Below are 65,845 nucleotides of genomic sequence, written 5' to 3'. Positions count from 1 at the left end.
GGTGTGGTCAAGAAGTTTTGGTATTTTCATGGAAGCATGTGCTAAGTCTAGTCGCAAGTAGGTCTGGCAAAATTACGCACGCAAACGCTAATGGTCTGGGTCAAGTGAAATTTAATTCTGAGGTTATTGCACTGTCTAAATTTATTGAAACATGAAAAACGTAAACCAAAAATATTTATAAATTCAAATTACATTTCAAACTAAACAAAAATATAATTAAAGTAACAAAGAGGTTAAACATATCAAAAATAAACACCTACCCAAATCAAACAAATTTTTGTTTTGAGTCCACCGGACTCTTTTGCAGCGACTTAAAAATCACTCTCCCATAACAGGTGGAAAAAATATGAAACAAATACAATTGTAAATATAAACATAATAGTAATTATAGTAATTGAAAAATAAACCATGACCTATATATATTTTAACAAAAATCTCCATAAAACGGCTACAATTGTGATTCGTCAGGGATATCATTTGATGTTCCACTATATTTTCTGAGTTTGGACAAACTTTTCTACGTGGTGAAATTTTCAAACTGAAAATGCAGGAACTGATTTTAGACAGCGCTGTGAATGGAGGTGCTTCTCAGACGAGTTAGCACAATGACCTATTTTTCAGGAAAATCCCAAATTGCACTTTGTGCCACTTCATTTTCACACAATACACCCACAGTGTGCGCGCATACACCCACAGATAGTGCAAACACTCCCAACCATGCCCACTTGCGCTTTAAGCTGGCAGGATAATTTCTCTTAGAATTAGCACTCTCACAAAAATTGGATAAGACGTTGCGCTAGGTTGTTGTGCATAGCACTGCGCAAAGCCCGCTCGCGAAAATAGAGCCCATGCTGTTTTCAAATTAAAGGAGTGTGTTAATTTTTGGCACATAAATTGGTATCTAGAATTGTGAATTTTTACTGGTATTGACTACTGCAGTTTTGGAATTGTGGCAACTCTAACTCTACTAAAGAATAAGTACTCTTTTGTATATGTGGAAAAAAAATAAAGTGCCTTGCTATCTGTTCAATATTGATGTCTCGTGGCAAAACTTAGGAGTAAGTATTTGCATGCCTTTCAGAATCCGTTGTCCTTGTACTTTTCTTCTGGGCCAAATTATGCCATCTGAAAGCTAGAAAATTATGAAAATGTTTGCTATTGTTTGGACCCGTGTCATAAGTCATCTGCAAACCATACTGATATCTCTTGGGTTTTCAAAATATCCATCTTCATCTGACTTTTAAATTAAATGCTAATTGATTGGATCACTTTTATTTTAAACCCAAATGTTATTCATATGGTCCAGGACAGGATAATGGGTTGATTCTGGCTAGCTTTGCCTCCACAGAAGCAGAGGTGGCATTTTGATTAGATAAAAACAACACCTGAAGAGCTGAACAGAGAGAGAGAGAAAGAGAGAGAGAGAGAAAAAGAGCAATTAATCATCTAGTCACAGAGTTGGGACATTCAGACAAACAAGTTTTCTTGTTCTTTGTTTCTGTGAGGGTAAAAAAAGATTTCTGGTCTTCTTTGGCCATCTCCCAAGACACTGCTTTCAATGGGATTAGTCATGGATGCTCCTAATTGCTATAGATTGCTGTGAGCCGCATTAAATTGCTTCGCTCTAGCCCTGCAGTGACGTTGAGGGAGGCAATTGGTGGTGTGGAAAGGGTTTCGGTGGGGTGATTAATTGGAGGGTATTGAGGGTCCTGTGGGTCGAGGGAAGCAGTCATACACCCAACTCTTAACATCTGACTTTGCAAACTGTATCATCTCGCTGCTAAGAGTTAGCTTACAAACACTACAGTATATGAACACTGAAAAACATTTGTAGGCAGATAGAGTCTCAAGAGCAAAGTTTCTCATTACATAATATGGTTCTTATGTGGCCTTTTGGTTTAAATTTGAAGATGTTGTTTATTGAATCCTGGCTTTTATTCATTCATCCAAGAGTTTTCTAGCCTGAATTTTATATTAAAGGGAAAGTCTGGAGACTATATAATATGATTATTGTCTAGACTCAAAGCAGTACCCAAAAGAGGCTGCATCATAAGTACAATGATATTGCAAATCTTAGAACTGCTCACAGATGATCTTTAGTGTATTTTGGATTTAAAGGAATAGTTCAACCAAATATGAATTTACTCACCCATATGCCATCCCGGATGTGTATGACTTTCTTTCTTCTGCTGAGCTCAAATGAAGATTTTAGAAAAATTCCTCAGCTCTTTTAGTACATAAAATGAACAGTGAACGGGTGCCAAAATTTTGAAGCTCCAAAAAAATCACATAAGTCAGCATGAAAGTAATCCATAAGACTCCAGTGGTTAAATCAATGTCTTATATAGTTATATGATAGGTGTTGGTGAGAAAAAGATCACCTTTACATTCTTCTTCTTTTTTTGTAATTAACATTTTTTATTAATCCTTACAATAATAAAGAAAAGCAAAAACATATATACATACAATCAACATTTAAACCCCACAACCACCCCTCCCAATCTCCAACCCTGCCCTGACCCCCAACAAACATCCCCGTGGTCACACATGAGTATATATATATATACACACACACACACAAAATATACATAGATAATAATCATACACAATTAAAACTATACTACTCTCTCCACCGCCGCACACCGAGAGCCCTCCAAAAACTCTAACTAGTTGCCCCATTTCCCAACAATATAACCCCGTCTTTCAAATGACACCTCCTTAAAAGCTGCCACCCTCCCCATATCCGTGCACCGCTCCTGAAATGGGGGCGCTCCAGCTGACCTCCAACCCCTCAAATTAATCTGCCTGGTGATCATCACACTGGTCATAACCCAATTCTCTATGTGACTATTCCCCATATCGATGACCGCCCCATCGCCCAAAGCACAGAGTCTGGGGCAAAACTAAACCCGAGTGCCCAACACGTCACACACAAAACTCTGAACCTTCAACCAGAATTCCTGGATCTCAACACACCACCAAAAAACATGGGCCATGTCTGCATCCTCTGATTGGCATCGCCCGCAGGTGGGTGTGTCTTTAAGACCAAGGCTATACAATCTAGAGGGGGTCCAATAAAATCTATGTAAAGTCTTGAATTACATAAGGCGCACCCTTGCATCTCTAGACGCAGACTTGACGTTTTTAGAATCCTAGCCCACACTCCCTCCTCTAATACCAAGTTAAATCTTTCTCCCATAATCTCTTGATAGAAGTTAAAGCTCCGTCCCCCAGACTCTGAATTAGCAGGCAGTAACTGCTAAGTACACTGATGCCTCATGACCTTTTCCAAAAGCAGTAATCACCATTCCCAGAGTATCTGCCACTTTAGGGGGGTGTATGCTACTCCCAAAAATAGTACAGAGCAGGTGGCGCAGTTGTAAATACCTATAAAACAGATCTGAGAATCCCAATATGATGAACCGAATTTTCAAAAGATCTCAACACTCCACTCTCATATAGGTCACCGAGCGTATTAACCTCCCTCACAATCCACTCTGACCAACAGAAAGGGGACTTATTAATACAAAATTCTGGGTTCTGCTATATGCTCGAGGCAACTTTTAAATAAATGTCAGAATTAAACACTGGACACTTTTGTCCATACCGAGTGCAAATGCAAGATAACGGGGTGCAACTTAACTTCTCCGATTAGTTTGATTGAAAGGCTTTGCAATGGCAAAATACATTCTTCTTCTTCTTCTGTTTTTGGTGATTCACATTCTTCATGCATACCGCCCCCTACTGGGCAGGTAGAAGTTCTAGCAAAAAAGGACTTAAATATTGATCTGTTTTTCACCCATACCTATCATATCACTTCTGAAGATATGGATTAAAACACTGGAGTCGTATGGATTACTTTTATGATGCCTTAAATGTGCTTTTTGGAGTGTCAAAATTTGAGCACCATACACGTGCATTGTGTGGACCTACAAAGCTAAAATATTCTTCTAAAAATCATAATTTGTGTTCTGCAGAAAAAAGAAAGTCATACACATCTGGGATGGCATGAGGTTGAGTAAATTCATTTTTGTGTGAACTATCCCTTTAATAGGATTAATAGTCTTAAAGGAATAGTTCACTCAAAAATGAAAGTTCTTTCATTATTTACTCCTCCATGTCATTTTAAACCTGTTTCCTGTAATTTTTTTCTGTGGAACACATAATAATTGTTTGAGAATTGTAACACAGCTCTTTTCCATATGACAGTTCATTGTGACCACAGCTTCAAGCTCCAAAAAGGACCATACAACACTGCTAAATACAGACCAAAAGTTGTTATTCACTTATCACTTCCTCTTCACCAAAGCTCTCATTTGCATTTGCATTGTGATAAAAAAATATGAATGCACCAGGTTTGATGCCATAACATCATAGGTTCCCACATGAAGTAACCGAACTTAACACATCTGCTCAAATATGCGGAATGGAAAATAAGATTTAACAGCTGCAGTTGAATAACCTAAATTCTTCAAAAGTTGTTAGAAAAAAATATGAAAAAATGAAAACAGCAAATGGGTTCGGAACAATGTGGTAAAAAAAAAAAAAAAAAATGAGTGAAAAAAAAAAAAAGACAGTTCATTTTTGGGTGAACTTTTTCATTTGTGAATTGAATGATGCTAGACGAGTTCAGTTTGAGAGTGCAATGTCTTAGATATGGGTGCAAAGCCACTCTCAGCTAGACCTGAAACTAGTGAGAAACTATAACTGATCTTTCTCTGGATGTTGGAGTATTTCGGTCTGCCAGGACTGGAAGTAATTCAGTTCTGGCTAATGTTTCTGCTTTTTATGAAGGTTGCACTTCTTCAATAGCTTTTAGAGGGGCGCTTGGATTTTTTTGTGCTCCTTCCTGCTGTTGTATCAGCACTTTAATGCTGTCCTAGACAATGACAGATGAGGAAACCTGTGGTGGAGTTCAAGTAATGGTCTGAGTTCCACTCTTTCTTCAGCGCTCTCTGACCTCAGTGTGGTGTCTGTTTTTATAGCACTTGCAGAATAAAGTGAACATGTGCTCTGCTCTCCCTGTGACAGAGAATGTGATGTTTCCACACTGTAAATGAATGGTTGGATGTAATATACTGCCCTGTCAGCAGAGAAGAACTGCTAATGTCTGCATTTTCAGAGATCACACTCTGTGCAGCTGTCTGGAGATGAGCTGAATGGATTTGCTTACAAAAGGAAGGAATACATCCACACACGGTCTTTCTTTTTACTGAATAACACTCTTTTTTTAGGTCTATTTAACAAAATAGTTTTGTCTTCATAAATAATACATGTTTTTAAACCTCTTTCTGCCTCTGAGTTTAGAATACACATTAAATGTTTCGAGAGCTGTACATGTTTATACATTAGGAAGGGCACATGGCTTGAACTTTGTACTGTCCCACATAAAAATTTAAACACACAGGTTATAAGTTCTCATCTTAAAGAATAGCACTAAGAATGTTAAAGGAATAGTTAACTCACATATGCAAATTCTGTCAGTTTAGTCACCTTAGGTTGTTCCAAACCCATATGACATTCTTTGTTCCATGGAACACAAAAGGAGAAATCTTTAAGAATGTATTGGTCACTCTTTTCCATGCAGTTTTTCTTTAAAAAAGAAAAAAGTATATTAGTGGTCCATATGACTTGTGCACTATATTGCAGGTCCTGTAATACTTTTTATTGTTGTTTTTTGTAGCTTGAAAGCTGGAAATGAAAAAGAGTGAGCAGTGCATGGTTCAAAATGTCATACAAAAGAAAGTCACACAGGTTTGGAACAACACAAGGGTGAATAATTAATGACAGAATTTTCATTTTTTGTGGGGTGAACTAGCCCTTTAAATGTTACATATCAAGTAAATTATGACAGTTTTCAGTTTAATGAACCTCAGTGCCTGCAAGTAGTAAAAGCTGATTGTTTAACAGTATTTTATACTCTTCCATTATACATACAGTTTGTTTGCTTTCAGGCACAAGTTCATATAACAGTTTTGTTTAGAAAAAGAACAATCTTTCACAGCTTCCAGCTACAGTAAGTCAGTGTCTCAGAAAAGAGCAATGGTTCACTTTGACAAAACTGACAGTGAATGGTGAGACATTGACAGATATTAAAAGGCCATGTGCACAAAGAGTCAGGTCTTTCAAGAAGCATGATGCAGAACACAATTTCTTCATGTCGCTCTCGGATGAATCTGGTCCTTCCTTCAGTGGACATACTGTAGTTTGTTATAAATCGCAAGAAAAGAGTCCATGAAAAAGTAAAAACAATGTTTTCCACATTATCAGGCTGCATGGGCCATTGTGAATTCCATGTGATTGTCAAAAGAGAACAGATAGGAGTTAAGTGCCACAGCTGACTTTCAGTCAATAAATAAGCAATAAATAATTCTGTGTACAGCGATGTGTGATATGCTGACAAAACAATAAACAGTTGTCCAGTTTAATGAACATTTATGGTTAATATACAGCTCTGGAAAAAATAAGAGACCACTGCAAAATTATCAGTTTACCTAGAGTTACTATTTACAGGTGCATCTCAATAAATTAGAATGTCGTGGAAAAGTTCATTTATTTCAGTAATTCAACTCAAATTGTGAAACTCGTGTATTAAATAAATTCAATGCACACAGACTGAAGTAGTTTAAGTCTCTGGTTCTTTTAATTGTGATGATTTTGGCTCACATTTAACAAAAACCCACCAATTCACTATCTCAAAAAATTAGAATATGGTGACATGCCAATCAGCTAATCAACTCAAAACACCTGCAAAGGTTTCCTGAGCCTTCAAAATGGTCTCTCAGGTTGGTTCACTAGGCTACACAATCATGGGGAAGACTGCTGATCTGACAGTTGTCCAGAAGACAATCATTGACACCCTTCACAAGGAGGGTAAGCCACAAACATTCATTGCCAAAGAAGCTGGCTGTTCACAGAGTGCTGTATCCAAGCATGTTAACAGAAAGCTGAGTGGAAGGAAAAAGTGTGGAAGAAAAAGATGCACAACCAACCGAGAGAACCGCAGCCTTATGATTGTCAAGCAAAATCGATTCAAGAATTTGGGTGAACTTCACAAGGAATGGACTGAGGCTGGGGTCAAGGCATCAAGACACAGACGTCAAGGAATTTGGCTACAGTTGTCGTATTCCTCTTGTTAAGCCACTCCTGAACCACAGACAACGTCAGAGGCGTCTTACCTAGGCTAAGGAGAAGAACTGGACTGTTGCCCAGTGTTCCAAAGTCCTCTTTTCAGATGAGAGCAAGTTTTGTATTTCATTTGGAAACCAAGGTCCTAGAGTCTGGAGGAAGGGTGGAGAAGCTCATAGCCCAAGTTGCTTGAAGTCCAGTGTTAAGTTTCCACAGTTTGTGATGATTTGGGGTGCAATGTCATCTGCTGGTGTTGGTCCATTGTGTTTTTTGAAAACCAAAGTCACTGCACCCGTTTACCAAGACATTTTGGAGCACTTCATGCTTCCTTCTGCTGACCAGCTTTTTAAAGATGCTGATTTCATTTTCCAGCAGGAAACTGCCAAAAGCACCAAAAGTTGGTTAAATGACCATGGTGTTGGTGTGCTTGACTGGCCAGCAAACTCACCAGACCTGAACCCCATAGAGAATCTATGGGGTATTGTCAAGAGGAAAATGAGAAACAAGAGACCAAAAAATGCAGATGAGCTGAAGGCCACTGTCAAAGAAACCTGGGCTTCCATACCACCTCAGCAGTGCCACAAACTGATCACCTCCATGCCACGCCAAATTGAGGCAGTAATTAAAGCAAAAGGAGCCCCTACCAAGTATTGAGTACATATACAGTAAATGAACATACTTTCCAGAAGGCCAACAATTCACTAAAAATGTTTTTTTTATTGGTCTTATGATGTATTCTAATTTTTTGAGATAGTGAATTGGTGGGTTTTTGTTAAATGTGAGCCAAAATCATCACAATTAAAAGAACCAGAGACTTAAACTACTTCAGTCTGTGTGCATTGAATTTATTTAATACACGAGTTTCACAATTTGAGTTGAATTACTGAAATAAATGAACTTTTCCACGACATTCAAATTTGAGATGCACCTGTATATGTATGTGTTAGAGTAAAATGAACATTTTAGTTTTATTCTATAAAGTACTGACAACATTTTCCCCAAATTCACAAAATGGTTGTCAGTACTTTATAGAATACAACAAAAATGTTAATTTTACTTAAACACATACCTATAAATAGTAAATCCATGGAAACTGATAATTTAGCAGTTGTTCTTAACTGGTAGATCAAGACCCTAAATTGGACTGGAGTTTTTTTTTTTTTTTTTGCTAGGGTTGCGGATAGCAGTGAAAAACAATCCTAAATGCAAATAGTACAATTCAATTGGCCATATACAGTATTTGTATGCAGTTATGATGAATAAATAGACTTATAAAAAACACTTCCCATGTCATTTGTTGTTGACATCATAGGCTGTACATACAATCAAACCCTATCACTGTAAAAATGCTTGTAATTTTAATGGAAAAATCATGTAAAAATGCTACAGAAAAAAAAATTATTACTTTTTTTGTGATTGTGTGATTGACAATGTGCACTGTTAATATGTTTTTTGACCAATGCTCCTGGAAGGGCCACTCTTGATGATATTTAAATAAAAATGTGGTCTTTTGTCTTACCACCTGTGTTACTATGGTTGTCAACAGTACATTTAAAAGTGCAAAGCGGATTTTTGTAGTCCTAGTTGGCTGGAATATTATCATTATATAATTTAATGATAGGCTATGTATGCAGTAGTGAACTGAAAAATATACAGGCACCATAATGACATCCTGCAATAACTGAAACATGGTCACTGTATTTTTTATGGCTAATTTTTGGCAATCACAGCTGCCAGTTTGTTTTTAATGGGTAACACTTTACATTAAGGTCCCATTCGTTATCATTAGTTAATCCATTAGGTATCATGAACAAACAATTAACAATATATTTTCTACAGCGTTTACTGATCTTCGTTAATGTTAGCTAATAAAAATACAATTGTTCAATGTTAGTTCATAGTGCATTAACAAATGTTAACTAATACAACTTTTTATTTTAAAAAGTATTAGTATATGTTTTAATTAACTAAGATTAATAAATGCTTAATAAGTATTGTTCATTGTTAGTTCTTGTTAACTAATGTTAACAAATGGAACCTCATTGTAAAGTGTTGCCTTTTAATGTAACACATTTGTTTTTTGTTTTTTTGAAGTGTACGTTATTTTGCTGCAAATTCATATCACTTGGTAGAATCTAGCCAAACAAGCCAACATGTAGTGCTGTCAACAAGGCTGAGAAACTAAAATTTTAATTTTCAATTAAATATGACCAAATTCGAGTTATATTCAAATTATATTTGAATTCTAATAACATTATTTCAGGTAGGGGAAAAAAGCTAAGAGACATTTGATTTTTAAATCGACATTGTCTACTAAGTCAACATAAGGGTGCAGCGAATTAATGAAAACCAAACAGCAGCGTGTTATAGGTATTGTTGATTGCGAATAACATATCTGGCTGTTAACAAAGTAACGTTTAAAAGTAAAATTATAAAGTTAAAAGATTTAACAAGTTCATATTCAAAAATCTTAATTAAATAAGAGAGAAAAGAAACACTTCAGTAACGGTTCTGTTACATTAGTGTTTTACATTAGCCTATACCAGAGACATAGTACTTCCACGGACTCAGGATTCAAAATACTGGCAGTACCATATCGCACACTTTTGCACTATTCTATGCCATTTTGTAGTGTAAGTAGTGTGAATATTATGTTTAAGCTGAAAATGCAACAAAAAGAAGTGTGGCAACAACCAAAAACTTCTGTGAAGACAGCACCTCACAAATGTGAGTTGAATGCTTTACCATCACCCCATGCTGTGTGAAAACGTATATTTGAGATATATCTGTTAAGTTTGGCTAACTAAAGCTAGCGGCAACGCATCACGTGCGTTTCAAATGACACTTCTGTCAGCTGAAAAACAGCGAGTGCTTATGTGTATTAAAAAAAAAATAAAAGTATTCCATTTGGAACAAATTACTACATTTTGAAAATTCAGATGGCTGGATGGCTAAGTGCATATTGTATATTGTAAGTGCATAGTGTATAGTGCTCCATTTGGGACAAAGCTATAGTCTTTTTCACTGAATACAGTTGTATGTATGTAACTAATGCTTATACAGCAAGACACTGATAAGAGAGCAAGTCATAATGGCCAAAGATGTCCACCTAAGTGGCTGTTCTCCTTTTTTATCATTTTTATGTAAGCATGCTATGGACGTTTTTGACTATTGCACTGCGTGTGTGCTGCGATTGTTTTAGATGCTATGTCAATTGAAAAGGAAATTCAACCTTTAAAATGCATCTCGATACCCCTGTGTTCTGTTTTATTCATTGTGCTACTTATGTTTTAGCCCACATTCAAAATTCAGATGCATATTTTAGCATTCGAATGTGCATTTTTATCTTAAATTCAACGACTGTTCGAATTTCAAATTTTAATTTGACAGCCTTACCAACATGAAGTGCGTTTTATGCTTCATACGCCTTAAAAATGCTTTAAAAACATGTAAATGACTTAAACTGTGTTCTTTAATTATTATTATTATTATTAGAACTTTGTTAATCCCCGCGGGGCAATTAATAAAGTTATAATAATAATAATAATCGGGGTAAGGTCATAAATGGTTAAACAAAAAAGAAAAGCACTCCTAGACTTTTGCCAATAACCTCGATACTGTTGCATGTAAACACCTTTTTTGACATCAAAAGTGGAGAAAACACTTATAATTTCAAATGTCATGTAAATATGGTTTTCTTGCTTTGTCGGATTTTTTGAATGAGTGAGCTTTTGATAGTATCAGTGTATTGCTGAGCATGTCAACGCACTCGTCGACAGGTTGTATGACATGCCCTCATCCATAAAACCATGAATTTAATATGCTATAATATAAGGTACTCAACAGACTACATTAAATATGGATTCAATTGCAATTATGCAATAATTATTGCAAATATCAATTATTTATTGTAAGAGCATTTTTGTTAACTTGTGTATGACAAGCACATTTTGATAGTGTTTGGCCGCCACATTATGTCCAGTGTAAAATATGGGTCCTTAATCAGAACCGGTTGAGAACCACAAATTCAGATTCAAGCACCTTCGTGGGTCACACTATTGCATTAATTTTCATCTCATTACCAAATCCACAAATCTGTTGTTAAGTAGCTCATCCATCAATGCTATGAAACGGAGTCCAAAAGTTTAAAGGGAATTAATTCTCTGAGAGGAAAAAAATAAATAAATAAAAAAAAATATGATAAATCGCAGGTGCTTGTTGAAGTTACCATTGAATTAATGAATGGTATTCATCGTAAAAATAATAAAAAAAGAAAAATCAGAGCAGTGGGTGCTGGTATTAAAGAGGCTCCTTAAGGAGATCTACAGTATAAGCAATGCATTCACTAAACCTGAATGATGACTGTTACAAACGTGCCATGCTGTAATTGGTCGCTGTGCAGTGTAATAATAAAACAAATCTTCAACAAATGTGGGCTGAAAGCAACTCAGAGTCTGTTTAGACATTCTTATTGGTTTTAGTGCTTTCAAAGTGCAGTTGATCAACATCTTCCCTCTAAGCTGAATGCAAATTTGCAGTGAGCTGAGGTTATGATGCATTGAAGATCAAAAGAAGTGTTTCTAACTGTTGCTTTGAAGTGCCAGACTGTATGCAGATTCCTTCCTTTGTTTCAGCCCAGTGCATGCTGGGCAACGTGTATGGCGGGCATTACTACAGAGGGCAGAGGCGGATAATTTATCACTGCATATTGCCTGATTAAGGGAAATTAAATTGGGCTGCTTTGGGCTGGCAAATTGCTTAGATAACAAGTTCAAGCTGCTAGCCTTTAGGAAAGCTTGTTTGTTAGGGCTTGGGAGAGAAAAAACAAGGGCATTGCAAACAGATGAGAAAACTACAGTATTGATGAGATTTATAGGTTGTGCAATTTTAACATTACCATTTTCAAAGTTCCTTCTAACCTCTCACCTGGATATTATCAATCACTATAGACTGCACACTGTTTCCCACCTATACTGCTGCATCCATCCTAAACGTTTTCCCATATGGATCATGCATGGGAATCATTTCCAGAATGAAAACAGGATAATTTTAGCTTTTCAGCAGTGTTTCACCTGAGTAGGTTTGGGAATCAAGAATCGATTCAATTTAAAATATATATATACTGAAACCAAATGGTTTTCATGATGTTCGGTTCTGGTAATGGATCCCAAACATCTTCATTCTTCTGCCAATGTGGATGGAGCATTGTACTAAAATACTCGGTGTGCAGTGTTTACTGCAGTGCCTATTCAGTGTTGGGAAAAGAAATTGAGTTTTGAACTTGCAGTCGTAATTAAATATGATGAGAGAGAAAGACACCAAAATAATAGTCAGTTGTCCTGTCCACTAACAAATGACTCTTATGAGGCTATTCTTTTTGATGTATCTTTGAAATAGACTAATGAATCATCAGTTATTGATTTGAATCAGAGTTTTCTTGACAATGTCTGTCGAGTTGAAATAGACCACTATTTTTGTAAACATATTTTAATTCTCTTGTTCAGTGTTTCTGATTAGTACATAGTTAGGACCAGTTATTGGGGTTGGGGATGAAGGCTTCCTCAGTGGTAAAAGAATCATTATTGGAATTGTTAAAGAACTGTAATTGTTATGTGGAATTAGAACCAGAATAGAATAGTAAAATCCCTTATGATTCCCATCTCTACTCCTGAGCCATTTTTCAATTATGGGGTGAAGGTCTATCTTATTTCCTCTTGTTCTACTAATTAAACAATTACAATCAAACTTGTCATTAATCAGGATGCCTAATGAACAAGCTTATACCCCTAGTAATACTACCACTAAACTACCACTAAATGTAACTCATACTCAGCAAATGAGGGAACATAGAGGCTTGTGCAGGATTAGTGGAGGTGTGGTTTTATGGTTTTAATGCTGTAATGTGTGCTATGCTTTATTATATCATTACCATAAATTTAGACTAAAATGTTCAAACTGCGTGACTACAGTATGGTATGACTGAGATGTTATTTTTAGTTTTAATTACTCATAGAGCATTTATGACCTTGTGAAATATACAAACACAGTGTTTAAGCAGCAAAAGCAAAAAATAAAATTAGTGGGTGAATCTCACAAAACCTGTCAAGATCATGACTTGGTCATTTTACACCCCAAAATTAAAAACAAATAAGAAATTTTATTTTCCGCCCCCAAATTAAAAACAAATAAGAAATTATATTTAGTTTAAAGAAAGTGAAGCCTATTTAAAGACCATTCAGATTTTTACAGTGTGGCAATATTTTCATTACAATGAAGCACACATTCTCATTACTATAATGCAAAAAATAAAATAATAATAAGAATTCAATTTCTGTAATGCAAAAAAAACAAAAAACAAAAAAACATCTATACAGAATGTGTGTGTGTGTATGTGTGTGTATGTATATACAATATATATATATGTATATATAATTTAAATTGTACATTTATTTATATATCATGGTATTTGTACTGCATTTATTTATATTTTTACTTATATTTTGTTTTGTTTTACAGTAATGAGAATTAGCATTTAAAATAATGGTAATGACAAAAAACAATGCGCTTAATTGTTGTAAAAATAATATCACAATGCTCAAAATCGCAATAGTCCTAAAAATAGACTTCATTTTCATTAAACAAAATATAATTACTTATTTATTTTCTTATGATTTTGGGGTAAAATCCAACCTAGACTTGTTTTTTGGAGATTCACCCTAGTATGAACTCATCACAAGAGAAAACAAATGTGTCCTTGGTGAGAAATACTTGCTATGATTCTGCCAAGGACTTTTATGTGTGTGTGTGTATGTGTACACTGTGTATTAGAGTCCATGTATCTCAGCTTGTCCAGCCGTCTTAGTTTGCCAAAGGAATTGTGCTCCTGCCAATCAGTCTAGTGCTGCCATAAAGTGGGCCGCCCCCTGTGTTCTGACAGTCGTGCCACACATCTAATCGGTGTCCCTCCCTACAGCTCTGGAGGGGCTTCTATGATGTCTGGCCATTCAGGCACTCCCGCCGCAAGCACTGTGCAGGCTTCCACCAGTCCCCGCTGTGGCACCGACAGATGGTGCAGTCGTCCACCTTCACTTCGATGCCAGCTGGGATGATCGTCGTTCCAGCAAAGCAATTTGGACCTATCACATGGGAGAAACGAGGAGGTTTAAGGAAAGAAGAGATGAGAGAGAGCTCTCGTGAGTGTCTTTTGGAGGAGATGCTGGAGTGATTCAAAACTCAAGGGTGTTTGAAAGCGGAACAGACATATGGATGTTTTTCACAGGCATGCACCGATGGGCTTGTTTTTATAACACTAAAGCTCTTTTGCTGCTCTTTCTCCCTCTCTTTTTCTTCCTCTAAATCTCTCTGTCCTCTTGCTGGGACGCTTTGCATTCTAATGCACAACAGGCTGCAGAGGCTGGTGAACAGCCTGGCTGGCACTATGTGTGATCTGAGCACACTCAGTTCTGTTCCATTCTAGTGTGAGGTAAGAGCCTAGCAGATAACCTCTCTGACGTTCAAACACACAGTTGTTTAAACAAATTTTTGCTTTACCAGTGAACATCAAGTCTTCAAATGTGCAGCAATCTGGTCCCAAGTAAGGCTACAGAATTAACTGAATAACGTTGTTTAGGTTAGAACTAGCTTATTATCTCTAAAGACAAAATGCAATGGACAATGTTCAGTGTGTTGGTTATTGTGAATTATAAAACGGATATTTTCCTCCACCGAAAATGGAGAGTTTCGATAACACTCTACCGCATGCTTTGGAAAACGATGACGTTTTTAACAAAAACAGATTGTTGTGGATGTGGCCTTAGCTTAGTGAACTATATTACTGGATGAAAGACCTGTTTATTATTTACTATTAAAAAATTAACTATTTATTGAAAATTAGTGTCATATTTCTATTGCTGCCATTATGCAAAAGCAATAAGCCACTGGTCACGGTCAATTTACAGTTTAGTGGTCATTATACTGTACCTAAATATTTGATTGCAGAATACCATAACTGACAGATCAGAATGAATGACTCTAGAGGCCATGCAATATTTTTTTTATAACACCAATATTTTTATCAGTCTTAAATTAAATCAACAGCACTGTTTAAAAAAAAAAGTGGCAATGTGACTACCCCCACAGAGTTTTTTAGTTCCAAGGCTCTACTCATGGTCTCATCTATGAGAACAGTTTATATTCATTTATGTTCAGTACTATAAAGCGTGCTTCAACAGGACCATCCCCCAATGAGCACACATTAGTGGCCTGCTGTGGATTAAACCCCAAGCAGTTGGTTTAATTGCTCAGCAAATACAGCATCTATGCATTTAAGTCCATATTTACACATATAAATTAGCAGTAATAAATTCTGAATTATAAAAAATCAACTGTGGAATAGGCAGACTCGATGTGTAGGAATGATGGATAGTCGTGATAGTGGCCATAACATTCCTGTGATGAGTTTATGGGACAGTAATGCCTTTTCCACCATAAAACTGAAAGCTGAGGAGGACAGCCACATTTGTCTGAATGATTCTGGTGGTGTTTTATTTGTGCCTTGAAAGCAACTGACATTATATCAAAGGTATTGTCAAGGGATTTTTGAAAACCGAAATAAGCATTTTAAATAGATCAGCTCTAACTATTAAGTGTTGAAAGATAATTTTTACAATATTGTACAAAACTGTATCTTATTAAAAGAGACTTGCAGGGTGAGGGTTAAGAAATTATGGTGGTTGTTAAGTCTTTGTGTTTAGTAACAAAAAGGGGGCAGATTTGAGTGCAGGAAAAAGATGGGAAATTACCTCCTCTCTCAAAATTGTGCTTTTGAGTCAAAACCCATTTAAATCACATGAAATCAAATTTGACCCTTTCCTGAAACATATTCCTGGTCTTATTGTACACTGTTATATGTTATTGCAAATAAAAAAAAAAAAATGTGGCTTTGTAATCTTATATCATAATGCAATAACATGTTCAAACTCTGAAATGAAATTCCCTTTTGGATAATGTCAAAAATGTATCTTACATTTCATATCTGCTTATCCACACAATTTACTCTAGTCTAGTACAGTCCAGTGCGATGTTTAGTTTTATATCAGTAGTTATACAGTATATTATACAGGTGTTTATGCCAGAACTTTCATACTTTCATATGAATTTCATACAAAACAATTCATATGTATTATTCTTATTTTATAAGATATATTCATACAGCAGATACATTTCTTCTGAACGTATTAGACATCAAGACAAAGACAAAGTGAGGCAAATGCTTATTGCACTTGAATCATGAACTTGAATCTAGAACCCATTGGGCACGCAGAGTTCTTTAGAGATAATAGTAAAAGCTTGCTTAATAAGATTATTGTGGATTTGCTCTATTAAAGGGGTTTAACAGAATACCTGCAATGTAGTGATCACAGCACAGTAAAGAGAATTTTTTTTCTGTCAGAATTCTTTTTGTGGGTGGAAACAGATCTTCTTCTCAGAGACAACCCAGGATAAGACTGTGCAAAACAAAAGATACAAGATACTCAGCGTTTATCCTTATTGCTTCTGATCTCTCAGACATTATACCCTGGGCAACTATTTTTATTATTTGCAAATATAGAGATAAATGCCATCAACAATGCCATTTTTATGTTACAAGATTTCAACAAAGGCCAAGTGAATTTAATCGTAATTCACTTCAATGCTGCGTCAAGCTGATGCTATGGGAGACACGTATAGTATGTGGATCACGAGGTCTGAAGCCCTATATAGTCACGGCAATTTAAGGAGCTATGTCATGGGCTCCTTAAACATTAAGCGCTCACTACCACCCTCTCAAAGTTTCTTCTCTTCAAGTACACAAATTTGTCTCAGTCCATGTTGTTTCAAGCGAGTCATGCCGAAGCAAGGATTAAATTCTCCCTTTTTGAGTGGCAACACGTAAGGACATTGCTGAAAACAGCGTAACCTAAAAAATGTCCTGTGCTGCTTCCCTCATTGCAACAGACCAATGGAAACAACGGCACTTCATCGAGGCTCGCCATTTTCTCGCAGCAAGTGTGGGTGGGACATATCGAAGGGTTCATTCCCTCTTTTTAAATAGTCAATATATATATATATATATATATATATATATATATATATATATATATATATATTGGTTCACAGCCATGAACAATGATTTGCTACTTGCTAGTTGATTGCAGGTAGTATTGGGGGAGGGACATTCTCATTCTAGAGAGCATTTGATTGGACAAAAATCTATATAGTTCAGGCTGAGTAATTAATAATTTTGCTCTTTTTTCCCAGAAGAGAATGACTGTACATTTTAAATGTGCATATCTGCTGAAAGTTAATTTCACTGTTTAGCTATACCCGAGCATATGATCACAAAGCTAAGAGCAAGTTATTATATTTTGATTGAAGACTATGAAGACAAACATTTGATATTTACAGAAAATAAAAAGGGTCAGTTTTTGATGTTGACTTGAGTACAGGTAATCCATCCCCATCATTTTTAATGTGTGGTAGCATTATTTATGATTTATTTGATGATGAGATCTAAATCAGTAAAATATCAGCTGTAAAGAAGTATATTCACCATACATTCAGCACTTAAAAAATCATATAGAATTAATGTTTCAGCAAAAATGTAAGGCTGTTTGAGGACAAGCGAGTCCTTGAAAAGCCTACTGATTTGATGTGGCAGTATTGTTTGAAATATGTTTCTCACTCTGTGTCAGTGAAAGTCAGTGGGGCCGCATATTGCAAAATGAGTTCAAGCATCATGACCTCCATTTAACTGTGGGGGGAAACAACTAGATTACCTTTTAACCACATCACAGACATGTTAATAGACTTGCAACAGGGCAGTTGGGTTAGCAGTGCACAAATTGCTTTACTGCCAAGAAAATGTTGCATGCTCCTTAGAGACCTGAAAGGGTCTTACAGTACATGCACTTGAATATTTGATTTCTATAGTAAAAATTAAGAACTGTTGGCAAGAGTGCAAAACAGAAGTTAGGACATGCAGCATTAGATCTCCTTTGGTATTAAAAAAATAAAAATAAAAATAATATAGGGCTGGAATGACACAATGTTGAGTAATTGATGACAAAATAGTAATTTTGGGGTAAATTATTCCAATAAGGTCACCCATACACTTCTTTCTACTTGCTGAACATTGAACACTTGCTGAAGTTACTCTGTAGCAGTGGAGGCCCACATCACTGCCATAAGGTTAGCCTGCAACCCACAAGCATCCAATAAATATGGTAACCACTGAAGCCACGGAGAGATGGTTTCCCACGATTGGCCCACCCACATACTGTAGAAACATGGCCAACTGTCTTTCCAACAATGTACAAACTGAGCTTAGTATTGCTGGACAAACTTCTCATTAACATGGGATTTAAAAGGTTGCTTCAAGAAGCAAGCCAAGTGATTATTTTATCAAAATAATCATTAGGAATTCAAAATCAGAATTCAAAAATAATACCTGAAAAAAAGATTTTCATGTGCCAGTTCCTTTTATCAAAAGTACTACGTTCCAGCAAGTTTAATTAAAGGTGAAATGTGTAATTCAGAGTCTGGGGACGGAGCTTCAACTTCTCTTAAGAGATTATGGGAAAGAGATATAACTTGGTATTGGAGGAGGGAGTGTGGGCTAGGATTCTAAAAAATGTATATTGGACACCCTCTAGATTGTATAGACTTGGTCTTAAAGATACAACCACCTGCTGGTGATGCCAATCAGAAGATGGGGACACAACCCATGTTTTTTGGGGATGTGTTAAGATACAAGAATTTTGGTTGAAGATACAGAGATTTATGTGTGACTTTTTGGACACACAATTTTCATTTTTCCCATACTCTGCATTTTGGGTGTTGGGGCGGTCATTCATTTTGGGGATAGCCACTTGAAAGGTTGGGTCCTGGCCGGAGTTATGGTTGCCAGGCGAATCATTCTTAGGGGGTGGAAGACGGCTGGGGCGCCTTCGTTTTGGGAGTGGTGTGCGGGGAGATGGATGGAGTGGCAGCATTTGAGGAGGTGATTTATGGAAGGTTGGGAAAATGGGATTTGTTTAATAGGAAGTGGGGTGGATATTTAGCTTTTTTGGAGGGTTCTTGGGGAGGGGCAGTGGAGAGAGATTTTTTATTTAAAATGTAAAAATTTTAGTTTGATGTGTATGTGCACTCTTGTTTTTTGAAGGTATATTTTTTAGGTTTTTTTTTTATGTTATAATTGTAAGTGACAACTGTAGTGTGTGTTTGTGTCGGGGGGGGGGGGTGGTGGGTGTTTGGGGGGAGGGGTTTAATTTATATAACTGATTCCGTATTTTATGTTGTGTTTATCTGTTTTGTGGATGGAATCAATAAAACATTTTAATAAAAAAAAAAAAAAAAAAAAAAGGTGAAATGTGTAATTGTTTTGGTATTTAAATTAGGGCTGGGAAATTTTACGTATTAATTTCTGCAATTAGTAATTTTAGTTTAAAGCATTTAAAATGTTACGCAATTTACGCAAAATACTTCACACGATAGTAGAAAGGTGTCCCGAGTTGATCCTGGCAGGCCACTCAGCTTTACAGGCTATAATTAGGATAGGGCAGGGTTTGGCCTTCTACTTCCTGCCAGGAACAAACCCAGGCACTTTTGTACAATGGGCAAAACTTCACCAATGTTCTTCCCCACTTTCTGTCACTAACACTGGGATATATACATTTTCTGTGCGTGACGTATGTCTCGTTCATAATAAACATGGGAGCGGATTTACTGTACTGAGAATGTCACACGAAAACCCTCACTGACTTTCATCTGATCCCGCTTCAAAAGCAAAACCATCCGAGAGTGACCAGAGACTGTGAAGGACGTGGCCATTCAGTCTCTACAAGCATACCTGGCAGAAGCTTGCTGAACAGCCACGTCCTTCACAGTCATCACAGGCAGCCAGAGAAAATAAAAGTCTTGAAATTTTAAACTTCAGCAGATTAAACTTCAGCATTCAGTGTGTTTTATGTCTGTATGTGTTGTGTCTAATAATACATTTTCGATGTACACTGAAGTTTCTCTTGCCAATACAATTTTATATGAATTGAATATGCCCATTTGATACTTTTATTTAAAAAAGTCCACTGGAAAACACCAGAAGATTTTGCCCAAATTGTAATTACAACATGTCCACTGATTTTATGGCATGTATACATTTATTGTATAAAATATTAATACCTGTAAAAATCTGTCTAATTAACTCTATCCGCCAAAAAATATATATATTGCAAGTTCTTTAAGACAAAGTATAAAGTAAATATATTCATGATGATTTTTTAAAATGCTTGTTATAATGTATCATATACCGTAATTTAATCGTGATTAATCACAGAAAAAATTTACAATTAATTAGTTAACAATTTCTAATCAATTTAAAGCCCAAATTTAAATACTTCCTTTTTTTTTTCAGTTTTATTTAGATATAAGTAAGCCATTGGTAAAGGTGACAACTACAGTTGAAGTCAGAAGTTAACATACACTTAGGTTGAAATAATTAAAACTAATTTTTGTTTGTTTGTTTTGATTTTCTCCCCTTTTCTCCCCAATTTGGAATGTCCAATTTCCAATGTGCTCTAAGTCCTCGTGGTGGCATAGCTACTCGCCACAAACCGGGTGGCGGAGGACGAATCTCAGTTGCTTCCGTGTCTGAGACTGTCAATCTGCGCATCTTATCACGTGGCTTGTTGAGCGTGTAACCACGGAGACATAGCGTGTGTGGAGGCTTCACACTATTCTCCGCGGCATCCATGCACAACTCACCACGCGCCCCACCGAGAGCAAGAACCAAATTATAGTGACCATGAGGAGGTTACCCCATGTGACTCTACCCTCCCTAGCAACTGCACCAATTTGGTTGCTTAGGAGACCTGGCTGGAGTCACTCAGCATGCCCTGGATTCGAACTTACAACTCCAGGGGTGGTAGCCAGCGTCTTTATTCGCTGAGGGAAGGTTGTGCATGACATGAGTAATGTTTCCAACAATTGTTTAAAGACAGATTGTTTCAATTTTAATTGACTATATCACAATTTCAGGGGGTCAGAAGTTTACATATACTAAGTTAACTGTGCCTTTAAGCAACTTGGAAAATTCCAGAAAATGATGTCAAGCCTTTAGACAATTAGCCAATTAGCTTCTGATAGGAGGTGTACTGAATTGGAGGTGTACCTGTGGATGTATTTTAAGGCCTACCTTCAAACTCAGTGCCTGTTTGCTTGACATCATGGGAAAATCAAAAGAAATCAGCCAAGACCTCAGAAAAAAAATTGTGGACCTCCACAAGACTGGTTCATCCTTGGGAGCAATTTCCAAATGCATGAAGGTTCCACGTTCATCTGTACAAACCCCCACACACCATGGAACCACGCAGCCATCATACCGCTCAGGAAGGAGACACATTCTGTTTCCTAGAGATGAACGTTGTTTGATGCGAAAAGTGGAAATCAATCTCAGAACAACAGCAAAGGACCTTGTGAAGATTCTGAAGAAAACAGGTAGACAAGTATCTATATCTACAGTAAAAACAAGTCATTTATCGACAAAACCTGAAAGGCTGCTTAGCACGGAAGAAGCCACTGCTCCAAAACTGCCATAAAAAAGCCAGACTACAGTTTGCAAGTGCACATGAGGACAAAGATCTTACTTTTTGGAGAAATGCCCTCTGGTCTTATGAAACAGAAATTGAACTGTTTGGCCATAATGACCATCGTTATGTTTGGAGGAAAAAGAGTGAGGCTTGCAAGCTGAAGAACACCATCCCAACCGTGAAGCATGGGGCTGGCAGCATCATGTTGTGGGGGTGCTTTGCTGCAGGAGGGACTGGTGCACTTCACAAAATAGGTGGCATCATGAGGAAGGAAAATTATATAGATATTTTGAAGCAACATCTCACGACATCAGCCAGAATGTTAAAGCTCGGTCGCAAATGGGTCTTCCAAATGGACAATGACCCCAAGCATACCTCCAAAGTTGTTGCAAAATGGCTTAAGGACAACAAAGTCAAGGTATTGGAGTGGCCATCGCAAAGCCCTGACCTCAATCTGATAGAAAATTTGTGGGCAGAACTGAAAAAGCATGTGCGAGAAAAGAGTCCTACAAACCTGACTCCAAAATTCCAGCAACGTATTGTGAGAAGCTTGTGGAAGGCTACCCTAAACATTTGACCTAAGTTAGACAATTTAAAGGCAATGCTACCAAATACTAACAAATTGTATATAAACTTCTGACCCACTGGGAATGTGATGAAAGAAAATCTGAAATAAATAATTCTCTCTACTATTATTCTGACATTTCACATTCTTTTTTTTTTTTTTTTTCCCTTTTCTCCCCAATTTGGAATGCCCAATTCCCAATGCACTCTAAGTCCTCATGGTGGTGTAGTGACTCAATTTGGGTGGCGGAGGACGAATCTCAGCTGCCTCCATGTCTGAGACTCTCAATACGCACATCTTATAACGTGGCTTGTTGAGCGCATTACCATGGAGACCTAGCGTGTGTGGAGGCTTCACGCTATTCTCCGTGGCATCCACGCACAACTCACCACACATCCCACCAAGAGTGAGAACCACATTATGGCGACCATGAGGAGGTTAACCCAACATGACTCTACCCACCCTGGCAACTGGGCCAACTGGTTGCTTAGGAAGCCTGACTGGAGTCACTCATTACACCCTGGATTCAAACTTGCAACTCCAGGTGTGGCAATCAGCGTCTTTACTTGCTGAGCTACCCAGGCCCCTGACATTTCACATTCTTAAAATAAAGTAGTAATCCATTTTTTTGTCATTAACAATTTGCATTGATTCCAAACTTCAATTAACACAAACAACACATGAAAACATGGAATCAACTTTTATCAATATATGCCCTCCCCCCTCCCATCACCCAACATACATCCAAGTGGTCAGACATTAAATAACAACAGACACACATATAAACAGACAGTTCAAAGAAAATACTCGATGACATAAAAAGACATTAAAAAATTAACCAACCAAAAACGAAAAAGGATTCCACATATAAATTAATTACATAAATTCCAACCCAATTGTCCCTCTCCACTGCTCCCCCGTCAACCCTCCAGGAAGGCCAAATAAGTGACCTACTTCCTGCCATAAGCACCCAAACTGCCCAGCCGTCTATGTGACAACTCCTCAAAAGCCACCACTCTGCCCAACTCGGTGCACCACTCATGAAATGAGGGTGCACCCGGCGACTTCCATTCCCTAAGTATCACCTGCCTGCCGATCATCACACAGGTAAGGACCCAGTTTTTTATATGTTTATTTATTATATTAATACCCGCCCCGTCACCCAAAATACACAGTCTGGGGCAGAAAAAAATCTGAGTGCTCAAGACCTCACAGATAAAACTCTGAACCCCCGACCAAAACTCTTGAATCTTAATAAAGGACCAAAAAACATGGGTCATCCCATCCTCCAACATGTCCCCATCCTCCAACTGGCATTGCCAGCATGTAGGTGTGTCTTTAAGGCCAAGCCTATTCAATCTAAAGGAAGTCCAATAAAAATGATGCAGAATCTTAAATTGAATGAGGCGCACCCTTGCACCCCTAGACATAGACTTGACATTTTTAAAAATCCTACCCCATTCTCCATCTTCCAGTACTAAATTCAAGTCTCTCTCCCATAACTTTTAAGAGATGTTAAAACCCTGTCCCCTAGACACTGAATTAGCCAGGAATAGTACGCTGAAGCTTCATGACCTTTTCTAAAAGCAGCAAGCACCATCTCAAGAGTGTCTGCCGCTTTAGGGGTCTGTGTACTACACCCAAAGGTGGTACAGAGTAGATGTAAGTACCTGAAGAATTGAGATCTGGAAATCCCAAACCACTGTATAATAGTTTCAAATTATCTCAATGCTCTATTTTCATACAGGTCACCCAGCATAGTAACACCCTTCTCAATCAATTCTGTCCAGCAGAAAGGGGACTTGTTAATGCACAATTTAGGGGTTAACCAAATACTTGCGAAAACATTCAGATAAATGTCCGAATTGAACACACGAGAAACGTTTGTCCACACTAAAGGCATGTGTGAGATAACAGGATGTGTCTTTACTTCTCCAGGCAGCTTGGTAGAAATGGCAATGGCAAGATAGGGGCAAAGACGTCCTCTTCAATAAAGAGCCAGGGAGGAGCTCTCTCAGGTGGAAGTGACCAATGCGCCAAATGTCTGAGACCAAAAGCATAATATTAAAACAAAATCTTGGGGAGACCTAACCAACCTTTGTCAATTGGCCTGTGTAACTTGTTAAAATGCATCCGAGGACATTTATCATTCCAAATAAAGGATTTAGCTATACTATCAAATTGTTTAAAATAAAAGAGGGGAACTTCAATGGGGAGAGACTGTAGTAGGTAGTTGAATTTTGGGATACAATTCATTTGAATAACATTAACCTTCCCAATTATAGATAAATGTAATGAAGCCCACCTGCACACATCACTCGAAAACCTTTTTATTAAGGGGTCAGAATTAACTCTAACTAAATCACACAAATTTGCTGGGAATAAAATGCCCAAATACTTAATGCCCTGTTTGGGCCACTGTAAGGCGCCCAGCTGGAAAGCCGTTACTGGGCAGTATGCTGTCAGAGCCAAAGCTTCAGATTTATACCAATTGACTCTGTATCCTGAGAACTTAGAAAAGGAATTAATAATTCTGTAGAGGCAAGGCATAGATCTAGAAGGGTCAGAGACGAATAATAAAATATCATCTGCATAAAGCAAAAGCTTATGTGCCATACCTCCCACCACCACCCCTGGAAAATTATCCTCCTATCTTATCACAGCTGCTAATGGTTCCAGGGCAAGACAGAACACTAATGGGGAAAGAGAATTTATCCAGAGTAAAATAATCTGAAATTAATCAATTTGTTTGTACCGCCACTACCGGGTGTCTATAAAGTAACTTAATCCATCCAATTAAAGTATTCCCGAACCCATGCATTTCCAAAATCTTAAAAAGATAATCCCATTCTACCATACCAAATGCCTTTTCAGCGCCAAGTGAGATGGTAGCGTCCGGAGTCTGATCATTCGCCACTGACCACATGATATTGATGAAATGCCTAATGTTATCAGAAGAGCTACAGCCCCGAATATACCCCACCTGATCTATATGTATAAGAGAAGTCATAACTTTAATCAATCGATTAGCCAAAATTTTTGACAGTATTTTGACGTCTAGCTGGATCAGGGAAATTGGACTGAAACTCTTACACTCGCTTGGATCTTTGTCCTTTTTAAGAATCAGACTAATCCAGGCTTGTGTCATGGTTGGCAGAAGCTTTCCATTCTTTAATGATTCCGTATAAACTTCTAACAAAAGTGGAGCCAGTTCTGTAGCATAAAATCTAAAAAAATCAGCAGCAATATATCAATAGCAATGTTTTATGTATCTAGCCAAAAGCTTTCCTGTTTTGTCCACTGACTCAAAGTATGACTGTCTTGCCCTGAATAGCAAAAACTCCGCCTTCCACGACAAAATAGTATTATATCTGTATTTCAATCGGGTCAATTCTGAGGCTATCAGACAACATTCGGCGCTTCAGCTCTGCCTCGGCACTTTTAATATTCCCTTCTGACTCCACGAGTTCTCGTGCTTTGGCTTTTTTGATGAATGAGGCATACTGTATGATCCGGCCCCTAAGAACCGCCTTAAGTGCCTCCCAAGCCATGCCCACAGAGGATACTGAGGACCAGTTGGTCTCCATATAAACATTGATTTCAGCCTTTAACATTTGTTGAAATTCAGGATTTTGCAAAAGGGATACATTAAAGCACCAACTATATGATTTCTTTTTCTCCATATGTGGCAACACCTCTAAGCTCACCAGGGCAAGATCTGAGACTAAGATATTTCCAATTGAGCAATCAACAACAGATGAAATGAGGGACTTAGAAATATATATATAAAAAAATCTATTCTAGAATAAATATTATGGACTGATGAAAAAAATGTATAGTCCCTACCAGATGGGTTATAAAGTAGTGATCCTAACTGACTTAAGACAGGGAATGTTTTCTACGATTAAATGTCAGGAATTGTGAAAAACTGAGTTTAAATGTATTTGGCTAAGGTGTATGTAAACTTCTGACTTCAACTGTATTTATGTAAGCCATGCACTGGTTAAAATCCCTGTGAACACTGTGGCTCTGGCACTATTACTAGCTCTGTTAGTTTGAACATCCTGACCAGCCTGACACAGCCACATTAGCTAAAGTAATGGTGTGAGATTGGGGCAGGGTTATTTGTTTGTCCATTCAATTTAATACTTTGAAAACAGTCATTATTTTTACAAATAGATTTGGTGCTGCTAGTGGCATGAACATTAGACATTTCACCTTTAAGAGAGGTTCCAAAAGAAATAATTCCTTTAAGGCTTCCATGTCCTCTGTCTTATATGATATGACTTGCCAGAATGTCAGATACAAACTGTATGTTTATAGCAAGAAACAATATGCATTGTGAGGCAAAGTGTTGTGCTACAAAAATGATGCAGTCATGTCTGAATTTTGATTGACTGAGACTTGGCATTTCCGTCGATCCTCTGCCGGCTCTGTCAACACTGGGATAAGTGTCTCTTGACATTTACTGTCTCAATTTGTCCATGTGGAACAATCTGACAGAGATTCAACAACAGACTTCTTGTTAGATGGTTTAGAGCAGTTATTGAGCAATGCTATTTCAACTGATTTAACTGAGATATTGTTCCACACTAAGTATTTTGCCTTTTTCCCCTCTAAAATTGCATAACAAAAGAGCCTGGGTAAGGTTCTGGCAAATTTATTCTGGTTATGATGTCACTTTAAACCAAAACCTTGATATTATTAACAGAAATAGAAAATTAATTCATTCAATTGAATACATTATTGGGGCTTTAATTTTTATCATTTAAAGTCCACTTGTAATGTTAGTTTTTTTTTCATGTTATGGGGTTTTGTTTCAGCTAAAAACTAAATAAATAAATTCCACTCCTTCTCAGACACTTTGAATTAAACAGGCCATTTTTATTGCTACTGTGCCTGTACGATTTTTATGTAAACGTCCTCTTTGCATGTGAAATGAGCACGAAGAAGACATTTTTGAAGCTTAGTCTAAATGGTCTTTTTGAACAGGGAAGGAAATTTTGAGTTCTTAAAGGAAAAGTTCACCAAAAATTAAAATGATCTCATTATTTATTGATCATTGCCATTTAGAATATTTCAGCTCTGCAGGGCCTCTCAATGCAAGTGAATGAGTACCAAAAAGCTCCAGAAGCATGTTAAGGTAGCATAAAGATAATCCATAGGACTCCAGTGGTTGAAACCATATATTCAGAAGCGATATAATAAGCGTGGCTGAGAAACAGATCAATATTAAAGTCCTTTTTACTACCCATCTCCACTTCTTCTTCTTTTGTTTTTGGTGATTTGCATTCTTCTTGCATATTGCCACCTACTGGACAGAGAGGAATTTATAGTTTAAAAGGACTTAAATATTGATTGGTTCTCACCCACACCTATCATATTGCTTCAGAAGACATGGATTTAACCAATGGATTGATATTGATTACTTTTATGCTGCCTTTATGTGCTTTTTGGAGCTTCAAATTTTGGTGCATATTCACTTGCATTGTATGGACCTACAGAGCTGAAATATTCTTCTAAAAATGTTACATTTGCATTTATGCATTTGGTAGACACTTTTATCCAAAGCGACTTACAGTACAGTACTCTTATTGCAGGGACAATCCCCCGGAGAAACCTGGAGTTAAATGCCTTGCTCATGGATGGTGGTGGCTGTGGCAGGGTTGGACTGGCCGTCGGGAGAATCGGGAGATTTCCCAAATGGCCAGTCAAAGTAATGTCCGCGGCACAGGGGTGGACTGGCCATCGGGAGAACCAGAACTTTTCTCGGTAGGCCGGCCGCGAAACGGGCTGAAATGGGCCACTGTGTTATGCAGAACGGGCCACAAAATGGCACCGCGATATGCCGAAGGGGGCAGCAAGATGCAGAAAAGGACAGCAGGGCCAGGGCCAGATTCTATGTAAAATCCTGGGCCGATTTCTCTTCCCAGTCTGCCCCTGGGCTGTGGGGATCAAACTGGCAACCTTCTGCTTACTCGTTCTGTGTTTTAGCTCTCTATGCCACACCATCTTCATTTGTGTTCATCAGAAGAAAGTCATACACATCTGGGATGACATGAGGGTGAGTAAATGATGAGAATTTTTCCAGAACTATTCCTTTAAAGTTATAGTATGTTTTCATAGTACATTTATCTTTAAAGCTGTAATCTTTAAACTGTGTCATTTTTATGACACTAGCGTAACCAAACGGAATTGCAAAAATTGCTGTTTTCCATTGGTTGTACATTCAGATAGTCCCACCCCAAACTCACGGCATTGTTTGAGCAAATGTTGCTGTAGATGGTTGGAAGGGCCGCTCAAACAAACAGAGGAATGTTTTGATAGCATTTCCTACAGTGTTACATTTTTAGGTGAAATCAACCTAAAAATGGCTTACTTATAGTTGCTATAAAAGATCAACCCTGCTGCAAAGACCAACTTAGACCAGCATGAATTTCCATGCTGGACTTGGTTTGTAATAATAATTGTTTTATTTTTTATAATTGTATTTATTTATCACACATTATACATTTGTACATATACAGTGAAATTCTTTTTTTCACGTATCCCAGCTAAGCTGGGGTCAGAGTGCAGGGTCAGCCATGATACGGCGCCCCTGGAGCAGATAGGGTCAAGGGCCTTGCTCAAGGGCCCAACAGTGGCATCTTGGCAGTACTGGGGCTTGAACCCCTGACCTTCTGATCAGTAACCCAGAGCCCTTGTTTAGGCTGGGAAGCTGGTAGACCAGCATAGCAATGTTTTTCCAATGCTGGTCTTTTCAGCAGGGAAGAAAATTTGATTCTTCATGATTTTACCCTTTACAGATCCCAGAAACCGACTTGGCTGTGTCCTCCAGGGGAAGGGCTCCACCACAGCCTTCCTGAAATGCCACCACCACGAGCTCATCTCTGTGCCCTGTCTTTCTGGATTAGTTCTCATCCAGGCTGTAGGCAAGGTTTGCGTATTGGTACGTGCGTATCTCTGCATGTCTTTGTGTGCAAGTAAAGGATAAGGGCACAGCTAGTCTCTATTTAGCAACTATACATTACACCACACTTCTGATCAACCTGGTCTCATAGTGAAAACGTGACTCTATATACATTTTTGTTAAACGTGTCTCCAGGTACAATTCCCTGCAGTTTCCAGGAGAAATGAACACAAGAGGCGCTACAACAACTGTGTGTTTTATTCACTTTCACTCAAATCATAAATTAAATGGCTGATTTTGACTTTAGATATACTTATTTTTCTCTCTATTACTCAGAATCTGCTATTTTATGATATAGACACACTTTTACTCAAACATATCTTTTGAAAAACAATATATTTTAATGTTTTTATTACAGACTCACCTTCATTTATACACTTATTCCAACTTGGATAGCTTGCATGGTAGCTTACCTGATAGGGTGTCTGACTTAGAGTGGGAAGACCGCAGTTCAAAACCAGTCATGGACTCAAGCTGACTGATGACATTAGAGAGTCATAGAAACAACACAAAATGAGGTGGTCACTCCTGCATTTTAAAACACTAATGCTTAGATTTAGGCATTGATAAGGTAAGGATGTCTTTTTTAACCTCTCATATATATTTTAAAACACTAATGGTTAAGTTTAGGTGTTGATTTGGTAAGGATGACTTTTTAAACATCTCATTTATATTTTAAAACACTACTACTGGTTAGGTTCAGGCAAAAGTTTTAGGTTAGAGAGGCATGTTTTAAAAAATAAATATATCTAAAATTCACCTTAAAACCGTGCCTGAATACATTATTTTACTTGCTTTTGGTGCCCCCAGCTGGACATTTCACTGGAAACCTGCAGCCAAATGTAACAGCACATACATTTTGAATTGCACAAATTTTGTCATGTTCACATACATTTCATGAGACCAGTCTGCTTCTGATTGTGATGTGGATCCTGGAGAATCTAGGTCATTGTGTGCCAGAAGGGAACAAGGGGGGAATTTCATAGATTTAAAAGTTGCAGTTGGAAGTTTAGATTTGATTTCTTAACCTATATAATTTCAAACATGTCTCCCAAGGCACTCCGAAGTGCAGCAAGATTTCTTTAGAGTTGAAAACCAAAATTATGCTGAAAACCTGATTCAGTTTCATTGTGATAAAATCTAACTAAATGGATATTTGTATGACACTGTAATATATTTTCACACCTCTAAACCTTATGTAAAACCAGATTTGTTTTTCTAAACCAGCGCTTAAAGGTGTACTCAGTATTTTTTTCCTCCTTAAGAAAGTTCTACCCCTTTAGAAATTAATAGTACCTTTTAATAAAAAATAAAAAATAAAATAAAAAATAAAAAAACACTGAAAAGATAAAAATGTGCTTAATTGAAGAGGAGGTGCAACCAAAATTTAAAATGCCATACTTTGAGGAGGTGTAACACTTACTCTTTAAGCAAACTTTATAAGACTAAAAAGTTCAAGTTTTACAAATTCAAACTTTTAGAGTTTTTAATTAAGTTGAAGCTCTGTTTATGCTTACACAGTGGGTGTCGCACCTCTTTCTGAAAGTAAATATGCATATACTTACATAAGACTTTATCTCAGTAACCTCTGTGTTACTGCACACTTTCAAATAGCACGTTTATACAACAGCATTTGTAACCGGAAACCATTGCTCTTGTATGATCCTACATCCAAAATAACAAGCGCAACAAATATAATTTTCTAATTGGTTCTACTTTCTGATTTGAGTGTTCTACAAAAGTAATCACAATGAAGAATTTGCAGTTTGTGAACTGTCTAACAGCTAAATGCCACAGATTGTGGTACTGTCAGGTAAATTGTTTACCTAAAAAGTTCATCATCTGTAAATTGGCGTTTTCAGCTTGATTTGCCTATTCAAACATCCCAGTTTTGATCAGTACTGCAAGCTTGATTAAGCCTATGCCTTCTAGGTTGCTTGGCCTATACACACTGTGCCAATCAACATTTTATATATGCCACTGATTCAATGACCTTGTGTTTGTGCAGAGAGAGCAATGCCCTCTGTATGGGACTGACGCAGGGATATCTCTTGCCCTTGGACATCCAGTGAGCCATTGGAATCCAATAAATGTAATTTTGGGATCGCTGACTAGTGCATCAGGACACAAGAGATAGAGGAGTCCCCTTAGGCCAATTAATCTTTCTTAGTGTGGTCTTAATCAATGGGACACTGTTTATCTGCACCAAATATCCCCTGTAATTGAGCACACGATTGGAAATCAGCACTCACTAGCCGGTTATACTGAGATGCAGAAGAAGGTTTTGGTGGGTTTTAAATTCAACATGAATCGGCATTCACAAACCATTTTACTTCTGTAATCTGACATATTTTTGAGTGTAACAGGATATTCAACGTGACAAAATGTGTGTGTTTTACAGATTCAGTGAAACTGAATGGTGACTGAAGCTATTTTTTGGTGAACTATTCCTTTAAATTACCTGTTCATAAAGCTGTTGGTTTATAACACACTATAACATTCGTCTCACTGGAATTGCACAGTCACTGAAAAATGCCAGTCTGCAGAACAATATTTTTTCCTTAGGGACATTAGAGAGAGTACTCAAAGGTATACTCCAAAGTACACCTTGCAGACATTTTCATCTTCCCCATGAAATATTCTCACACAGAGCCCAAATCTCAATAGAAGTTATAATAAGAAATAGGCTGTTCTTACCATTTTTACAGATGGGGCAGCACTGCTCTGGCTCGTACACTGGGTTGACGCACTCTGGTACTGCACAGTCAGCGACCACACAGTGTACCTCGTTATTTGGCTCGCAGCGACACCATTCACAGGTCGAGGGCTGGGGAGACAAAGAAACAATATGGCGAGAGCTTGTTACCGGTCTAGCAAAATGAATGAATTTAAAGGAATATTCTGGGTTAAGCTCAATCGACAGCATTTGCGGCATAATGTTGATTACCACAAAAATAAATTTCAACTCCCTCCCTTTTGAAAAAGAAAGAAAAAACTGAGGTTACAGTGAGGAACTTACAATGGAAGTGAATGTGGCCTGTTTTTGGAGGGTTTTAAGGTAAAAACTGTGAAGCTTATAATTTTATGAAAGCACGTACATTAATTTTTCTGTTAAAAATCATGTATTATTTAAGCTGTAAAGTTGTTTAAATTATCGTTTTTATGGTCATTTTAGGGTTTTAGAGTTTGTTGACTACACACATATTGTTTACGTCTTGTGGCTATACTTTTGAAAAAGTATTTTAATGTTAAAAATTGTCCCCCGTTCACTCCCATTGTAAGTGCCTCACTGTAACCGAGATTTTTACTTGTTTAAAGAAAAGCAGGAGCAATTCAAAATAAATTTCTGTGGTAATCAACATTATGCCACAAATGCTGTTGATTGAGCTTAACATGAACCCGGAATATTCCTTTAAAATTAAATGGTCTTATTGTGCATGATTCACTGGTGTACTCTATTCTATATGTGTATACTGTATTTACAGTATATATATATATATATATATATATATATATATATATATAAACCAGCAGTACACAGTAGGACATCCAAATCATTCGATATTGTTCTAATCTATGCAGTTGTTTTAATTTTCATGGTACCATCTTTCGAAAGTTCTGTAGTTTATCAATTTCATAGCACTCCTTTCAAATAATGGTCTCTTAACTTTGGAGTTTATATTCAGAGAACAGACGTTGTTTGAATGACTTCACAGGTAGACGCCAATTGTAAGGTAGCTGTGTGTAGAACATAAAAACTGTTAAATGGGAACTTAACACAGCATTTATCTGTTTTTGTTAACATAACTTAGAACATTGCAACAAAATATAACTGAATTTTGAAATGGAGTTTCAGTAGTTCAAAATATTAATATTACAGAGAATCAAATTCCAACATAGGATTCATAAAAGTATACAAGGTAAAGTGTAAATGTGGGTATACATTGTTAAATATATGCAAGGAAAATAAGACCAGTCACAATTCAGTATGCAAACAGATATATGAAAGAATATCAATTGCAATTCCATATGCAGATATGGACCATTTTGGTCACATTTAAATGCTGAATATTCTATCAAATATAAATCAATGGGGGGTTTTTAAATGTTATGTTAAATTTAAATAAAAATAAATAAATAAATGGCACACTTAAGGGTGAAATAGTCTTTGGTTCTGGGTAAATTATACACTGTCACTGAATATCAATACAGTGCTAAATGTGATACTGAAAAGCAATACAGTGCCACTTTGCAAGCACTGTAATGATGGAATTGGTTAAGCGTAAAAACATTTGCTCTGTGAGCCTGTCCAACATAAAGCAAAATTACAAAAGCAAATAAAAGAGTAATATGCATCAAGTTGTAATCAGTAATGGGCAATTACCATTATGTTTCAATCACCATTGTGTCACATTAACAGATGCTGATTATTGCAATAAAACTTCAATCACCTTCACAGATTGGTTGGTATATGCATAAGCAAAGCATCAGCATAACTGCAATAGCAGACAAGCATTGAGCCTTCATACTGACGTGAACCTAAACCCCAAATTGCAGACTATAAACTGCTATAAGTCAATATGAAATGCAGTTTGTAATTTACTTCCATAATCTGATGTATTTCTAAGTAAAATGGGATATTCAAAGAGAGCGAGAGAGAGAGAAAAATGAAGGGCGACACTTGATTTTATCCATCAGCAATTGATTGGATAGTGCAAATTGAGCATTACATACCAGAATAGAGCCATAAAGTCATTTCAGAGGTGGAGCAAACTACTATGAAAACAGTTTTAATTTGGAGTAATGTGCACATATGAAAAACAATAACCTGCATAATATGAGTAGCTACATGTATAATATTTTTTTAAATAGGGTCAATTTGATTTCATGTTGATTTTAAATCATCTGTCTTCAGTCAGACTTATTGAATTGTGTATTTGTGCCTGCGCTTTGTGTGCATCAAGTCCGAAAGATGTCTTTTTTCAAAGAATTGGTTAGTATTTCAAACCATTATTTTATGTTGCTTCATAAAAGCATGTATCTCAAAAGGATTGTATTGATAAATACTGTACATTTACACGGCATCTTTCTGGTGAGTTCAGGATGCGACAAACAGCAAAAATAGACTCAGCACCGAAATTCCAATTGCGCTATCATTATGAATGCTGTAACAGTGTGAAACAGGCCTTATATTGTAACATTGACCAAATTTGTTTTCTTAAAATCAACTTTATAGCTGATACAACCTGCTCCATTAATATAATTTATTAAAAGAAGTGACATTGACATAGAGTATGCCAGCATGGATCAGTGCTGAAGGTCTCGTGGACAGTCAAAAATTTGGCCCCTGTCCTGGCAGTGGTCTTGCCCTTTAGACTGTGCACACTGTTTTCGTGGCACAGATACTATTAATCCTCTGTTCTCCACTGATATCAGCATCCTGTCTACTGGGACAGAGGCTTGTGAACATGCCCATTCAAATCATCTTATATTGTGCCAGACTCCTTGTAGGGCAGTTCCACAAGGCAAAAAAAAACAACAAAAAAAAAAGGATACAGTGTGCAAAAGTGGCCTTGAGTGTTTGTATTTTAGAACATATATGGTAGAGAATGCTTAGATTTAACATTCTTGGACTAAGAACTTAAATTGTTTGCTTTGAAATGTGCACTTGAGTAAATAGATTACATGGGTATTATGAGATCCAAAGTGTCAGCACATGAATACTGAAAATTCATTACATTCATTCAGTAAAAGGCAAGTGAATATAATGCACTACTGGAAAGATTATTTGTGCATGTAGGTAGATCACTCTTCTAAAGGCTTTACTTTTCTAAAGATTATCTACTTTTACATTTTATATACGCAGATTTCAAAATTAACATTCAACAAGCACTAAATGTGAGCAAAGCTTTGGCGAGAAAATGAAACATACTGTAGTTATTCGCCATTTGGTTGGTAATTACATGAGAAACCTTAAAATGATTTCTTTTAGATAGAATTGCACTGTAATAATGATTTTTGGAACGGATACAGAACTTATTTAAGCGTAAAATTTCAAATATCTTTCACGACTTGCACGTTTTCTGATGGCTTTTGCCTCAAAGTTCATCTATGATACCTGAATACCTGTCTTTTTTTCCCTCCTGAACTCCACGACATATGTGGTGTATCAAAATAAAAATATGAGAAATCATGATGTATATTTCATGTTATTGTACAGCTGCAACTTCACAGAGACAATCACTCTCAAGGGGGAAAAAAACAGTTAAAGAATTCCATTGTCATAGGTACAAAAATATATATTTTGATATATAAATAATGCAAAATAAAGTTTCACTGCTGTTACAAAATATTGATGGCTTTAAAATGTTGTCAATTCACCTGCCATAAGTATCTGTAATAAAAAGCACATTCTGGACCTTGAATTGGCTCATAGGTATTCTGCAAGGTGGCTCTTACAAAAATGTAAGAACATCTTCTGAAAGTAGAGGCTATTGTCAAAAGTTAGAGGTAGATATGATATGCATTACTGGCTCATAGTTCTTGAGCACTAATTGTTCAAACACTAATTGTTAAAAAGGTTTCAATTCAGATCACTTCAGAGAGCATTATTGTGCTGCTTCCAACTGGAGTTTCATTTTGATGAATGCAGTTTCATTTACTTTGTCTTCTGTCTCATAAGCAAACAAAGAGAGCATATTCTGCTCATCTGATGATCGGGTCCCTGCTCTCTGGTGGTAATCATAAAAAATACTACAAGCATCCATCTAAATATGTCTATATTTACACTAATTACTGTATAACAGAGGCCACTGGTGCTGGGACAACTACTAAGAGCTATTCTGTTGTCTGCAATGCTCATCAGACTTCTTCTAAACAATGAACTCACAAGCTAAAATAAATGACCATGCTCAGTACATTTACAATATTTAAAAATACATAAATTAATAAATAAGAATAAAATCAACACTGTAAATGCTGAAATAAATGTGTGATGTGTAGGATCGGAGCATCCGGCAGAAGGAGTCTAAGAAGAATTAAAAACATAATTACACCAAGATGGTCTATAACACTGGAAATTCCTCTAAGCATTAAGAAGCTAAGAAAATTCAGACTGGAGCCAGCAAGTCTAAGGCTGCAGCATCTGTTGAGTGTCAACCGTCTTGAGAACAATGAGAGTTCTGTGGACACACCAAGACCTTTCCTCATACATGTTGTAAATCAGGGAATACCCCTATGACATGCCCAGCTAACCATCTCAACAAAGACTGATGGTGATGGTCAGCATAAAACCTCACATGACTATCGTCATTGTTCAAGACACAGAGATTGAACAGACTTACTGGATCTGAACTGTTGAACTTCTCTTTGGCAGGACACAACTAATGATCTGATCATAACTTCACAAGTACAAAGGAACTTTGAGTGTGTACACACATCGGGATATATCAACGTAATCCATGAACATTTCACACAAAGTCACAGTACTTGTGATTTAACCCTCTAAAATGCAATGAACCTACCTTTTGTACCAAAATGTACACAATACCTAGCCTTGCTAGATAATTCTGAAAAGAATGTTGTTATAACCTGTGATCACCTTTTTAACTGACAAACAGATGATTATAATCTTTAATCTGTCTTTAATTTTTTTTATTTTTTATTCATGTCATATTACTAGAATGTAACCATTCAGGATAAGAACATCATGTTTGCTATCACTGAGATTCTTTCTGCATTTCAGTAATGTCTATATTAATTATTTTTTGATATATTCAGTTGTATCCAAGATATATAAAAGTTAATGATTAAATATTGCCCTATATTGAGCGGGAAACAGGAGTCTTCACTGACTAAAGGCTCATTAATCACCCCAGGAGGAGGAACAGAAAGTTCTGAAAAGACACTTCTGATTGGCTCAGGACACCTTTGGGGTCCGGCCAATCTCAACTCAAAACTCTCCTACTAAGGAAGAACTCTAGCTCTCTAGCTTCCTCTCTTGCCTTTCCTCTGCAGCTCCTCATCTGCTGTGCTCTCGCCCTCGTGGCTTGTATCCTCGCTCCGGCGCCCCTCAAGTTCCATACCATGTGGAGTCCAAGAAATCTCGGAACATGAAATTCCGAGGAAGCCTTTCTCCCTCTCTGCTCTATGATTCACACACGTGATGGGAGTCACAAGTCCTCCCTGTGGAAGGCCTTGTTTCAAAGCCCGCCTCATCATCCATCGACGCAACAGATGCTAAGTGCTGGTGTATTATTTAAATACCTTGGGTAGTCCGATTGCAAATTGAGGTACATTCAAAGAAGTATCAAATGGTTCTCAAGGCATTGTCTCTAGACCCCATAAAGTTCATTTTCTCTGTACAGATCATTTCATTCACCTTCTGTTACAATTTACTCACCAACCTGTTTTTCATGTTTGTATGTGTTAGATTAGGGGGCAGTGGTGGCTCAGCAGTTAAGGCTCTGGGTTACTGATCAGAAGGTTGGGGGTTCAAGCCCCAGCACTGCCAAGATGCCACTGTTGGCCCTTGAGCAAGGCCCTTGACCCTATCTGCTCCAGGGGTGCTATATCATGGCTGACCCTGCACTCTGACCCCAGCCTAGCTGGGATATGTGAAGAAAAAGGAATTTCACTGTATATGTGCAAAATGTATAATGTGTGATAAATAAATAAATTTAATTAATTAATGATTAGCTTTTATGTTTAGATTAGCAATAAAGTCTTGTTTGTATTCAAAGATGAACTGACTGTTGTATATTTTGATAAATAATCTCATCACTTGATTTTTCAAATATCTTGCCCTGAAGCTATACCTAAAATATTTGTGATATTAATTCAATAAGCCATGAGAATAATATTATTCCAATAACTGAATTAATCATAATTCCCTTATTAAAGCTAATTCCTTACAGTAGAAATTGTGAGCGGATACAAGCTGTTGTTTTACGTTTTTAATGGTGGAGAATTTTATTCAGACAAACAACCTAATTATTTGTCATTTATCCTTCTTATAATGGTTGTTGAACATGACTAATTCCATTATGAACTTCCTTAAATAATGACGTAGACATGCGGACAGTTTAATTCCTAACACACATGCTGTTCCTTACATAATTATGGATGTACACGGCCACTTTATCCCATACCGTGTACATTTATACTACCAAATTTCCTACAGATGCCAGAATTCAACAATCTACAGTATGTCTGCTCTATGGCCCAAGCATTCTACACACTGAAGTAGCAATGAAGTAGCAATGTTTTCACTTATTATTGTAAATGCTGTTAATCATGCACTTATTGGCTGTTTGTTGCAAAGTCCTTCCCATTTGAGAGCCCTACCAATCATCATATAAAGAAGCTGCGCTTCCAGGTGAGGCAAAAATATGTTTATTGAAAACACAATGTCCAGTAATCAGTAATGCCCCATTCAAATAGCACTTCTAGACTCCCATTGAAGCACAGCACCAGGACAGAACCCAAAATAAAAATTTTTTAAAGCCTGTTATCCTGTGAATATCAGTCTTTGCTCCATTAAAATAAACAGTACAGGTAAGTGGCATCGACTCCTAGTGAAGCACGACTTCAATGGAGCTGTATACTAACTGACTCCTATAGACATATTCATGTGGACTAAAGCAAATTATGTTTTCTGATATTTGACACATTTATATGCAAAAAGGAGAGCATATGGGATACCCTTTTGAAAACAGTCAATATATTTTCTGTTATACAGGTCACCCACGATAGCTAAATGGTCAGTTTGCAATTTAATCTGAAACACTGCTCATGCGTGAACTGAATCATTTGGAGTGGTTTTTCACATGCTAACAGAATATTTTAAAACACAGAGAACAAAGAGAATATTTACTTACAATCAATAGAAACCAAACCTGCAAATGTGTCCTATCGCTTGCCAGTGATGAAGGTCTTTATTAAGTTAAACACGTTAAGTGTGCAGCTTATGAATGACCACTGAAGGAAAATATATTTTCCAAACAAAAGAGAATAAGAACACTTAGTAACCTAAACAAAAACACACAAAAAGTATCATGGCATTACCATGTTTTTTGGACATGTACAATTACCTGAAGCACCATGTACAAACAATGGTATGTATATGGTAATCGTCATGGTTACTTGCGTAACCTCCATTCCCTGATGGAGGGAATGAGACGTTGTGTCGATGTAGTGACACTAGGGGTCACTATTGGGAGCCCGAGACACCTCTGGTCTTTGATAAAAGGCCAATGAAAACTGGCAAGTGGTATTTGCATGCCACTCCCCCGGACATACGGGTATAAAAGGAACTGGTATGCAACCACTCATTCAGGTTTTATTCTGAGGAGCTGAGACAAGGTGCGGCCATTTCAGCGGTTAGTTCAGCGTTGTGGCAGGAGGGACACCTTGTCTCATTCCCTCCATCAGGGAATGGAGGTTACGCAAGTAACCATGACGTTCCCTATCTGTCACTCACTCGACGTTGTGTCGATGTAGTGACACTAGGGGTCCCTATACAAAATGCCGCAACTTGCTGAACTGTGTTACGTGAACTGGCGGTGTGTGACGGGCAGACTACTGTGTGCCTTGCAGCCAGCACAGCAGGCTGACAAGTAACCTCCCCCAACATAGTTATGAGTGTTGAACGGCCCTTTGGGGACAAGTCGACTACCCAAAAGATAGAGACAGGCTAACCCAGTCGTGGCCTCTTTTCCCCTTCTTTTTTTCCACTCCTTAAAAAAACAAGTGGGATTATCCGACTGGGCCGCCAGGTCTAGTCGGGGGGTGTCCCTCCCAAGGGGAGGACACCGCTGAGACCACACCTCGCCCAGAGAGGGGGGGATATTTAAGTGGAAAATATGTCACATGGTCTTGCCGACCATGTGGAGAAGTCTCATGGTAGATCCTACCCAACGGGGGAGGAGTTACTACAAACATGGAGACTGTGGCAGAGGGGGCTCTGCCCAAGGAAGACGCAGTTTGCCAACAGGGAAACGAATTAGCAGAAGATATACATCGCATGGGGTTACCTTACAGGGAACCACCACATGCAGAGCACCTACCCCAGAATAGGGCTCTTAGTTAGCACGTGTACTGGGCCGGCAGCGAGTCTCTCCGAAAACTCGACTGCCACAGGGCTCGGAGGAAGTCAACCAGGGAACAGAGTTTGTGAACACTACTGGGAATTAATGGTGCCCGTCTTCAGCTCAGAGGAGGTAGATGACCGCTTAGGTCTTCTGCGTCCCGTCCAGGGGCCAGACATGGAGATTCCAGAGGTCTGGTCGCGGGTGCCAGATGGTGCCCCGTCCCTGAGAAAGAAGGTCCTTCCTCAGAGGAATTCGCCGGGGGGGGGGGGGGGGTGTCCGAGAACCACATCTGGGTGGGCCAGTAGGGTGCTACCAGGATGACATGCTCCTCGTCCTCCCTGATGATTCAGGAAAGCATGTCCATCATCTCTGCATCAGTCTGTGACTGGGCAATCGTCCCCGAAGGGGGGAGCCCAGCTGAGGCTTCTGCGTCCGACTGGACAAGCCCGCTATCCGATGCTGCACTCGAGAGCTCATCAGCTTCGCAGGCTCCGAACAAGAGGTTGAACTCACCGTGAGACAAGCCGGCGGACTCATCCGGAAGCCCGATTGGGGCAGACGAGCGTGCTGGGGAATGGGAGGTCAGCGGGGGGATACCCGGCAGAGGTGGTCCCATTGGGGTCCCCAAATCGCCCCCAGTGCTAGCCGCGCTGGCCTCAAACCCGTAGGTAGAAGGACCGAGGCAGGGAGCTGCTGGGGTGGCTTGCTTTCTTACGAAAGCAAGCCGCGACCACAACGTTGCCATGGTCATGTTCTCGCAGTGAGAACATGAAACATCCACGAACGTTGCCTCCATGTGGGTCGTGCCCAGACACGAAAGACAGCGATTGTGACCGTCTGAAGTTGAGAGGTAACGACCGCAACCAGGAATAACACAAAATTAGAAAGGCATCGTTAAAAAGACACATCTTTAAAAAGACGTTCCGGGTGTGCCGCACTTTTAGAGAAATATACTCTTTCAGGAAAATATACTCTCTTTTTTCTGCCGAAGCGCCCAGGGCTGTTCTCTGCAGTGCACCAGTGCAGAGGAGGGAGAAGCCGCTGAAATGAATGAGGTGAATGAACAGTCAGCTCAGTAGACATCAACCGTTCGGCTCCGAAGAGAAAATCTGAATGAGTGGTTGCATACTAGCTCCTTTTATACCCGTATGTCCGGGGGAGTGGCATGCAAATACCACTCGCCAATTTTCACTGGCCTTTTATCAAAGACCAGAGGTGTCTCGGGCTCCCAAAGGTGACCCCTAGTGTCACTACATCGACACAACGTCGAGTGAGTGACAGATAGGGAACTTATATCAAACTACCATGGTAGTACCATGGTATTCTTTGAATTACCTTGAAACACCATGTGAAAACAATAGTATATGAATATGGAAATCATATATCTAAGAACCATGGTAGCACCATGGTCCTCTTTAAAATACTATGAAGCACCATGTAAACACAGAATGGCATATACGTGAATATGACAATTGTATATTAAAGCACCATGGTATTACCATCTGATGCATCAGATATCGAAGTTTTATTGCCCAGGTGAGCTCACACATGCAAAGAATTAGGCCTCTGTACAAAAGAAATACTTCCAGTATACATACATATACATATACATATACAATACATACACATATACTGTACATACACTGTTGGCCAAAAGTTTGGAATAATGTACAGATTTTGCTTTTTTGGAAGGAAATTTGTACTTTAATTCACCAAAGTGGCATTCAACTGATCACAAAGTATAGTCAGAACATTACTGATGTAACAGCACTATCACTATTTGAAAAATGTCACTTTTGATCAAATTCAGACAGGCCCCATTTCCAGCAGCCATCACTCCAACACCTTATCCTTGAGTAATCATGCTAAATTGCTAATTTGGTACAGAAAATCACTTGCCATTATATCAAACACAGTTGAAAGATATTCGTTAAATGAAGCTTAACATTGTCTTTGTTTTTGTTTTTGAGTTGCCACAGTATCCAATAGACTGGCATGTCTTAAGGTCAATATTAGGTCAAAAATGGCAAAAAAGAAACAGCTTTCTCTAGAAACTCGTCAATTCAATGCTTGAAACTGGCAAAAAAAAAAAAAAGATGTCATACAAAGGTGTACACTACAGGACAACTGGCTCTAACAAGGACAGAAAGAGATGTGGAAGGCCAGATGTACAATTAAACAAGAGGATAAGTACATCAGAGTCCCTAGTTTGAGAAATAGATGCCTCACATGTCCTCAGCTGACAGCTTCATTGAATTCTACCCACTTAACACCAGTTTCATGTACAACAGTAAAGAGAAGACTCAGGGGTGCAGGCCTTATGTGAAGAATTGCAAAAAAAAAAAAAAAAGGTTAGAGTGGGCAAAGAAACACAGACATTGGACAACAGATAATTGGAAAAGAGTGTTACTGATCTTAACCCCATTGAGCTTTTGTGGGATCAGCTAGACTGTAAGGTGTGTGAGAAGTGCCCGACAAGACAGCCACATCTATGGCAAGTGCTACAGAAAGCGTGGGGTGAAATGTCACCCTAGTATCTGGACAAACTGACAGCTAGAATGCCAAGGATCTGCAAAGCTGTCATTGCTGCACGTGGAGGATTTTTTGATGAGAACTCTTTGAAGTAGTTTACGAAGTTCGGAACATTTGTTTTCAAATTGTAATAGTAATTTTTCCAAGTTGTTAATGTCCTGACTACACATTGTGATCAGCTGAATGCCACTTTGGTGACTAAAAGTACCAATTTCTTTCCATAAGAGCAAAATCTGTACATTATTACAAACTTTTGGCTGCCAGTGTATTCATAAATGCAGAAATACAACAGCTAGACACAGACAGGATAATGTGAATAGTATATGTATATAGAGTTGTTACTGTACATACAGGAATGTGCAAAGGAAATTATGTGTAGAGGAATGGGTTTGTACAGGTAGTAGTATAAATATAAAAAATTTAATATAAAAACAGTGACCTTACGTATTGAACACATGGGTTTGTTTAAGTAGCATGTATGAGTATGAATTTGCATTTTTTCCTACATGCACATACTTGTTATATTGCACCATATTTGTATACTATACCATACTATATTAAACTATACTATACTATCATTTACAACCACTGAGCACCACAATCTGTAGTTCTACAAAATTCTGTCTGTTAAACAAGACAACAGGCAGCATTTTTGAGTGGTATGTGTGACTTGAAGGACTTTTAACCATTTGTAGGGCACCGGCTGCAGCACCACATCTGGCATTGTGACGATGGAAAAAGGTTAGTAGTTTCAGGCATGGTGGTGACTAAAAGTTCATGCATTCACAAAATAATAAAGATAACAATGGGAAGCAAGGGTTGCATTTCTATGTCACTATGTTGAAACAACACCAGGATTGGGTAATACAAAGCAGAGAAGGTGGGTAAATCAAGACATGGGAACTAAAAGTGACCACAATTTTGACTTGGAATAAGAGATTAAACTTGCTGAAACCATTTCATATAGTTCCAGTTTCCGCTGGCCTACTTGTTAGCTCTTAATCAGTGTTTTAAATGAAAACTATGCTTTTCCTTAGGCAGTTGGATCCAAAAATCAATTTAAGCAATTCATTTCAGGTGCTTTTTATAGAACTTTCCTCTCACAGGTTTTAGGGTTTGAGAGTACACTCACTAATCACTGCTCAATGTAGCATATGCAGGTGAGAGGGCATCTTGCTTTTGCATCTACATGAAGAGAGGGACAAGTAATTATTCAGGCTTTTCTAAAAAGCTAAACAGATTACCCTACACATCGCAATAATAAAGTTGCTGTCTCTTGACAGTGACAGAAACTGCCTTGTTTTGATAGAATTTAAATTAACTGCAGCTCTTGGTTAAAAATTCAGCTTGAAAAATTTACCGTCGTCTGTTTTGAGATGGTGAACAATACTGGCACACTGTTCTTTTGTTAAAACTTTGAGCGATACTCATGACAAGACAGTCGAGAACCTTGAGGAATGGAGGGTGTTATCTGATTCATTTACAAAACATGGTTTTCTCTGAATGCTTGAGGATTCAGCAATAAAAATCCACAGAAGCCTAGATATGAGTCCCCATGAAGGGTATATGTAATTTTATTTTGCTTGTGTTGTCTATTAAAAAAATAAAAGAAAATAAAGAAATAGTTTATCCTAATCTATTATTAAGAGTTCTAGCAAACTTTTTGCTAACTTATTAAATTATTAAATTATTTTCACATGCAGATGAGCTTTGCAGCAAATTCTTCATTGTCTTAAACGGTTTGCTGCAGGTTCCCCACTACCGGTGAACAGTTGCAAACTTCTGGCAAACATTTGCGGCAAATCGCTAGGTCATTTGCATGTGAAAATAATGAGTGGGAAATTTGCAGCAAATTTGTCACAACTGTAGATTGTTTGGCCCTCTTCCGTGAAACACAAAAGGAGATGTTAGCAGAATGTCTGAGCTGCTCTTATAAATACAGTGAAAATTAATGGTTTTCATTCTGACAAGCTCTCAGAAGGTCAAAAACATGTGACATCAAACACCAAGCGTGAGCACAAGGCAGTGTTCAGCCACCAGAAAGCTTGCAAGTCATGGGTGTCCGGTCACAGTCCAACACACAACAGCACACGAAAATTTGTTTGGATTAAATCCAGGAATACCCATATTAGGGATGTGTAGTATGAGATGAAGAAAAACAGACTAAAAGTAACAAAACCTTTAAGTCATTCACTGGAGATGTTCCCCTGTTTTGAGCTTTGAATGATTCTGTTTGTGTTTCATGGAAGAAAAAAACAAATAATACAAGGTTGAAATGAAATTGAGGTGAGTAAAAAATGATAGAATATTTATTTTGGGGTAACAATTCCTTAAAGCCATTCCCTCACAAGCCATTGGTTTCAATCAGTTTTGTCACATTTACATTTTCTCACCCTCTCTCACAGGTATACCCCTCCCTTGTGATCCCAGGCAAAAAGACAGGATCATTCGGAACTAAAATTCTGGCCCTAGACTTTCTGCCTGGGATCTGAACTCACCCTATAGCTCTGGCCTCTTGCTTGCAGCTGAGCAGTGGCCGGGGGTGTGGCAGTGAAGTGGCTCCATTCCACGTCTGCTGGGGAACCCTGTAGGTGAAAAACCTACCGTGGGTAAGTTACAGAGGTCTTAGGGAATATAACACAACAGCAGAAAAGGAACCACTAACCCCGAGTGCCCCAACCCAACTGCCCTCAAAATTGCCCAATTTGACCACTTAAAGTAATTCAGTTCCAATATTATCAGCCTGATCTCATGAAATTTAAGTGACCACGGCAAAATATTTGCAAAACCATTTTTGCTTCATTACACGTTTCGCTGCAGTTTCCCAATGAAATGTCCATCAAAGGCACTAAAAGCGAGTGAAATGGTGTCGTGATCAGACCAGATTTTTAAAGTGAATATTAGATGGAGGTTTTAATGAGTAAAACGTACTTTCCTTTCCTAAAACTTTAACCTAAACCTAACCAATAGTGTCATAAAAGCGAGAGGTGAACAAAACAGACATCCTTTCCCTAAACCAGGGACGGGGAACGTCAGGCCTCAGGGCCGTATAAAGCCCGCAAGACCATTTTACCCGGCCTGCAAGACCATTTGAGAAATAATCTGAAAAGCAAAAAAAAAAAAAAAAATGGCCTTGATTCAATTAACTGTAAAAAAATAAAAAATAAAAATAAAAAAACCTTATGATTAAAAATAATTTTAAATTATAACAATGCAAAATATTGCAGAATAGACAGACCTTTCAGTGTTTTTTGTTGGTTCATGAGCACGTAACAGAATGCGTACACTAATTTTAACCCACAATCAGAAATTGCAAACAACTGCATGGTCCGCAAATAATTTCGTAAATTATTTTTTGAATGGCCCTTAATGGGAAAAAGGTTCCCCACCCCTGCCCTAAACCAACACCTAAACCTAACTGTGATAATGTCCTAAAAGCAAATGTGACATGAAAAACAAATTTTCTAAAGAAACCACATCGTTCCCTGACGCTTCTATAACAGATCCGTCTCACTTGTCAGCTTGCGTGCTTGGCTGGGTCAAACTGCGGTCTTCTGAGTCTAAAGCCCAACCACATAAGCTAATCACAATTGAATAAGTGTGTAAATGTAGGTGGGTCTGTAATACAAGCATTAAAATGTATCTTTTTTCAAATTATGCATTAGAGTAAAAGTGTTTCTCTATCATAACATCAACAGTGTGTAGTCATTGTGTGAAAGTGAATAAAATGCACAGTTGTTGTAGCGCCTCCCTTACAAAAAATCTGCAAACTTTTCGCAAAATTGCCACTGATTATTTTTACTTGCAAATGAGCTTTGCGACAAACTCTTCATTGGCTTCCTAAGGTTTGCTGCAGGTTTCCCACTACCAGGGGCGTTTCTAGGGTCAGTGGATATTCAGGGCTCAGCCCAGACTGCTGTGGATATGTAAAGTACCGTTGATGAAATATAGAAATATAAAACAAAGATAAAAAATTGCATGCTTTTAATGCCATGTATTTTCAAACTTAGTTTAAAAAACACTATTATGTCCCTTTTGCCTTTCCGTAGTTCACCGCACATTGTATACAATTGACAGTTTTATAGCTTATTATTAATTCATCTGGTGTTTTTAACTTAGTTTAGAAGATAACAGGTTGTAAATATGCTAAAATATGTGCTCATAAGAAAAGATATTTGGTAGATTTTGCAATGTTTGCGAGGTTCATGGCATTGTATCTCAATAAATGAGTTTAGCAAAAAAAGCAAATGTCATGGCTCATGACTTAAAAGTTTGCAAATTCCCAGAGCACACTTGTATTAACCTTTGTTTTAAGGGTTATATATCTAAATATTTGAAACTAACCAGAGTAATACTGACAATGACAGCCAACTGAGTAATATTGATAAGTTTACATTGCATTAAAACAGCTGCTTTATCAGAAGATATAAAAAACTAAATAAATACAGCTTCATTCATGAGCTAGGAGGAAGATCGCTGTAAAGTATGAACGAGTACTAGTCAGGTGAAATCACTATCATTCTGATTGGATTATAAGAGCAGACTGATTGCTATAAAAGGAGGGAAGAAGTGCTTCCATTCATTGTGTTCTTGTTAGCAATGGTTACCTCCAAAGAAAGACGTGCAGCCATCATCGCATTGCATCAAGATGGCCTTACATGCAAGGAAATTGCTGCAAAGAATATTGAACCTGAAAGAACCAATTATCGGATCATCAAGAACTTCAAGGAGAGAGGTTCAGCTGCAGTGAAGAAGGCTTCAGGACGTCCCAGAGTGTCCAGCAAGCACCAAGACCAGAGTCAGCTATGGAATCGTGTCACCACCAGTGCAGAGCTTGCTCAATATTGTCAGCAGGTGGGTGTGAGTGCATCTGCACGCACAGTGAGGCGAAGACTTTTGGACAATGGCCTGGTGTCAAGAAGGGCAGCAAAGAAGCCACTTCTCTCCAAGAAAAACATCAAGGACAGACTGAAATTCTGCAGGAAGTACAAGGATTGGACAGCAGAAGACTGGTGCAAAGTTATTTTCTCTGATGAAGCCCCCTTCCACTGTTTGGGACATTTGGAAAATCGATTGTCCGGAGAAGAAAAGGTGAACGCTACCATGAGTCCTGTGTTGTGCCAACAGTGAAGCATCCTGAGATCATCCATGTGTGGGGTTGCTTTTCATCCAAGGGAGTGGGCTCTCTCACAATTCTGCCCAAAAACACTGTCATGAATAAAGAATGGTATCAAAACGTCCTGCAAGAGCAACTTCTCCCAGTGATCCAGGAGCAATTTGGTGATGATCCGTGCATTTTCCAGCATGATGGAGCACCATGTCACAAGGCAAGAGTGACAATGAAGTGGCTCGGTGATCATTACATTGAAATTTAGGATCCGTGGCCAGGCAACTCCCCGGATCTTAATCCCATAGAGAACCTGTGGTCAATCCTCAAAAGGCGAGTGGACAAGCAGAAGTCCACAAATTATGATCAACTCTGAGCACTAATAAGGCAAGAATGGATCGCCATCAGTCAGGATTTGGCCCAGAAGCTGATATCCAGCATGCCAGAGCAAATTACAGAGGTTATGAAGAACAAGGGTCAACACTGCAAATATTGACTCTTTGCATATATTGAATGTTTTTGCCAATAAAAGCCCTGAAAACTTATGAAATGTTTATTATTGTTTTTCAGTATACTATAGAAACATGTGAAAAATTAATCTACAAACACTGAAGCAGCAAACTTTGCAAAACACAAAACTGATGTCACTGCCAATACTTTTAGCCATGGCTGTACTGCTCTGGCGGATGAATATCATGATTTGAGGTTACCAGGACATCGCCTGTGTGATCATGACTGAAAGATATTCAGTGCCGGAGTCATAACGTGCTATTTTCATGTTGATGTTATTATGTTAAACGATAATAAAAAAAATAAAATAAAGAAAAATGAAATATTACTTGCTTTGATGAAGATAAACAACATAACAAATAAATATTTACATATTTTGAATGAATTGTACACTTTTCTGACACTATTCTCTAAAGCGTTTTACATAAAGAACAGGGGACTCTCCTGAATCACCACCAGTTACAAGTATATTTTAATATGATTATTCAAGTGTTTTGTTGACTATTAATGTTTGTATTGTATTATCAATTTAAGAGCTGAAACTCGTGATACTGCTGATTTGAGTTCGATGTAAAACTGAATTATTTTTACATGATTAATCTTATCAACAAAATCAATGTTGAAAATGTAACTGATTTTGTCAACGATAAGAAGACAAGAGGAAAAAGGTGAATCATGAAGATTATTAAATTATTTTATTAAAGCATAGGCCTACTGTTGACGAAAATATGACGATACAAATTATACTGCAAGATATTAACAGGACAAGATATAAACAGAAGAAGAAACATCTTGATAATCTGTAAATAGAAAAAGATATTAGATATGGATTCATTTAATCCATTAATCCAGTGTGTTGGGCATTTCTCCGCTTGAGCTGCGTGAGTTGAACTTGCTAACACTAGCAAAATTAACCGCTTTAAAATGGGGTAAATACCTCATTCAAATGCATCCTATTTATAAATGAGATTCATCAATATATCCACAACATTTATGAAACAACTTACATCTGCACAACGAAACAAATGAACATCTGAACTTGGATTAAATGATGCGCTAGTCAGAATAATCATAATTTGCGTTGCGTAACTTGCATTGTGAATACACTGTTTCCATAAGAAACAAGCTACATGCAATGTAATATCCTTTCACGGAAAATTAATAAGTCTCTTAAGCATGAAAAATTCTGAATACAGGCTAACTTCTAAAAAGTAGCTAATACTTCAGTCTATTCATTAATTCAGGAGCTCAGGTTTTTCACAACAAGGACAGTAGACCTATGTACATTTATACTGTATGTTTGATACATGTTTACATTAGAAAAAATTGTTTTCTAAATATTTGAATGTTCTATTAAAGTTTGGTCTGTTTCAGTTTGACACTTTTTTGTCCATTTTGCACTTCATCATCAAATAAACAATATTATTTTTGTTGACTAAAAGTTTTGTCACTTTTGTAAATCTGACTAAAATGAATGAATATAACAAGAAGAAATATTGACTATTTTTAAAGAAGATTTTTTCAAAAGACAAACTGTGACAAACTAAAAACTAAAAAAATGAACACGGCAGTTGATAAAGCAAGAAACTGTAGGCCTAATAACACTGTAAACTAAAAACATAAAACGAGCAGTAATGGGGATAAAATATCCTTTATTAAACATGAAAATAATATGTACAAGGACACAATTTCAGAAGTCATATGTATTAGTATGACATGCACAGTAACTTTCCCTGACAACGGATCGCGATCGGTAAACACACGAGTACTGTTAGATTCATAAAAGCAATACCCCTATCAGACAACATACTGCATCCAATTCCAAGCATTATAGCAGATAAACAACTTCGCCAAACGGATAACAGATAAACATCCATCCAGACTGCAGTGATGCCATCCTGAAATGTGTGATTGTGACTGACTGAACTGAACAGCATCCTCAGCCGGAACACGTGACAGCTGGTACTTCTTTCCTGTGTTTATGGACATGATGTCATGGCGCAAATAGGAATGACATAAGCCAGCGATTTTGCACCAAATCCGACCCGACAGCTCAAAATACAAATTATTTTATAGGCTTACCAAAATGAATCGGGTTAAGGTAAGGACATTGTTTTGAACATTGATTGATTATGTACATAATCAATAATGGCAATTTGTTCATTTTTAACCAAAAATTCTTACATAGTGAAGCTTTAACACAAAATTGTTGGATATCCATTTCTGCCTTATTTCTCCAATACACTCCACTTTCTGTCTCTCATTCAAATATGCTAAAGCATATCTAGCATACTAATCTTACTAATTCAGCCGTATATCTACTGTATATATTGCAGAAATAGTAAGAGTACAGGTGCATCTCAAAAAATTTGAATATCGTGAAAAAGTTTCATTTTTTTCTGTAATTTAATTCAAAAAGTGAAACTTTTATATATTCTAGATTCATTACACATAAAGTGAAATATTTCAAGCCTTTTTTTGTTGTAATCTTGATGGTTACGGCTTACAGCTCATGGCAATCAAAAATCCAGTATCTCAAAATATTAAGAATTTATAATACAGAAATGTCGACCTTCTGAAAAGTATGTTAATTTATGCACTCAATACTTGGTCGGGGCTCCTTTTGCACAAATTACTGCATCAGTATGGTGTGGCATGGAGGCAGTCAGCCTGTGGCACTGCTGAGGTGTTATGGAAGCCCAGGTTGCTTTGATAGCGGCCTTCAGCTCATCTGTGTTGTTGGGTCTGGTGTCTCTCATTTTCCTCTTAACAATTCTCTATGGGGTTCAGGTCAGGCGAGTTGGCTGGCCAATCAAGCACAGTAATACCATGGTCAGCAAACCAGTTACTAGTAGTTTTGGCACTGTGGGCAGGTGCCAAGTCCTGCTGGAAAAGGAAATCAGCATCTCCATAAAGCTTGTCAGCAGACGGAAGCATGAAGTGCTCTAAAATCTCCTGGTAGACGGCTGCATTGACTCTCGACTTGAGTGGACCAACACCAGCAGATGACATGGCACCCCAAATCATCACTGACTGTGGAAACTTCACACTGGACTTCAAGCAACTTGGATTCTGTGCCTCTCCACTCTTCCTCCAGACTCTGGGACCTTGATTTCCAAATGAAATGCAAAATTTACTTTCATCTGAAAAGAGGACTTTGGACCACTGAACAATAATTATTTGCAGTAATTCCTGCAAATAGAGCCCCGACCATGTGTTGAGTGCATCAATTTTCAGAAGGTCAACATTTCTGTATTATAAATGAATTCTTCTAATATTTTGAGATACTGGATTTTTGATTTCCATGAGCTGTAAACCGTAATCATCAAGATTACAACAAAAAAAGGCTTGAAATATTTCACTTTATGTGTAATGAATCTAGAATATATGAAAGTTCCACTTTTTTAATTAAATAAAAATAGCCCCGGAAGCCCAGGGCTATCTACGCACCTACCCACTAACGGTGAAAAGCCGCAAACTTCTGGCAAACATTTGTGGCGAATAGCAAGCTCATTTGCACGTGAAAGTAACTGGTGGCAAATTTGCAGCAAGTATGCAGCAAGTTTGTCAGAGCTTTAGAAAGGGCTTTTTTTGTAAGGGCTCTAATGTCAATTTCACCAGGAAACTGCAGCAAAATGTAGAAAGCGGCACGTAAAATCAGTTTTGCAAAAATTTTGTTATGGTAACGTTCAGTCTATGAGACTAGGCTGAATATTGTTCTTGTATATTTTTAAACTCACTATATGTTTTCTTCCTAAGTACATTGGCCTCAAAAAAGTATTTGGACACTTAAGCCACAATTAAAATGTAAGAATTTCCCTAAAAAATTATATAACACAACCAAACCAAGTGGCATCAGCAAACAAATTATGCTAGACATTTTCTCAGAGCTAAGTTCACATTTCTTAGCCATTTTTGCAATTACTTTTAACCAACTGGCCTTAAGCTTATTTTAGAGGATGTCCTGTATGGAGTCAGTTACTCTTCAAGTTCAAAGGTGTTCTAGCAGAATAACCATAGGTGTAGTGCATCACATTAACTGTGGACATGTTTCACTAACATCTGACATCTGAAAAGGTCATGGATATTAACAAAATCTTAAAAGTAATGGGAAAAGTCCATTTATTTTCTTGTAGTTATGCTCTGCTCTAAAATAATCACCTAAATAATGCTTTTGGTTAGAGCTTTTGTAGAGTAGAACTTGCTCGCAAGCCATCGTGATGTTCGATTTATGAGCGAAATCCTTATTTTGAGATGGTTCTTTGCAGTTATTTGGTTTAAATGGTTCACAAATCTGTCTTAATGATTTATTAGTGAATCACTCTGGATACATTTTCTTCCTCGATTTCACAAGAGACTGGAAAAGTCATGGAAAAATCATTGAAGTTCATTGATCAAAAAGGTTGGGAACCCTGTTTAAAATTGTAGCGAATTATATCAAATAACTAATTTAGATCTTTGCACGCATTCTCCCACCATTATATGTAGGGAAACAGTATGTGTGAGCTAGGAATTAAATTAAACTGTCCTTATTCTACATTATTATGTAAAGGAATTTATAATGGAATTAGTCGTGTTCGACAACCATTATAAATTAGATAAATTACAAATAACTAGATTATTTGTCTGAATAAAATTCTCCACCATTAAAATCGTAATACAACGTCTCGTTGTATCCGCTCACAATTTCTATTGTAAGGAATTAGCTTTAATAAGGGAATTATGATTAATTCTCTTATTGGAGTAATATTATTCTCATGGCGTATTGAAAATAATATTACACATATTTAGGTACAGCTTTGAAGCGAAAACTTTTAAAAACAGGGATGATATTATTTATCAAAATATACCACAGTCAAATTATCCTTAAAATGGAAATATGAATAATTAATCATAACTTGTTATAATTAATTATAAACATTTGGATCAGTTAATAGAATTAACTTGATGTAGCTGAATTAACATTTCAATCAATTAATCTGTTTGTCCAGCGAACACTCAGTATTGATCGTCTATCAACTCTCAGAAAGGATATTTTTTATGGCCACAGAAAAATAACTCTTTCTTAGCATGTAGCTGTGATCAAATCGTTAAATTGACGTTGATTTACAAGCAGACCAGAATCAACTCGCAAGAATGTACACAAAAGGTTTATTTAACTAAATCACGAACACATAACTAATCTAAACAAATACATACACACAAATCATGCATACATGGGAAATGAAAAAGTGAAAGTGAATGAAACAGGAACATAACAGGGGAATGAAGCTATGAAAAGAGTCATTTAACCATCTGAAAGAACCATCAGTTTCTTATTTCAAAGCACCTTTGTTAACAAAGGGGTTCACAGCTTATACTAAACCTCTGTTTAGTTAGTTATTTGTATGATACTTGCAATGCCTTGGCTGTTGAGAGAGCGCCCGGATGCAGTCTCAGGAGAAAGTCTTGATGGTTCCTTGAGTCGATGGTGTTGAAGTTGCAATCAATTTCTTCCGCGTTGAATTAAGAAATGATGAACTTGCGGTGTTAGTTTGACTCCGTTATGGTCAAGGAAGTTACACGTGGCTTGATCTGTTTGAGGCCTTCCGGCCCGCGACCTCGCGGTCGGACCAGGTGTTTCCGGTCCCACACGAGCAGCAACCATGAGCAGAAGGGTGAAAGAGAAAAGGGAAGAGAGAGAGAGAGAGGGAGGTAACTCCGATAGTGCTCTTTAACTCATGAGGGAGGTCACTCCTCTCGTGTTTGGCTTGACCAATGAGAAAGGTGCAATTTTCCAGCGGGAAAAGTTCCTCTGTTTGGAAGCTGACTCATTTGCATGATTGGAGAAAGCTAGCAGTTTGTGCCCCTTTATGCTCAGATTAATATAACAAGCATACAATGCATGCTAAAAGGGAGGTGCTATACTCCAATGTTTAGGGCATCACACAAGGATTAATTTGATAGGAAGCATGATACCAATAATTTTACATTATCTAGTGGTTCTGTCATAAAGCATGCACAACAAGGTATACAGTACAAAAGACACTATACGAGTAATAATCATACACACAATGTCCTGAGGATATGCATGTTCATTTCTAGAACAGTTTGTCTATAAATTAATGAAGAAAAGTCTGTTTTATGGGCTTTATTATGTGTCTTTCCTATGGGGGAATGGAGTTCTTCCCACATTCCTTTGCTTTGCATGTGGCTACCTTCCCCCACCTGGAATGTCTCTGAGGTCCACTAGATGCTGGACTAGTGTCAGCAAAGGGGGAGTAAAAGCTCATGATTAATGGGAGAGCCGACATCTCGGAGTCTGCTTGGGCCTACATGGACCTTTGCTTTTTACGGTCTTGAGACGTCTGTTGGATTATTCATTAAATAATGAATAATTGTGTGTCTGATTGGTCCAGATGCTACAAAATAAATGTCACCTGGTTCGTTATTTTGATATTAGGTGTTGCTTGATAATTTCTGGAGCCACTGTATCTGATGCTTTTTTATTGCAAACTTGTATTAGTGTATAACATAAACTTATGGATGGATGGATGATGGATGGATAGACTTGAAATTGAGACTTGACAAAGTAATTTGCTGTTGAACTTTATTCTCTAAGGGTTTCTATTGACAGGATATATGAACATGCTCTTCCTGAACTTTCAGTAGAACACAAAAACAAGACATGTATTGGATAAGCTATCACCATGCTTAAGACATATGATTAATTATTTTGTGTTACTCTAAATCTTATGGCTATTCACCCTCAGACCGGGGTCAGGCTGGGTCACACATAGTAGGTCAATGCGCATCACTTTGATCTTACAATTGAAGTCTTTAATTTAGGAATCTCTCACTCGTCTGTCATTTGCAGTGAATAGTAACAATAAAAGGCTCTGCAGACTGATTGCTCTGTCCCATTCCACCACAGAAAGCCCGTTCTGTGTCTGTAAGATTCAGATCTTAGCAGGGATCCTCCCACTCCTGCAGAGCCAAGTAAATACAGACCTCGGCAAGAACGCCACAGCAGAGGCTGAGGAAATGCCAATATGGCCCACACCAAAGGTTACCCTGTCGGCTTCTCTTAATTGGATCAGCTATCAAGGGCCGCTGTGCCCTTTGATTCCCATTCACAGCTTGACCTCAGTGTTTCCTTTTTAATTCAAAGAGATCTCACTGGACACAAGTGAGCGATGATGCTTCATTTGCACAAATTCAGAGCAGAAAATAATACAAAATGAATGCCTTGTAGTAATGAATTGCTTCAGTTTGTTTTTGTGTTTTCAGTAAGGGTTTCCTTTGATTGGTGCATCAGTGTTGGGTAAGTTTCTCAAAAACAATAATCCACTACATATTACTAATAACTTCTCTATTGTAATCAGATTACTTTATTGATTGCTTGATGGAACAATTTAATTGCATTACTGATTACTTTTAAGTTACTTTATAAAAACCCTACTAACACTTATTCACAGAAAGGTTTTCAACAAGTACAATGTGTCTATATTTCCTCCTTGTCCATTGATTTACATAAGTCATAGACTCAGCACCATGCATTTATCTCAGAAGAAACGCAAATGCAGTAAATGTACTGTATGTTGTTCATGCTTGAAATGCATTCTATGTAAATAATATTATTTTAGTAACATGTGTAAGTAATGTAATTGCAACAAATTTATATTAATATATTAATATATTCTGTTAAGTTACTTTTTGACTAAAAAGGTAATTTGATTACAGTAACCATTTACTTTTTAATAGTATTACACCCAACACTGGTGGTAATCAATAGCATCAAATAAATGGTTTTAAAGGTAATAAAAGGTTTTAAGGTAAGGGAGATGTCCTTTTCTGGCAGGGACACTAAGGTTGGGAGAACATGCAGGTGAGATGCTATGTTGATGGACTTGATCTTTTCATCAAACAGGCTTACATGGGCAAATACATCTAGCTGAAACATGTGCTTGCATCAAAACACTGAGCTAATCTGCCGCCTTGTAATGGAGATAGATTATGTGTTAGATTTAAAAGTCACTGTGACCCTAATTAAAATAACACGCTTAACTTTGACATTTTTTACCAATTATACCAATTATGTAATGCAACCTCAACCTTGTTAACTACCTAAAAGTTTCCTCAGATGTTGGTGCCTACATTAAGTGCTTTTACGTTTTCAGTCTTTATCTTTTTAAGTGGCTTCTTCATTGGCGCCCCACTGACAGTCAGTGTTCCAGCTGTTATACTAAATATCTGTATTTTTACCTTCAGTTTATTGGGAGATATGGCCAACATACAAGCAACATAATTTATCTTAAAACCTCAAGGAAAACACTGTGTATTGCAATAAAATGCTGATTTTGAAAAAAATGCAGCACTGAAGTTGGCCAGTCTCATGTTGATACAACAGAACCGATGAGTGATAATATACCAGATGCTGCTGGATAGGAAATTCATCACTCTGTGTAAAACTGAATTACACAGACTCTCCGCCCCACTGTAATCCCCTCATATTGAACCATGTTCAGGATTTGATATAATCAAAGATAATAATCTTTGCATTACATTTAATTGTAGTAGACAGGCTGCCTAAAAATGACGGAATTTACATTATCTCAAGATTATACTCGATGAATCAGATCAGGAGATAAATACTTGTGATATTTTGTTCTTTGGTTGAGAGTCCAAGTAGATTCAAGATAAAGACATGCAATCCAAATGAATACAATTCCAAAATACAAACAAAGTTAATAGAATGAACATAATTACCAATGCAAACAGTGCACTATAAAATATCAGTAAGACATTTCTGGGATGTCTCAGTCAAATATGTTCCCCCACTCTCTAATAGCAATATATCCTAGTAATCTTAAATATCTTTTTAGAAATAGGATTTTACTCTGTGTCAATACAAATTAATGGCCATATATAAATGACTGCAACAATGAAATCAATTGATTCAAAAATGCTGAATGGAACAGAATTTGTACAGAGTTCAGGTTAATCACTGCAGTGTTGCCAAGAGAGATGAAATCCATAAATGGTGGTAACAAGTGGTGAAAACAATCTTGTGCTGTAGAGCCCAACGACTAATTTTGTGTGTGATGATTTATTGCTTTGCCCTTTGACGATATCTAAAACTTAAATTTAAGTTAGCAGTACTTGAAACAGCCCACTAAACCCCAGAAATAAGTGTGAAAATGTAACAGGCCAAATCACCACAGCAATGCCATGATTGTTTGAGGGCATTTGTTGTGATTTCATCAATTATTTTTCTGGTGTTGTATCGGCAGAGCGTATAGTGTTAATACAATGACATTGTATGTTACGAACAGAACTCAACTATTTGTGTGATTTAGTGAATCCATACTTCATTGAATGGGAGTCTTTCTGTGTCAAAATAGGGTGCAAATTAAAGACAAAGAGTATTTTTCTGTGCCACTAGTGACACCAAACGTAACTGCAAAAATAATTAGTTTTCAAACAGGTTTCCCGAATGCTCTCCTTGTCTGTCATCATAAACAGATAGCTCCACCCCAAACTCACACAACTGGATAAACAAATGTTGCTACAGAATATTTGGCTAGTCTGACTCTAGAGGCTAAAACAAATAGAGCAATCTTTTGAAAGCACCACAGAGCCCCTCTGTTTACAAAATATACTTTTTTTGGCTTATTTATAGTTGTCTATCCACATTAAGCTGAAAAAGGTGAAATGTCGAAAGAATTACACACTTCATCTTTAAATATGTATGGTAAGACCTGCTATATGCAAACAACCCAGGCCATGGATCAGAGCTGTGCTTACATTAAATATTATATATTATGTTGTTTATAAATTATTCCTAGGGAAAGCTATGTGAGTAATATTTGGTATCTCCAACTGTTACGCATGTGGTAAATAAGGACCCTGCTGATAATAGGCAACTTGTTCTTCACTAAAGAGTTCACCAAAACATGTAAGGTCTGACCTGCTAGCTGCCCAATTTATTTGTTCCATGTCATATGAATCTCAAGTTGGCCAGGTAGGATTTCATCCACAATAACACTCATGTTTCTGCCTATGGCTGATGGGTCTTTCAAGAATGCACCATTGCTTTGTTGTATGATTGACTGATCAATATAAATAACCTGAATCTAAAGTCAAGAGAAAATGCACACTGATGCACACCAGTTTTAAATGGATTGCTTTGTCAAGTGGATTGTTTCTGTGGCACAGCTCTAATCAAATTACAGTTGATAGTGATGGATTGGGCATATCATAATGAGTTTCTAAGAGAGAAAAAAAAAAAAAAGAAAAAGAACAGAACTGAAATAATCCCACAACATCCCAAATTGCACTCATGCACAGATTCACCCACCCATGCACAAACACAAACATTGGTGTGTTAGTCTATACAGTATGTGCTCTTGAAATCTACTTATGAAGAGTTTCCTAAAAATATTCTCTTTCTCAAATCACCCTTTTGTGGATTTTGAAATATGATGCAAGAATACGAAAACATAGTCTTAGTCATAGACCCAGATTTGTAAAACTTGCAGACATGATTAATCAATTCAAACAGTATAAAACTACAATCCACGCACAAGCGTAATGGTAAGCATTTTCCATTTGGACATGAATCTTTATGATAAGTTTATAATGAGTAAATTTAATCTATTACTAATAATTCTGATAATTGGGAGCTGTGATCATACCTTGAACTCCTCCAGGATTTTGTAAGTCTTCCCTTTATATTCACAGAAGTTTTTGACCTCCTTGCATTCGGGGCAGCAACCGTTGTGTTTCACCTTGGTGCACTTGGGGTGTATTTTAGGGCACTCGGGTTGGTCGCAAACAGGTCCGTCCTCCGTGCACACGCACGGGCAATTTGAGTGGCCCGGAAAGAAGCGTTCTCCGAGCTTGTACACAAAGCCACTGTCATCCACGCAGCCTTTCCCTCGGTAGTCATCGAAAATGATGTCATTGTTGGCAGTTCTCTCGGCCTCATCCACGGCGGGATAGTCCTCAGGGCCGACAGAGGCCGGCGAGACGGCGGCGTTCAGGGCGAGCAACACGACGCAAATCGCCGGGAGAAAAGGGCCCATCCTTCGCTGCTGCTGTCTTGACGCATTCAAGGAGAGCGTCTCAGGTCCCTTAAGTTGTCCGTCTCCATTCTGCAAATATGACACTGAAAGAAATGTAAACAACCCGAAGCTTGATAACGTTACATGCATTTTCTTTATTTTAGCAGATATGATTGTGACACTACCTAGTAGTCATAGTAGTGTAATTACACACAGCAAGTAGACTACATTTTATTAGTTAGTGGAGCTGCTTTGTAACACGTTGTTATTGTTAATAGCGGTATGGTAATGGTTCTTGATTATAGCTGCATACTCTGTGTAATGGACACTGTAAAGTATTACCATTAAGATAATTATTCTGGTGAGTGTGCTAGTTGATGAGTCGGTGGAAGGACGTGGTCTTATATTCACATATGCAATTTTAAACATTTCCTTATGCTGGAAAATTCCCCCCCCCCCCACACACACACACACTGTCGTCTTTAGCTTGCTCATTGGTGCTTTAAAGACAAAAACTTTAAGGTACGATTGCCAGTAAAGCTGCTTTGAAACGATGTGTATTGTGCTATACAAATGAAAATTGACTTCTATTCCCACCACCAAATTTACACTATGTGAACTGGTCAATCTCTTGTAAAGATCTGTCATCATACTGAATGCATTATCAACTGAAGTTATCTATATGAATGAAGAGTTGGCACACAGAAAGGAGGCGTGTTTTCCTCCTGTTGCCTTTCATTGTGCGCACTGGACCAGGAGATGGTTAAAATATATTTTTTAATGAATGCGGGAAAGCCACCAAAAGAATAAAGTAGGCCATAATCAACACAAACAAAAACCCAAATAATTACAAGCATCATAAACTGTGCTCAACAAAGTCAGCCAATATGCTAAAGTCTCGCAGAGGGACGTCTAATTTGCTTCCCAAGGGACTGCGCGGATTACATAGACAACAGGTAGCTCCCCGGATTCTTATTAATTCCTCATAGCACTGCATATACTGTAGGTGTGCACTTACCATGTCCGTACATTTCTACGCTGTAAAGTTCATCTACTAGAAGAGCCCTAAAGAAACGACAAGGTTTCGGTGTCATTAACGAGTGCGTAATGGGCTTTGATCCAAATGCCTCTTCACTCGTGAAGGCACGAGAAATTAAGCATTAAACGGCACACTGACCGTGTGAGATTACGCATTTGGAAAAGCTTTAGAGGAAAGCACTTTCAAGAAGTGTTTCTTTTTTTTACGCCGAAAGATAGTCTGCTATTGACAAAATGTCTATAGTAAAATGACTGCCTCAGGCATGCTAAATGCATCTGTGCGGAGACTACCCACCTTGAATGTGGGATACATGTATTTTATGTAATTATTATTGAAAAAGATAATAATTTACTATCGTTATTTAATTTGATTATACATTTTACAATTAAGTATTGCAATGAACACGACACATCCATGCTGAGCTCAAGACTAGACTTACCGCGTACAAATGTCTGGTTCCACTTTGTTGGACTCGTAATCAAGCGATCCAAGTGCACCCCAGTGATGGTAAGTCAAATAGAAAAATCATTCCAATTGAAAAATAATTGCTTACTCCAACAGAACAGGTAATCCGGACAGAGTGTCTTTGCTTTAACATTTACAAATCATGCCCCTTACAGATCATGCCTCTACCCCACTGTTTTGCACCCGACATATCCAGAAATGTAGTTATCCCTCTCCGATCATGAAGTTGCATGGAAAATGAAGGGGAGAAAAGAAAATCCAAAACAGCTATAAAAACGTACTTCCTTCTTGTGCTGTCTGGCCATCTAGTCATCCACGGCATTTAAATCAACTCCCAAATACTGCAGGTGAACAGTAACGCCATTTGGTCTTCAGCACCTCCGCCGAGAAAACATAAATTTGCCATCAAGTTAATAAACGATAATGGATTCTTTAGCATTACGTTTCCCCAGTGCGAAAGTAAGTTTATCTACATTGGAGATGCTCGCACCTCACACGCTTCCGTGAATACCGTCGAAGCAGACAGAAAAGCATCGTCAGAGAGCGCACTACTAAGTTGAGTGCGGGGAGGAATGAGAACAGAGGAGGGTTTCATCTTCAATAGGTTGCTTCGATAAGTTCAGCACCACGGGCAGAGCTTGATTCAGCACCATGGACACTTCCCTAGAAACTGCTCTGTGCTTCTCTATTCTCACTCCGTTGTGCAACAGGACAGTCTCTGAGACCCTAGTGGAATTGCTAATATCTATTTGAACTTGTCTCTTCATTTTATTTGTAAATAAAAAAGTTATCAAACCGAGAAAAGTCGCTATAACATTGGATTTTATGCATTTCTATGGATTTTTATAGTAACTACAACCACAAAAATATGCTAAAATGCTGTGCAGAACACAACCCATAGGGGCCACTGCATTACTGTATTTCGTGACGAGCTGAGTGCGGGCAAAGCAGGCATTATTAATTATAGACGCCCCCGAACTGAATTAGAACGTAAGTACGAATTATACAAATGGATTCTTAACACATAACTGCATAATACAAGCTCTCCACTTTAGTTTGGACTTGTACTACTGTTCACAATGTCTCATTATTACATGAATGGTCTCCAGGACCGAAACAATTACAGCTTGCGTATTATTATTGTTCTCATGGTAACACAGCAAAATTAGATGTAGCTTCAAGTGGTGACACTCTCAATTCTTATTTAATAACAACCAGTTCTCATTCCCTAAGCGTCCAAGTTTGACGCTTGTGCAGAAGCCGTCTGCGTCTGCATGATGACGCCATGGCGTCCTTTCATTGACGCGGTGAGAAACCCTATTGTTTTCAACGAGAAAACTTTGTCGTCAGCTATCAATCTTTTAATATTATTTTATGTGTTTAACCTGAATGTTTTATTATACTTATAAATATATTAGTGTGATATTACATTATTATGCAATCACATATAATATTTTTGATCCCCTAACCCAACCCCATTTCTTTAAATTTATATATATATATATATATATATATATATATATATATATATATATATATATATATATATATATATATATATATATTTGTTATTAACAATTTTTATTGATTCCATGCAGCAGATCACATAGAAATAACTTAAAATGCAGCATCAAACCACATGAAATCATACATATTTTTTTTTTTTTTAACATTAACCCCACCACCCCCACCTGACACAAACAAGCACTCCAGTGGTCAAAAGTCAACTGACAAAGACACACAAATAGACAATAAAACAGAAAATATTTAGAGACATAAAAATAAAATAAAGAATAAATAAAGAATAATAATAATTAAAAAGAACATTAGTCCCTCTCCGGTGCCCCTACCCATGAGCCCTCCAAAAAGGCCAGATAGCCACCCCACTTCCTAATGTAAATATCCATGTTATCCAGCCTTCTATACACCATCTCCTCAAACGCTGCCACCCTGCCCAACCCTGCCTGCCAATCATCACACCGGTCAGGACCCAGCTCTCCATATATTTATCATCCACATTCAGGACCGCCCCATCCCCCAAAACACACAATCTGGGGCAAAATGAAAACCGAGTGTCAACCACTTCACATACAAAGCTCTGAACCCTCAACCAAAACTCTTGGATCTTAGCACATCCTCAAAAAACATGGGATGTGTCCCCGTCTTCTGACTGGCATCGCCAGCAGGTGGGTGTGTCTTTAAGACCAAGCCTATACAATCTAGAGGGGGTCCAATAGAATCGATGCAAAATCTTAAATTGCATAAGGCGCACCGTTGCATCTCTAGATGCAGACTTGACATTTTTTAGAATCTTAGCCCACACTCCCTCCTCCAATACCAAGTTTAAATCTATCTCCCATACTCTCTTGCGAGAAGTTAAAGCTCCATCACCCAGACTCTGAATTAGCCACTTCCAGAGTATCTGCCACTTTAGAGGGGTGTATGCTACTCCCAAAAATAGTACAGAGCAGATGGCGCAGCTGTAAATACCTAAAGAACTGAGATCTGGGAATCCTAAAATGTTGAACCATGTTTTCAAAAGATCTCAGCACTCCACTCTCATACAGGTCACTGAGTGTATTATCCTCCCTCACAATCCACTCTGATCAGCAGAAAGGGGACTTATTAATATGTAATTTTGAGTTCCACCATATGCTCGAGGCAACATTTAAATAAATGTCCGAATTAAACACTCTGGACACTTTTGTCCATACTGCGTGCAAATGCGAGATAACGGGGTGTGACTTAACTTTAGTTTAATAGATAGGCTTTGCAGTGGCAAAATAGGGGCAAGAACTTTCTTTTCGATACAAAACCAGGGAGGGGCTCTCTCAGGTGGAAGCGACCAATGAGCCAAATGTCTGAGACTGAATGCATAATAATAAAACAAAATCTTGGGTAGGCCTAACCCACCTTTATCAATCGGCCTATGCAACTTATTGAAATGTAATCTGGGACGTTTAGCATTCCAAATGAAGCACTTCGCTATACTATCAAATTGCTTGAAATAAGAGAGGGGGACATCTACAGGGAGAGACTGTAGCAGGTAGTTGAATTTCGGAATACAATTAATTTTAATAAAAATAACCTTTCCAATCACAGATAAATGTAATGAAGCCCACCTGCCCACATCGCTCGAAAATATTTTATTAAGGGGTCGAAATGAACTCTAACTAAATCACATGGATTTGCTGGGAATAAAATGCCCAAATACTTAATGCCCTGTTTGGACCACTGAAAGGCGCCCAGTTGAAAAGCCGTTACTGGGCAGTACGCTGTCAGAGCCAAAGCTTCGGATTTAAACCAACTGACTCTGTGGAGGCAAGGCATAGATCTAGAAGGGTCAGAGACGTATAATAAAATATAATCTGCGTAAAGCAAAAGCTTATGCGCTACACCTCCCGCCACCACCCCTGGAAAATTATCCTCCTGTCTTATCGCGGCTGCTAATGGTTCCAGGGCAAGACAGAACACTAATGGGGAAAGAGAATTTATCCAGAGTAAAATAATCTGAAATTAATCCATTTGTTTGTACCGCCGCTACCGGATGTCTATAAAGTAACTTAATCCATTCAATAAAAGTATTCCTGAACCCATATATTTCCAAAATCTTAAAAAGATAATCCCATTCTATCATATCAAACACCTTTTCAGCGTCAAGTGAGATGGCAGCAACCAGAGTCTGATCGTTCGCCACTGACCACATTATATTAATTAGATGCCTAATGTTATCAGAAAAGCTACGGCCCCGAATAAACCCCACCTGATCTATATGTATAAGAGATGTCATAACTTTACTTGATCGGTTAGCCTGAATTTTTGACAAAATGTTTACATCTAGCTGGATCAGGGAAATTGGAAGGTAACTTTTACACTCGCTTGGATCTTTGTCCTTTTTAAGAATCAGACTGATCCGGGCTTGTGTCATGGTTGGAGGAAGCTTTCCATTCTTTAATGATTCCATATAAATTTCTAACAAAAGTAGAGCCAGTTCTGTAGCCTAAGATCTAAAAAATTCAGTGGCAAAGCCACCTGGCCACGGAGCCTTGCCAGTAGGCAGGGCCTTAATTACCTCGTCAAGCTCCTCCAACTTATCTCAGAATCAAGAGAATTTTTTTGCTCAGTCGTCAATTTAGGGAGTTCTAATGGTTCCACAAAGTTTCTAATATCTTCATCAGTAGACGAAGACGTGGAACTATAAAGATCAAGATAGAATTCTTTAAAAGCATTATTAATATCAATGGCCGAGGTAAATATTTCACCACCAGCAGATTTCACTGAGGGAATTTTATATATCTAGCCAAAAATTTTCCTGCTTTGTCTCCCTACTCAAAGTATGACTGTCTTGCCCTGAATAACCAAAACTCCACCTTCTGTGACAAAATAGTATTATAACTGTATTTCAATCGGGTCAAATCTCTGAGGCCATCAGACGACATTCGGCGCTTCAGCTCTGCCTCGGCACTTTTAACTTTTTTCCTTTCAACTCCACGAGTTTTCGAGCTTTGGATTTTTTGATAAATGAGGCATACTGTATGATCCAACCCCTAAGAACCGCCTTAAGTGCCTCCCAAGCTACGCCTACAGAGGATACTGAGGACCAGCTGGTCTCCATATAGACATTGATTTCAGCCTTTAACATTAGTTGGAAATCAGGATTTTGCAAAAGGGATACATTAAAGCACCAACTATATGATTTATTTTTCTCCATATGCGTATTCTCCACACACCTCTAAACTCACCAGGGTGTGATCTGAGACTAAAATGTTT

At 37.8% G+C, this 65,845-nt stretch overlaps 1 protein-coding gene across 1 annotated transcript; it reads right to left on the bottom strand.

Annotated features, from left to right (window-relative positions):
- Positions 1-13,778: 13,778 nt before the first annotated feature.
- Positions 13,779-61,099, bottom strand: LOC127448522 (von Willebrand factor C domain-containing protein 2-like). The gene is made up of 4 exons (XM_051711140.1): positions 61,050-61,099; positions 59,203-59,675; positions 31,985-32,114; positions 13,779-14,264 (listed from the first exon to the last, which is right to left on the bottom strand). The coding sequence occupies exons 2-4, from the start codon at positions 59,590-59,592 to the stop codon at positions 14,116-14,118; spliced, it is 669 nt and encodes a 222-aa protein (XP_051567100.1). The 5' UTR covers positions 59,593-59,675; positions 61,050-61,099; the 3' UTR covers positions 13,779-14,115.
- Between the last annotated feature and the right edge of the window lie 4,746 nt (positions 61,100-65,845).

Source organism: Myxocyprinus asiaticus, chromosome 11, assembly GCF_019703515.2.
Source record: "Myxocyprinus asiaticus isolate MX2 ecotype Aquarium Trade chromosome 11, UBuf_Myxa_2, whole genome shotgun sequence".
Lineage (NCBI taxonomy): Eukaryota > Metazoa > Chordata > Actinopteri > Cypriniformes > Catostomidae > Myxocyprinus > Myxocyprinus asiaticus.
Note: the sequence above shows the minus strand (reverse complement) of the source record. Positions and strands in the feature narration are given on the sequence as shown.

Excerpts from the sequence above, each read along its gene's own strand:
- LOC127448522 (XM_051711140.1), bottom strand. The coding sequence starts at position 59,592 with ATGGGCCCTTTTCTCCCGGCGATTTGCGTCGTGTTGCTCGCCCTGAAC. Across the intron at positions 32,115-59,202 it reads AAATCCTGGAGGAGTTCAAG|CCCTCGACCTGTGAATGGTG; the intron begins GTATGATCACAG and ends TTGTCTCCCCAG. Across the intron at positions 14,265-31,984 it reads CTGCCCCATCTGTAAAAATG|GTCCAAATTGCTTTGCTGGA; the intron begins GTAAGAACAGCC and ends CCCATGTGATAG.